Source organism: Aulonocara stuartgranti (assembly GCF_965226115.1).
Source record: "Aulonocara stuartgranti genome assembly, chromosome: 18".
In the NCBI taxonomy this organism is placed as follows: Eukaryota; Metazoa; Chordata; class Actinopteri; order Cichliformes; family Cichlidae; genus Aulonocara; species Aulonocara stuartgranti.
This window is the reverse complement of record NC_138954.1, coordinates 17,016,536-17,084,311: the sequence shown is the minus strand read 5'-3', so window position 1 is coordinate 17,084,311 and position 67,776 is coordinate 17,016,536. Positions and strand designations below refer to the sequence as shown.

At 39.9% G+C, this 67,776-nt stretch overlaps 6 protein-coding genes across 7 annotated transcripts; 3 read left to right on the top strand and 3 right to left on the bottom strand.

The window, feature by feature from the left end:
- The first annotated feature begins 10,477 nt into the window (after nt 1–10,477).
- efcab14 (EF-hand calcium binding domain 14) lies at nt 10,478–18,631 on the top strand. The gene is made up of 9 exons (XM_082513136.1): nt 10,478–11,240; nt 11,796–11,944; nt 12,096–12,241; nt 12,966–13,064; nt 13,170–13,277; nt 15,429–15,581; nt 15,699–15,807; nt 15,894–16,025; nt 17,086–18,631. Exons 1-9 carry the CDS (start codon nt 11,065–11,067, stop codon nt 17,262–17,264), a joined length of 1,251 nt encoding a protein of 416 aa, XP_082369262.1. The 5' UTR covers nt 10,478–11,064; the 3' UTR covers nt 17,265–18,631.
- On the bottom strand, nt 18,399–20,107 carry znf830 (zinc finger protein 830). The gene is made up of 2 exons (XM_082513137.1): nt 19,517–20,107; nt 18,399–19,430 (listed from the first exon to the last, which is right to left on the bottom strand). The coding sequence occupies exons 1-2, from the start codon at nt 20,016–20,018 to the stop codon at nt 18,874–18,876; spliced, it is 1,059 nt and encodes a 352-aa protein (XP_082369263.1). The 5' UTR covers nt 20,019–20,107; the 3' UTR covers nt 18,399–18,873.
- A 35-nt stretch (nt 20,108–20,142) lies between these two features.
- On the top strand, nt 20,143–31,934 carry LOC309693678 (ankyrin repeat domain-containing protein 13C-like). Its single transcript, XM_082513129.1, has 13 exons — nt 20,143–20,960; nt 21,053–21,094; nt 22,653–22,757; nt 25,242–25,327; nt 25,549–25,594; nt 25,797–25,863; nt 26,016–26,160; nt 26,263–26,394; nt 26,956–27,117; nt 27,203–27,282; nt 27,426–27,524; nt 30,368–30,468; nt 30,567–31,934. Exons 1-13 carry the CDS (start codon nt 20,600–20,602, stop codon nt 30,695–30,697), a joined length of 1,557 nt encoding a protein of 518 aa, XP_082369255.1. The 5' UTR covers nt 20,143–20,599; the 3' UTR covers nt 30,698–31,934.
- A 974-nt stretch (nt 31,935–32,908) lies between these two features.
- LOC309693679 (uncharacterized protein) lies at nt 32,909–43,401 on the bottom strand. Of its 2 annotated transcripts, none has more exons than XM_082513131.1 (12): nt 43,319–43,401; nt 40,179–40,312; nt 37,248–37,363; nt 36,449–36,526; nt 36,326–36,363; nt 36,025–36,158; nt 34,854–34,932; nt 34,629–34,748; nt 34,435–34,524; nt 34,019–34,102; nt 33,711–33,873; nt 32,909–33,588 (listed from the first exon to the last, which is right to left on the bottom strand). In XM_082513131.1, exons 2-12 carry the CDS (start codon nt 40,300–40,302, stop codon nt 33,397–33,399), a joined length of 1,218 nt encoding a protein of 405 aa, XP_082369257.1. In that variant the 5' UTR covers nt 40,303–40,312; nt 43,319–43,401; the 3' UTR covers nt 32,909–33,396. The 2 variants fall into 2 exon arrangements, with proteins under 2 accessions (XP_082369257.1, XP_082369256.1); XM_082513130.1 differs by lacking the exon at nt 43,319–43,401 and adding an exon at nt 41,695–42,018.
- Nucleotides 43,402–50,866: 7,465 nt separating this feature from the next.
- On the top strand, nt 50,867–56,263 carry rpe65a (retinoid isomerohydrolase RPE65 a). Its single transcript, XM_082513128.1, has 14 exons — nt 50,867–51,133; nt 51,525–51,607; nt 51,759–51,909; nt 52,241–52,348; nt 52,498–52,639; nt 52,724–52,871; nt 53,890–53,971; nt 54,304–54,436; nt 54,542–54,681; nt 54,757–54,886; nt 54,979–55,093; nt 55,431–55,525; nt 55,614–55,725; nt 55,834–56,263. The coding sequence occupies exons 1-14, from the start codon at nt 51,123–51,125 to the stop codon at nt 55,977–55,979; spliced, it is 1,596 nt and encodes a 531-aa protein (XP_082369254.1). The 5' UTR covers nt 50,867–51,122; the 3' UTR covers nt 55,980–56,263.
- A 952-nt stretch (nt 56,264–57,215) lies between these two features.
- LOC309693683 (RING finger protein 11-like) lies at nt 57,216–64,660 on the bottom strand. Its single transcript, XM_082513138.1, has 3 exons — nt 64,027–64,660; nt 63,469–63,638; nt 57,216–59,764 (listed from the first exon to the last, which is right to left on the bottom strand). The coding sequence occupies exons 1-3, from the start codon at nt 64,147–64,149 to the stop codon at nt 59,593–59,595; spliced, it is 465 nt and encodes a 154-aa protein (XP_082369264.1). The 5' UTR covers nt 64,150–64,660; the 3' UTR covers nt 57,216–59,592.
- Between the last annotated feature and the right edge of the window lie 3,116 nt (nt 64,661–67,776).

Here is a 67,776-nt window from a genome sequence, read left to right as displayed (position 1 = left end):
AAAAGAAACCACTTTTGCTCTTTTTCACGTATTGGATAACCCACAAACCTCCAGCCTGGCAAAAAAAAAAAAAAAGAGGAAAAAAGAGAGACAGAGAAAAACAAAACCCAGCTCATTAATGCTCAGGATAGAGGAGCTAGCAGGAATCAAGTGAACTGGTGGAGTACCAGCAAGCAAATAACAGCACAGTGTGCCATTCAGATAGAGGAACGGCACGATGTTGGATACATGCTTAAAATGCCTGCATGTGTTTTTCCCCCCCTTTCTTTTGTTTATTCTTTTCTCTTACCTAAACCCATCTACAGTTTTGTCTTTGAGACATGCACAATTTTGACAATTTCATGATTATTTATGCTGGAACTAATACGGACTGGGAAGCTCGGTTTCTCACATTCCATCCCAATGTTATTAAGCTATCTTAAATATTTCATAAACAACATAAAATGTACCAAATGACTGCATTTACACCAACTGTTTACATGCTCCTTTTTTTTTTATACTTTTCCAGGCAGATTTCCAGGCTTCATTTTACAGTAAATTATAAGTAAATACTGTAACAAGACTTAAATTGTTTCATGCCCATGTGTATGGATGTGATTAGACCATTAGTCGTGCGCAGCCGTTACACTCCCAGTTTCTCCAATCAGGTGCAGGCTGCATTAACACTGGGCAGATGTTTCTGTTAGTTCAAACCCCACATGTGTAAAAGGTCTTTGTGAATGAAAACGGGCAACAACAAGCCACGATGCATGTGGCAAGAATTAGGAGCACAATCATTAATGATTATAATCAATCATTAAATTCTCACACTTTTCCTGTTAGAGTTAGCAGAATTATGAGAGTGGGAAAATTAGATTTTAGCGGTGAAAATGATCACCTAGAGCACTTAAAGCAAGCAGGAGGTACACACATTAAAAAAAAAAAAAAAAAGAAAAAGAAAAAGAAAGAAAAGTTACTTGTTGCAGTACATCTTCTGCACTTTGGCTGTTTTGATGCTGAGAGTGATCTGGGCAGCATATTTTACTTAATTAAAAAAATCTGAATGCACCACCTTTAGTCAGAGCATTTCCAAAATTGCTATGTTGTTACTTCCTCGTGCCTCCACTAAAACTGTCCCATTTTCTGCAAATGTTAAAGCCTCTCAACAAAATACCCCCAAAGACTCAAAAGTAGCATTTTTAAAAGTGCCAATGTAACTTACAAATTACGTGTGGGCCAGGATGTCACATTTCACTCCCTGTCTTTGAGGCGGAAAAACATGCTCTCTGTATTTATCTAAAAGGCATTCTTAAGAGGTTTTTAAGCCATTAACAATAGATTTTGTGAAGAACCTAACAAAATAAAAAAGAGAGCTCTAACATGCCTTGATATATTAATAAAAACTACAGCAAACACAAACCTCAGTTTCTAAAAATCTCACATTTCCATTCCTGATAACAACAGCTGGGTGCATTTCAGAGCACAAAGCCCATCAGCTGCAGCAAAGGGAGTCTGGTCTGCTGCAAGCTGGATGTACTTAATAAAATAGCCAGGGTGTGAGGGGAATCTAGGCCACAGAAGTGTTTCTATTTACCACTATTTACCCCCAGCGTGTTCTCAGAGGGGGAAAAACAGGTGCAGAACCATGTTTCACCTTATGAAAACAATTGTGGAAAATTAGCATTGTTCTCCTCTTCTCCTAGCACCAGAAAAGCTGCCATCAATAAAATCAATCCTCCCTCTGTCATGCTTAAACCACTCACGTAAACAGTTTTAATCAAATCTGCAAAACTTCAATGATTTTTTTTCCCCCTTCAAAGACTCCACGTGGCCTCTTTCACACCTATTTTCTGTTCTCTGATTTCTTTGCATGTCAGCTGCTTCTCTTTGTTCTTCCTCGTGTTTGTCTCTTTTATTCTCCGTCTGTTCTCTTTTATTCTCGCTCCGTCCTTTTGCTCGTCTGGGCTGCAAACCAGCAAAACTTCCACTTTAAGAAAAAGATCGGAGGGGAAAAAAGTGATCATATGGATTTGAATTGTCCACATTTTTTTTCTTCACCTCGGTGGATGATAGAAAAACCATAGAAGACACCTAGTGTGCTGAAGACATTACCAGGAAAATGAAGGGCCTATTTCACAGACGTGGATTAAACTAATCCTGGTCTAATACACTGAAAAAGAGAACTTTGGCTGTCTTTCTGTGAAACCAATCCCTAAATCTCATTGAATTTAAAATGTCTGATATTTCTACACTCTCTATTATTACTTTATTAATAGCATATGTTGTGTCACACAGGCTCCCATGTTGATTTATAAACATGTTTACGAGTCGTGTGTGATATACGAGAAGCGCCGAACAATAAAAGTGGCGCAGCTCTGGAGTTTACTGTGCGTTAGCCTTCAACTTTCCACAAAATTCAATCAAAGAGCGATCTCACTGTGTGCTTTTCCCCTCCTCTCTCACCCCTTTCATTTGCTTAATATATTAATCTATTCCCTTTAATCCATATCAGATGATATCAGGCAGTTGCTGTATCACTGCAGTGGCAGCATATACAGTTATGTGTCGCCACTGTGCGATATGAAGCCGAGGACAGAGAATGAATCACTAAAACACAGTAGTCCTGTCTGTTATGTTTCCTTTAACATGTGAGGCATTTTAGCTGACTCTTCTGCACACATGGGAGTTACGATGAAAGAGGCAAATAGCCATCAAGGGTGCTGTCTTTGCTTTCATCCTGTAACAGTTTCTAAGCAGACCACAAAGGCAAATGCTACATATGCATTAATCGCACCGTCTCAAATGTGTTTTGCTTCCTAAACAAAGCTGACTCTGTGCCTATGAGCCTAATGTGTGTGTAATATTAAGGTTTACAAGCTCTTTGTGATTGTATTACCTCTGTACAAGATATTGCAATCAATACCACAGCATAAACATGATCACTGAATACCACTCTGCTGGATATGAAAAAAATATTAGCATTGTTACCATCAGAGCCAAGCCTGTGATTCCAGGCTCATCTGTCCTTGACTCAAGTGTTGCCTTTATGCTACGTGTCTGGTATTTTTTGATGTGAGAACATTGCCCCCTGCTGATTCCATTTTGTACACTATCTAAAAACCCTTACAAGCAAGGAGCTGAGTGACAGAAGACATGTGGGATTGGGAGGGGGAGGGGGGGGGGGGGGGGTCACACAAATGCTGCAAAGCGATCCATCTTATCTCTGACGCCTTTTTTTCACTCCTTTCTCTGCTCTCTTGTCACAAAGCTGGTGTCATCTTCTTCTGAGCTTCCTCTGCTGGAGCAGGCACGTCAAGTTCTCAGTATGATGCCGATATTTTTATGGACGTTACAAACCAAAAACGAGGTAAAGTCTCAGGACTGTAAATGTTTCAGTAATTTTCCAAATAAATATTTATAACACGGGAAAAACACTAATTGAGTCAGTGCATCTGGGCAACGCTTTATTCTCGCTGCAGCGTTAAGGGTGCTGAAAAACTTGGCTTCGAATCTGACTTAGTTCTACAGCATTAAATATTCATGACTAAATACACAGCATTCAAAGTTGAAAAGGGGAAAACATGCTGAAGTTTTTTATTATTATTATTTAGAGTTTAGAAATTCAAAACTGACCCAAACTGCTCCATAATAAAACTGATTTATTCATGGAAATATTTGACACCACCTTTTGGGTGCTGGCATTCATGTGTATGTTACTTTGACACAGACCGCCCACCTAAACATTGTTGCACACAAAGAAGACCCCCCGTGGCAACAGCACTCCCCCGGAGCAGTGGGGGGGTTTCCTCCACACAGCAGCAGGAACCAGAAGAACCAGAAGAACAAGTACTGACCAAATGTCATATCATATGATTGTTGGGTTTTCTCTGAATCTATTATTGTACGATCTACTGTACAATATAAAGCGCATTGAGGCGACTGTTGTTGTGATTTGGCGCTATATAAATTAAATTGAATTGAATTGAATGCCCACATCCACAGATCTAATGTTATTAAATTTAAGTCATTTGTGATCTAAAATTAAGCTCTAAAGAGGTTTAATATTCTGGCTAACTAGTTTTGATGGTTGAATAAACATGTCATCATGTCATACATTAGACTGAGAAGGTGGATTAACTGCAATCTGCAGTCCCTTTAAGACCCGTGTACCTCCAGGACACTGACAAGGGCCTATAGACAAATCAAGTGTTACAATAACACACATAACTTGCTCAAGCTATAAAAGAATTGTGCACTGGACTCATTACCAAACATTATGCATAATGTGTTACCTATATTTTGCATTTTTACATATTTTTCTTCTTTTTACTCCCATATCTCTAAGTTGTATAACACACATACAGGCATTTGTAATATTCATACCCATCATTTGCACACAGTTACTATAATTACCCTGCATATGCAATCATACACAAACGAAAGAGAAAAACATCCTTGCAGTAAATATTTGCTTTTTATATATTTATCTACATCAACTGTTTGTACCTCACGAAAAAGGCCACACTACTTTTACATTTATGTAACATCACTTTAAGAACTAAGCACTGTCTCTATCAAGAAAACATCATGTCAGCAAAAAGACACAAGTTGAGTAAATAACAGTTTGAGATGCGTCCTATTAGAGAAAACAGGACATTATTGTCTGCAGGTTTTCCAGATTCTGTTCCATATAGGTTCATCTGGCAACTGTGTTCATATCAACTGTTTACCAGCTGGTTCCCTGACAACAGCTTGTATAACTGCATCAGCACAATCTGCTGCCTGTTGTCATATTTCTTGTGCTATTTTCGTGTCTGGGGCTAGCTGCTGTGAGTATGTGCGCATTCTGCAAAGCTCTAATTGGCTGACAGATACTTTGGCCAAACATTTGCATCGACCGATATCGGCTGTGCTGACTGATATCAGACAAATAAGTGGCCGATATTTTAGCTGTTGTGTCACATTAATTTTGTGCTGACTGAAAGGTTCGATGTCACAATAAAGTTTGTTTGTTTTACTTGCACAAAAGAGGAAATCTGAAAAAAATGGTATCGGTATCAGTCAGATTCTGATTTTAAACATTAGTAGTGGTGTATTAAGACTTTCACAATCAGTGCATTGAAAAGACGGTAGCCAATGACTGCAATACCATAAAAGGTTCAATTACTAAACATATCAGAGGTGAGAGCAGTGATTCATGCAAGAGGCAGAGTTGGTAAACAGAAACCAATCCAAACTCTTATAATTTTGGCACAAAAATGTGTTTATGTAGTAATAAAAGCTGAATTAAAAATGGTTCAAATGCCTTTCAGCAACATAAAAATAGTTTGGAAATGAGCAGTGCAAACTGGGCAAATAAAGGAAAAGCTCATGCATGTACTTTACTGTAAATTATATGCCTGGGCCCTGATAAGGCATCATACTGGAGCTGTCAGAAAAATCCGGTTCATAAGTTCAAGCATTTGTCACAGTTATAAATACCATGTAGATCCCATTTCATGTGTCAGCCAGAAAAGCATGAATTAAAATTTCATGTATACGCGTTGAGTCATCCAACATAATGGCTAAAAGATTCTAAATAAACGTTAAAATCGCCCGGTGGGAAAAAATTGGTATTCTAACAGCAGTCGTGCTTCCAAATGATGATAATCTGTATTCACACAGTCTGCCAAGTCAGATGAAAGCCTTCAATTAGCAGTCAATTCTATTCAGTATTTTCTATCATGCCACCACTATTTACATTCCCTGTCAGCACCCAAGGCAGCTCCATGCCCGAACGTTGCAGGAATCACGCCTGGTGAGAATATGAGTAACCCTGCTGTGAACAAAGTGCGAAAACAAGTGTTTTGTAATAATCAGAGACGTGGGCTTCTAATGCATGATGCTCCCCACCTCATGGCTGTAGATGTGAGGAGCCATAAGTTGAAGTGTCATCCCTTCAGTCGCAACCTCCGATAAAAAACTGGAGATTGCAGTGGAGAGATGAAACACCTCTGATGCTTTGATTTGCAGCCTCACACTGACAGTGTTCTGCACAGGCCCGCAGCATGATGCTTGTCCTCTCACCAGGTGTTCTTAGTGGAGACGAGCCACTGATTGAATTTTGCTTCGCTACCTATACAACACTGCTGGGCTCACAGCAAATGCATTCAAAACAATACAGTAACTGCCTTCCATTTTAATGCACTTAAATAACAGGGCAGCCACATAGTCTGGCTAAGCTATGATAATATAAGCTTTGTAGTTCCGTGGATGGCATCGTGCTATTATTGTGCACTGACAAGCATTGCCTTGAGAAATTCTTTTCTCGGGGATAATAAAGCATCAGCAGTAGGCCTCATCTTTTGCACTCAATAATCAACTCATACTGGGGTGCTAAGGAGCATCTCAGTCCCTTTGTGTGTGAGAAAATTCATCCAGTGTAGGGGTTTTCTTTCAGTATCATTATTATTAGTATTGTACTGTGTTAGTATGGGGGCCAGACACATAAAAGAACATATTTGAAAGCCAAAAGCAGACCAGTGGGAGTCTGTTTTCAGTGCAAAAAAAAAAGAAAAGAAAAAGCTAAAGGCCAGTCTGCAGAGGCCCAGCGTCTACTCACGTGTCTTGCTGGGTCAGCCCAATAGCACTCCAGGTCAGCTGGATTTCTGGAAGACCCCATGCTGGAAGTGACAAATTGAAACAAAAACTTATACTGTGTTTTATAGTTTGAGTTGAATTCATGAAAATATTATGCAAACAAGACTTCTCAGATGTGAGGATTTGCAGCTTTTCTTCGTTCTACGCCACAGTACGGCAAACTTATTTAATTTATGAATCACAGACTGTTGCAACTCGCAGAGGCCCTGAAATTAATATACATGTTTTCTGATTTTGATCCACAACACGATAAGGCAAATAAAGGCAATATCTGTAATATCGATACCAATGCTGGTATCGGTATTGGACTAATACTAGCATGATAGGACCAATACTTTGTTTCTATCCTCTAGGCTCAGTCTGTAGCCCACTGAATTGTGTTGAATAAATTATTGCTTTTAGAAATGAAAAAATAAACCTCAGACATCTTTTTTGTGTTGACTGCCATGTCTATTTTAATTATAGCCTATTGCACATTTAAACAGCAGAATTTGGGCCAAAGTTGTTTAGAGACAGACACATTTACATTCCAGGTCTCCAAAAAACACAGCTTCGAAATATATGAGGAGCTGAATGGTATGTTTTGTTGTGTTTACTCGTTGTTGTGGAAAGAATCACAGAGATTTAGTGGTCATTAAAATGTGTTCAGAATTTATTAATTGTAATAATGAAATAATACATATAATAATCATCTAACTTCTCATTAGATCTGACACAACACCTTCCGTAAGCTGCCTTAATAAGATGAAAGTATCAGTATTGGTATTTACTTGGTAGAGGATCGATACCAAAATGGGCAGTGTCGCACAGCACCAGTGCAGAAACAACTGGGAGCTGTCGGGACATGGTCATGTGGCCTACAGCGGGTGTCTTGTGGTCTTTGACACAGTGGCAGTAAATCCCTTTGTTTGCAGGCTGTGACTGGGAGTTTAGAGCCTGTGTCAAGGCTGATTTGGCTCAATTCTCATAAGAGAGAAGTCAGACTCACCACTCTTCGTGCAGTTCTCAAAACAGTTAATTTTTCATAACAGAGCTCACCTGTGCAAAAGACACTCCAACAATCAAACATTTTGCCATTTGGTAAAGCATGAAGAGTCCATCAATCGCTTCAACACCATTTAAAGACTGAGTATTTGAAATGTTGAGGTTTTTTCTCAAAACCTTACTTACTTTGGAAAGAGTTCTGGAAATGAAATGTGAAGGATTTAAAAAAAACAACTTTATAAAACTGATGAAGAAAAGCAAAATAGTGCTCAGAAACAGAAAACAGCCAAAGAATATACATAGTGAGAACATAGCATCAACTACTGTACAGTCCAGTAAAGTCAACAACATGCATTCAGCAACCACTTTATTAGGTACGCCTGTTCCACTGCTCATTACAGTAATCCAGCATAACTCAAAGCATTTAGAGATGTAGTCATGGTGAAGACAGCCTGCTGAGGCTTAAACCGAGCATCGGAATAAGGAATGTCGGACAGGTTGGTGTGAGTATTTCAGACATTGTTGATATACTGGGTTTTTCCTGCACAACCATCTCCAGGGTTTCTGAAATACGAAAATATCCAGTGAGGAGCAGTTGTCTGCGTGAAAGTACAATGTTGATGTCAGAGAAGAATGGCCAGACTGCTTCGAGCTGATAGGAAGGCAACAGTAACTCAACTCGTTGCCTGCAAACTATGCAGAGGAGCATTTCTATTTGTTGCAAGAAAACCTCTGACAGTGTGTTACTGCATTTATTCTTTCACACATATCTGAAAAAAGTTTAAAGTAATTTGATTGAAAAAATTAATGCAATGCTGGACAGTATTCGGGAAAGCGAGCAATCTAGACTTGTGACAAAAGTACAAACTGTTTTGATGAGCTGTCAGATTCAAGGTAGAAGTGTGTGAACACAGTAACGAATACTTTTAGAAGTGAAGTCTGTCTAGAAACAATAGCAGTGTGTGTAAAAACAATGAGAATGTCAAATGTAAGTGAGGAAATGCGTCACTGATTGGAGCACTGCAGTAAGAGTAGTGAGAATGACTTTTGTGCTGTGAGAATTGAACCAAAGCGACCGAGGGAAACTGTAATTAATGTATTTCTTCTTTAGTCTTCTCATTTGTTTGACACAGCAGGTAACCTGTGAGGAAAAAGGTAGCATGGAATTTTTTTTATTAACAAATCACAACTTGGCAACATTTTCCATCAAAATATGATGACATTGATAAAATATCACCAACACAGAGCAGACTTGAGGGTTTTTTTCTTCTTCTTTGCCTTAACTTTGATTGTTGCTTATTTGTTCATAAATATTTAATTCTTTGGAGAATTGTAAGATTTGAAGCCAAGTTTTCAGGGAATTTAATCCTGCAGTGAGAATAATGTTGCCCAGATGCTCTGACTCAATTAAAGATTTTTCCTTTAAATATTTATTTAGAATATTAGTGAATTATTATTGTTACCCTTCAGCCATTCCTTAGTATTTTCTGTGGTTTGGCTGACAGGGTATGTTGTCCTGCTTGGGGAGTCCATTCCCTTCAGGGTGTGTGATTGATCTTCACTAGTGTGTAAGTGGGTGTCAATATACCATCCATATGAAAGCCAGAACCTAATGTTTCCCAGCAAAGCAGTGCACAGTGAGTGAAAAATAATCAGTGTTATTCATTTTACCTGGTAGTAGTTTTAATTTTTAATTTTTGCCCAGAATCATTAATGTTACCATTTAAAAAAAAAAAAGAATAAATACATGAATAAGTAAATACTGCTGAGGGAATAAAAGTACAAAGAATTTTTTTTTTAAAAAAAAAAAAAGCATAAACTCTTTTACTTGTGGATGAAAATGATCACTACTTTAAGTCCCTATTTTTAAAGTGTATAAATAGGATCTTATAAAAGAATATCATAACTGAACGAGTACAATCTCTAATGTAGGTGTAAGTGGATGCAAGTGTTTGCTAAGTTATTTTTTAACCACAACAACTCCTCCTGTTGTTAAACAGCATATCTTTAATTTGCAATAAGAATTTTTTCCATGTTAATTATAAAATGTCATCATGATTTGTATTTTAGCAACATTATTAAAGCCTATATTTTAAAACAGTGCCTCATCTAAAAACATGGAAAAATGAAAGAACCAAGAAGTTAACATATAAACCCCTATTGTTATGCTATTATAAACTTTGTCCCAATTTTATCACAAATACACAAAATAAGAGAGAGAATTATATTGTATTATATTTATCTGATATTTAAATTATGTGTGCCATGTGCACAACACTGTTCTTAATTATTGTACTGTAATTTACATCCTGAACTTAAGTGAACTTTATTTATTTCAGTCATTATAGTCCACTTGAAACCAAAAAACAAAAAAGTAATAAAAGACAACACAAAAATACAATCATCAGTGATTACACCGTGAAATTTTCCAGTGTTTTGAGAAGTAGGAAAACATCACTTATCAGTTAAAGAAGGCACAGTTAAAACTATTATGACCAGATTTTCTGAATCAATTGGCTGACACATTTGCATGTAACCTCCCTCAGCAAAGCATGAAAGGTAGGAACATTACAAGACAACAGGTGCTTTTAAAGTATATAATAGACTGTAATCAAATGATTAAATATTCATAGACTGTCGTCTGTTTTCTTTAAAGCTCCATCAAATTTTTTGTTTCATATATATTTATATATGACTCAGCGTTATTGCACCTACTCTGTGTTCCACTGTTATCGGTCTTCTTTGATTTGCAAAACCCTGGCTCACAGTGACAGATTATAAGTCATTTACAACAGTTTAAATATTATCTGTCACTTTTTGACACGACCGTGCGACTGCTGTCTGTCTGTCGGGGACGGCTGGTGTTTTGCTCCCATGGCTCGCTCCCTGTCAAAACGGAGCGCAGGAAGTGGCACCGTTTTGGACCAATGAGCTGTGAGATTACTGGGACGCCCTACCCAAACAACACAGGCAGCAGAACAAATTGTTGTTGGAAATATGTTTACGATATGACCGACAGGTTGTATTGATTTATTTAAACACTTGAATGCTGTGTTTCGGAAATGACACAGGTCAGAGCAGCAAATTTTAAAATTCAATGAGACGTTGTAAGAGCACAGCGGCGACCAGCATTAGCAAACGTTAGCAAGCTGTCAGATGCTAGCCGAGGAAGCTAACCGGTAGCGCGTTTAACAAGTTATTTTAGAGAAGCTCCTTTATTTGTCGGAGGGTAACGTCACACCGAACACTTTGTTCGTGCATTATTTGTATGGTAAAGAATCCAAAAAACCGATGTGTTTTTATCTATTTGCACCATTGCCTGGTTGAAATTTAAGCTAGCAAAAGGACGTTAAGTTAGCTTAGCTCCGCTCCGTAAACTTAACATCTACCAAACTGGACAAAACATTGGATTTAGTGGGGTTTAAATCGGGCTCGGCGGGTTCGCTGACCCCTCAAAAGAAGATGAAGAAGAGGAAGGAGCTAAATGCTTTGATTGGTCTCGGGGACAGCAAGAGGAAGAAGACCAAAAAGGGCTCCGGTCACCGGCTTCTCCGAACCGAGCCTCCGGACTCGGAATCGGACTCGAGTTCCGACGATGACGACTTCAACGGCATGAACGGCGGAGTCAACTTTGGGAAGTAAGTAAGCAGTTTAACGAGATTTTGTTACGTGTGTATAGCATGTTTTTTCCTACGCAATTGACCTCATTAATAAGATGCCTTAAATTCACTTTGAGTTTCTAAAGAAAATCTGAAAGTGAGTTCTACCTCTGAATTCACTTTTAATAACGTGTGCTTGTGTTTTAATGTGTCATGCTTTGGGACTGGCTTGTCACTATTTTATAAACTTCAGGGATACATGGGAAAATGTAAAAATAATAAATATGTTTTTCAGCATCATTTCAACAGTCAGCTCCCATCGAGCACACTGCCTTTATAGTGCAGAGATTAAAAGAAAACCTCTTTATTGTCAGATCAATTCACTCTCCTGCTTCTGTGCTCGGAGCATCAGGAAAATCATTGACTGTATAGAATCTACCCATCCAGATTTCTGAAGCATGATTGCTTACAAATAATCCTCATAATTCCCATAACATAGCACACAGCTTTCTGAAAATATCTCCTTCATTAAAAATGGAAGAATGTGTACGGCTGTAAAGCTGTCTCACGTTACTGTGTTTCTTCTCTTTACAGAAGAAGCTACACACAGTGCTGCAATGTGTGCTATCCCTTGTTTCTGTTCATCATATTAGCTGCCTGTGTCATGGCCTGTGCTGGGCTCATATGGATGCAGATTGCTCTGAAAGAAGATTTGGACTCCTTGAAAGAAAAGCTGCACAGCAGTAAGACTCCTAAACAAACCTTGTTATCTTTTTGTTATCACTGAAAAGAAAAGAAAAAAAAGGTCTTGTACTTTGTACACAAGCATTTTATATGCTAGTTAAACAGTCACATATTCCTTTATTTTAACACTTATGTTGTTTTTTGTTACAGTGGAATCCAGCCAGAAGGTTTCGTCAAGTGAAATACCAAAATTAAGCGAGGACCTGAAAAACAAGGAGAGACAGCTTGATGATATTGAGAACGGTGGCAGAGGCCTGAACAAACTCTGGTCCAATCTGACAGAAATGAACCGAAAGGTCAGTCATAATGTCTGTCTGGAGGTTTTGAAACCACCTCGACATTTACTCAGTCATACATACAAAACTGAGCTGTTAATGATAAGCTACTGAGTGGTAGTTAAACTTAGAGTGAGATTTAACTCAGGATGATGCACTTTTCATACCATGTAGCTGAAAATTGCTTTAGAAAAGTTTTCGAAATTGCAGATATAATGCATGAAATAGAAGTGGTGCCAACAGTAGTAGTTAAAGTATATTTTTTTAATTTGTGGTGTTAACTTGTAAAAAAGAAAATGCATAATTTATGTTCCTACAAATTGGATTGGATTTTTTTTAATTTTCTGAAATGATAGGTAGGAACAAAGAAGAAGATTTTTACATTTATTTAGTCTCTTTAGTCTTAAGTTTAGGTTTGCTGAGATAAAATGATTGAATATATAAAGATGCCAGTTTGTTGAAGTCACCAGACTAAGACGTCAGCTTTTTAGTAATTTATTAACAAACATGTTACATTTTTACTGAAACATTCAAATTCAAAGCAAGATGGACAAAATAACATACCTAGTATAATAATGTAATAGTAATACAGTCCAAAAGCACCACATACATTTGTTTTAAATATGTAAAACAAACAGAATATTGTAACATTAGTGATGGTGAATTTGAGGGATGTTCTATTAGATTGCATTTTTTGTTAGGTGTTCCTAATAAAGTGGATGGTTTGTGTCTTTTATTTGTACAGATCAGTTTGCTGGACTCTGCTGTAAACCATTTAAAGGCCAACTTGAAATCCGCTGCTGATTTAATTAGCCTTCCAACAACAGTAGAAGAGCTTCAAAAGGTGAGAAGAAAAGGGTAATAAAAACAGAAAAAAGATGCCTTGTACTTTTTTCCCCCTTTTAAAAATTTTGTTAGAAGTGACTTTACAAATATTTTTCTTTTCCAGAGTGTTGCTACAATTGGGAGCACGCTTACAAGTGTACAACACGATGTGAAGACTATGCAGGCTGCTCTTGAAACTCAGAAGAAAGATGACGACTTGAAGGAGACAGTGGTAAATTTATCAGTGACATTTGTAATAGTTTGGATTGAACAACTGACAGTTGGTACAACTACATGTTGTGACTAAAGAGCATATCAGATCTTGAAAGCGCTTCCTCCACACATTCACACTTTCAGATTGCTTTTGTACTTCTTGCTTGTGTATGTTTGCAGTTGACTAATTGTACTTTTTCCTTATTTGGCCATTGTTTGCATGCAGTTACATTAATGTATGTTGATAATAAACCTGGGAAAGATTTCAGGTAATAATTACATTAAATGCGCAAACAATTTCTGAAAGCAAAAATCTGAGACCGCTTTAAACACTCAGTTTTTCTTCTTTTGTCTTAGTGTCATGTCAGGGAGCACAGATATCTTTAATATTTCTGAAGGAAAAATGTCTTTTAAACTGAAGCGAAAATGGCTAAAGCTACTTGATTCAGAAAGTGTATATAGGTATAAGCAATTAGGTTTTACGTTTTGTTTTAATTGTTAATTATGCAGATTTAAGCAAACGAGAGAACAGAAAAAATTCCCTTTAATAATTTGCTCTGTGTAGTTACACATGCAAAAAACATTTTTAGTCACTTAAATGTAACTATTTTTATTCTTAATTTTTTACTTTCCTTCTAGAATGTACACAACCCTCTTGTTTGTGTTATTGAGTGCATGTGTTATCTGAGTCAGTGACCACTCTATTAGTTACACCTGTTCAACTGCATGTTTAGGAACATCAGCCAAACACGTGGCAGCTGCTTCATGCATTTGGGCATGTCGTTATGGTCAAGATGAGCGAAAGTTCAAAATGAGTATCAGAATGGGGGATAAAAGTGATTTAAGTGAATGTGGTATGGTTGTTGGTGCCAGATGGGCTAGTCTCAGTATTTCGCATATTGTCGTTCTACTGGGAGTTTTCCTCATAACCATCTCTGGGGTTTACAGGGAATGGTGTGAAAAAGAGAAAATATCCAGTGAGCAGCAGTTCTCTGGGTGAAAATGCCAGAGGTCAGAAAAGAATGACCAGACTGCTTTGAGCTGATAGGAAGGCAACAGTATCTCAAATAACCACTCGTTATGTACTAAGAACTGAGGTTGTTCTGAAGGAAAAAGGGGATCCTAGCTGGCACTATCAAGATATGCCTAATAAAGTAGCCAGTGGTTATATATCTCAGTGTGTCTCAGTAGTTACGACTGTTTCTCAATGTTGATAAATTGTATGAGAGGCAGAAGGGTCCATGAGTATAGCCTTCCCAGCAGTTTTTCACAAATATTGAAGGGTTAATGCAGTGTTGGCAGCTGACAACCATCACAGAATAATCAGTAGCTGTATTCCTTCAGAAATAGGATAGGGCTTCAAGCTTTAGTATTTCACATGAGCAAAGCTGAAAAATTATTTTATGAGTCAATGTCAAAGTTGGATTTCACTTATGTTGTTTGACAGCTTGTCTGTTTTTATTTACATCTCTGCTCCCTTCAAATGCTGCTGAAGGCTGCAGATCTTATTTATTATTTATGTATGGACGTATAGAGACAGGTGTGCGCATAAAACAAGTACTGCGCGCACTGGAATGAATGCGTTAAATAACTTGGTGTCCTGCTGTCTAATGTACTTTCAGTCTCACTCAGAATTGAGACATATCTACTCAGACATGACCAAGGCGTTTCAGTCGATGAAATGTTAGTTGATCTGCTTAACTGTTACACAGATCCAAACCAGAAGCTGAGGTGAACTTCGCCACAGCGAGATTAACTTGTTAAACCACAAATGCATGCATGCTTTTGCAGTTCTTGTCAAGCTTACATTGACGGAGTTGCTGGGTTAAGAAGGTCCTGTCATTTCTTGGATTCATGCCTTGTGTTTCCATCCATAATACATGAAACAAGTGCCAATCTATTTTGGGAGCTTAGATGCTTTAGTTTGCAGAGTGAAACTAGGTCAAATATCCGAGACGACTGCAGAATGTTTTCTCCACATTATTTTTCATTAGCACAACAGGAAGATAAAAGACACACAGAAAGTAATTGTACACTTCCATCTACCTGATACCATGACTGCAGCAGTCATATGAGGTACACTGTCAACCTGAACCTGTTAACACCTTGGTATAAAATCTATTTTCCCTTAACTATGAGATGGTTGACATGTTCTTTTTAATCATTATAGGACATAACAGACCTGAGAAAAGCCATGAGTGAGGTTAACAAGACAGAGGAGCAGCACCACACATGGACTGATGAGCAGATCCACATCCTCCTCTCTACAGTGGCAGATCTTCATCAGAGAGTGGCCTCATTAGAGAACGGCTCAAAACAAAGCGTCAGTAATATGATGAGCCTTTTTTTCCCTTCCCTTTGATGATTTTGTGGCGTTGTGTTGATACCAGGATTTACAGGAACACTGTAAGCACTTTTTATTTTATCTTCTGCTGTACAGTTGAACAACAATGACCCAGCACCTGAAGCAGCAGTCAGCAGTGAAAGTCCAGCAACTGAGGCGGTGAACGAAGCTACAACAACCAAAGCAACACCGGGGGATGTGCAGGGTAAAGTGTAGACAAAAGGGAGCTCATATTTGCCCCGTGTTGCATTTTAATGCTTATTTCTTCTTTATTTATGTATTTTCTGACAGAGATCACCACCCCGCTGACAGAGCCACAGACGAGCAGGCATCCTCCCTTTTTAACTGCAAACCGCTCGAGGAGACATATTTGGACAAAATGTCCAAAGACTGTGTCACTGCCTGGCATCGGTTCTCTGACAGGTGCACTCTAACACTATAAAATACATATCTCAGCATTCATAAGAAAAAAAATCAAAATATTGGGAATTACACACGCTGGCTTTATTGTGAAGTTAAATGAGACGATTGATTCTTCGCTGTAATGAAAGGAGTCTCTGCTTGTTGCCTGGCAACCTTACCAAGATGATAAGACTACCTTTCAGCCAACAAATAGCCCAGCGCATAATCCCCTAATCTTATTTTGATACTTTTTTTGCATTGATTCAGCAAAAGGGATACATTGCGTTAATGAGCTTTCGAGGCGCTGCAAGAACAAAACCATCGCAGTCCTTTCATATCCTTGTAGTACAGTGAGGCTAAATCCACACTTATATGAAAATGATCTGTTGTCAGAAGAATGTTTTAGCATCTCCACACATACTAGCAAACCTAATATCAGGCATTTCTAAAAGACTCAGTTGTAGGGTTCCTAATGCTAGAGTGGTGCGGAAATGCATTTTTCTTAGAAAACTGTAAATGTGTGGACATGCTCTAAACCTATGAAATTAGATTTCTGTCAAATGTCCTGGCATGAAATGAAACATAATTAAGAGCAAATAATTGAATTTCATGAGTGCAGGTATTGATTGCAGGACGGAAGAAGGACACTACTGTGAACGGTCACTTTCTAAGCAGTGATGCCACAACCTCTGGATTAAACAGGTTCAGTTTTGTGTGGTAAACTGAGCCACACCATGGCAGTTATATACCATATTTGTTTACAATTAGGAAATTGCAGTTTGCATTTCCACCCAGTCACTATATGTGCAGTACATGTATCTGCTGAAGACTGGGCAACTTTTTGTTGGTGGTTGTATATGCCTTGTATTTCGGCTCTAACTCTAAAATCATAAATGCTGAATCCTGATGTTCTTTATGATTTTTTTTTCTTTAAATCTTAATAAGCTATGTGATGTTTTAAAACAAACTAACAGGACAGAAGTGAGGAGGCTCCAGAACTTGTTGCTTTGCTTTTAGCAGAAAATTAAATATTTCCAAAGTGTACAAATTTTGTTTGTAATTAAAATATTTTTTGTTACAGACTTGGAACGCATGTTCCAGCAGACAGATGCTGAACAAAATTCATTGAGTCTGACCTACGAGGACCTGAGGGAAATATTTGGAACATCAACACCCAGCCATCGTATCGTCAAGTGCTTTGACACTGACGGGGATCAGAAGTATTCGCTGAAGGAGCTGAGAGCTGCTTTAGGTTTGTGAGCACATCATCATCACCGAGAGCAGTGAACAGTATTGAATACCCAGCTGGGTCTGTGGGGTTTGGGTTTTCCGCCTCTTTTCTGTAATTGCTGCACTTTCCTGAACTGAATATTTATCTTACTGATTGTGGAAAAAGTGACACTGACATTCCCCGTACTCGCTCCCCATCCTCGAGTCCATTTCGACTTAGTGTCAGCCCCAAAGCATCTTAAATTTTAACAGCAATCCAAATGAGTATCTGTATATAGAACATCCAGCTCCTATGTTAACAAACGGCTCGGTTTATATTATTAATCCATGGAAAATAAGTGTGAATTATTTTGACTCTCTTGCTTTACCCTGAATCTTAAGACTTGCAGTGTTCATGTACTTGTCTTTATTTGTTGGTTGGTTTGTTCGTTCCTTGGACCAACTGTCTCATCTTGATGTAAAGTTTTTGTGTATTTAGCTTTTACTGAGGCTGTAACTGTCAGTGTATAGCAGACTTTCCTCCTGCCGGCACCTGGTACAACTCACGTAAACTTTATTTATAGAACATGAGATAGAATTTTATGAATGTTTACAAATGACTACTATAAACAGCTTTGTCAGGCTTTTGTTTTGGTTTTAGACAATTTCCTTACTTCTCCAAAAACATACTTTTGTATGCTATTTTCTACGCTGGATACAAGTTTGATTGTTCCTCCTCATTTACCTTATTCAGATGGTTTGGATCATGTATATTATCCATCTGTACATGTATATCTAGTGACTGTGGTTCTGTTTTATGCATTTTCCTGATGTTTTGCAGATTTGAAGGGCTACGAACACTTAAAGTCACGTAAAAGATTTTTAAAGCCGTAACTCATGAGGCATATGTAGCAATAACAAAATGATTTAGATGTTACCTGTGTAGAATTGCAGTGGAAAGGCAGAAGACATAGCTCACAATATGTAACAGGTAGTATAAGAAGCACTGATCGTCACTCTGGACTTGACTCATTTTATGCCATTTAAATGGCCTCATAATGTTGTACTTACATCATAAATTTGTCATATTCAGACTTTGTTGTATGCTGTAAAAATGTATTCTAATCTAGTTACCTTGTAAATGGGGTTGGGATGATAAAAAAAAAAATTGCTTTAGAGACATAATCCAACATGTTGCATTTTTTAATTCTGTTGTGCTTTGCATGTTCCTTTTTATGTAACATGAACGCATTATTTATAACTTAACGTAGGCGACTAATTGTTTTTGCGGGACATGGGTTAGCTGGCTTTGGTCGCCATTGCATAGATTTTGGGTCCATGCTGCTACTGTATGTAAATGAGAGATTTTATGAATGTCTTTGTTTGAGCACCAATGAATAAACATACAGTTAAAGGTTTGATTGTTGGATTCCCATGTGTCATAAGACAAAGTGGCAATTCTCATGTGTCTGTGGCACTCAGGTCTTTTACTAGAATTATATCCAATCCAGTCTGAAATATACAAAGGGAGAAAGATTTGATAGACATTTTCACAAACTTCACAGTTTTTGGAAACTGGAACAAATTGGCATCCACCTTGAGGAAGGCTATAACAATATTCTGAATAAAACTGAGGTCAGTCACACATATCAAGAGAAAGTCAGGCCAGAGCTCCTTTGGCTCTCCAGTCCTGCGACAAAAGCCCCAGCAACTCCTCTTCATTCTCCTCCTCTTCTTCTTCAGTGCTGTCGCCAGTGTCCACTTGTTCCTGCTTTCTGGGCAGAGACTTGCTCTTCACCACATCCCGTCTGTCCCTCAGTACTTCCACCCTCTTGTAACACTCAATTTGTTCATCAATTTCATCAATCTGACGTTCAAGTCGCCCCTCCTCGTCTTCTTCTGCCACGATGGCCTCGGACTTTGTGTTCACCTGTCGGATCTCCTTTTGAAACTCTTCCCACTCCTTGTCCATTTGATCCTTAGGAGCGTCCACGTTGCGCACTTTGGCATCTCTAACCGGATCGTCGAAGAAACCCTCCGGGAGCGCCTCGGCTGTGTTGTCTTTCTTCTCTGGGATCTTTTCCTGAACGTCTGCTTTGAGGATGGAGCCTGAATGGGAGATTGCAGGCGTGGGTGGGATGGAGCTGTCAAAGAAGTCAGCTGGTAGTCCTGCAGCTTCATCCTTCTGAGCAGGCGGATGTGTGGCCACCTGTTCACCTGTCAGAATCAGAATCAGAAAGGGTTTTATTGCCAAATGTTGAGCGGGTTTACAACATTAGGAAATTGCTTCAGTGCAAACATACTGTTATGTTTGTATGTCTCCCCAGTAGCTTCATTATCATCATCATCGTCCTCATCATAGACTCCAGCCAGCAGGCTCAGTCCTGCAGTCTTCTGTGAAGAAGCAGCTGCCCTCTCGCTGGGTTTCTCAAAGAAATTTCCTGGCAGTCCTAACGAAGGCTGACCAGGAGCCGCTGCGGGTTTCGCCTTTTTTCCTTTAACGTCCTCGTCGTCGGGTGCTTTCCGCTTCAGTGGCTGACTCTGCGGTGTCACCGGTTGAGTTTTTGCTCCCTTCAGCTCAGCAACCTTTTCTTTGTGCTGTTTCCCAAGAACATGCGCCGACCACAGCAGTTCGGACTTCACCTGCACATTGCACAGGGTACAACTGAGGTGGCCGAGACTGTTGTATTTAGCAAACGGAGACTCGACGCGTTTCTTGTCACTGGCTTGCTTTTGTTTCTCCCTCATTAGCCGTCGAAGTTCCTCTTGATTAACAACTTTCTTCCCTTTCTTAGAGGTCGCCATTCTTGTAAACAAAAACAAGCTCGTTAGCTAGCCAGCGAGTTGCTTCTGGAGAAGTACGCGCGTCTCATAAAGATGACGCAATACAATAATCTCGCGAGATCTGTCAGTTGCCTGCTAACGGGGTTAGCAGAGATGTTAGCTGAGGCTCAGTATTGTTGTATCGCCCGATTCTCCTGAATTCAGCCGCAAAGCGTCGATACCGTTTTAAAACCTGCATCCGAGAGACACGGTAGAAGAGACAACGATGTAGTCGTTTGCTCTTCTTTCTTATTATCCCGATTCATTGTTTGTGTGTGTGGTTTTTTTAATGTTTGTCATTATTTTTTGTTTTCATCGCCGCACCCATAGATAAATCAAACCATATTCATTTTCTTGCAGCTAGCTAACGTGTCCTAGGAACCGCGTACCGCTATTTTAATAACAGAAGCGTTGCGAAAAAGCGTCGCCGTTAGCTCAAAATTTCTAATAGGACTGAGCATTTTTCATATTTGTGGAGTTTTTGCTAATGCCCACTACCATATCGCATCTTCACCATACGTTAGCCTCGTGTGTAGTTCACCAGTTACCGCACGATAGACATCATGACAGGTGAGAAGATACGCACCATGAGAAAGGACCACAAGAAACCGAACAAAAATGACGAGATAATGGACACGTACGATGAGACCTCCAACGGGACTATCTCTAACGGCACCGGTAAGCATTTCAAGTCCAACAAGGCTTTCCAGAAGTCAATCAAAACCTCGGCACAACAACAGCAGCAGCTCAATGCCAACAACATCAACGGTAACTCATCAGTTGTCAGCGACAACAACAAGAACCCAATAATCCTGACCAGTGACGACTTGGAGTTCCCTGTGCATGAATGCGTGTTTAAGGGAGATGTGCGTAGGCTCTCCTCTCTCATCAGGACCCACAGCATCTCCCAGAAGGATGTGCATGGTAAGCTTTCTGCTGTCATGTTTCCATTTCCATTTACAGTGTTTGTGCTAGAGGCTGATATTTACTTGATGTGTTTATTTTTTTAATTCCAGGAAACACACCTCTTCACTTGGCTGTCATGTTGGGCCACAAAGGTAATGCTGAACCATAGAGTAGTAAAATGAAATAACCTCATTTTAAAATTGTTATTAATATTATTGCCTTGCACTGGATTAAACAAAATTACCAAGAGCACTCTGAAAAAGTAATCTTCCAGTATCTGCTTAAGCCCAGGAAATTTGACTAAATCTGCCGTGCTCTCCGTGGCCTAACATGGCTTTATTAAAAGAGTATTTTGAATCCTCATTAAAAGCCCCCTTTGAACGCAGCAGTTCCCTATTCCTGTGTTGGAATAGCCCACATACCCTTTGTGCGCATAACCGTGTCTTATCTGACCTCTACAGAGCAGCGATAACATAATCTTGGTATGACACATTAGTTAGGCTCAGAGAAATCCACATATATCAGTAATTGCATACAAAGAAGCCAATTTATGGGCACAGAGACACAATTTCATTTATGTGTCAATTATAACACAAATTTGACTCAAAGCTCTTTGTAGTCTGTGTACCACGCAAAGTCCTCTAGTCCTGAAACCTTAATTTGATACAGATTAAACTGAACTATTAGAAAAGAATTTGTTTCTTGCCCTGGCGACCATGCAATTAGTGGACAACTCGCTCTACCACCTGAGCCACAGCTGCCCCGTACCTACTTCACTGTTTAACAAAGTGGCTGTCTGATGCCTAGTTTGGCATGCCATCAAATGAAGACAGAACAGCTGCCTCAACTTAATCCAGATGCAGACAGCTGTTTCACAGTCTGCAATTATTTCCTTGCTAGAGCCAAATCTGCCAAGTATAACTGTAGGAATGAGTAAAGTCAAGAGTCTTCATGCACTCCTGTCATTTGAGTAACTGAAGACCAAGTGTACTACTTTTAGTTTTTATGGCAACTCCGCCGACATGCAGGAAATGTTTAGCGTAAGCATGTGTCTGTCTCTAATGTGGCCAGCATTACCATCTGTTTGCTTCTCTCCTGCTCTCTCTGCGCCCATGCACTGTGTCTTTATAGAAATTACTCTAAATTGAAGCTGCTCTGATGTACACTTTGTTATTTCAGTTGTCAAACAGTGACACAAACACAGCCTGTTATGACTAATATCAACCACATGTCGCTTTCGAGCCATTTTTGAACCTGCTGCTCTCTGCTGTTAAAACCCTGACATTGTAATGGATGAGATTACATTCACATAAGTTAAAGGCAATGGTTGTGGTGTGATTTCAGCACCCACAGCTCTAAACATGTTGTCAGGCCAGCTCACCGATTAAAGCAAACTGTTTTGGGTTTTTTTGGGAGAGGATCCTTAAAGAGAAGCACTTTAGTCAGGAAGTCCACAGAGTGCTGCAGCAGTATACAGCATGAGAAACATTATTGTGGGTAAACCCGTTTTACCAACCCTTCAAATCATGGTCCTGTAAATGAGCGCAATTTGAGCATGTGCAGAACACTATATAGTGGCCTTTTGCAAATATTAAAATTGTTTCTAATAACAATGCATGTAGTGATAGTGCAGCAGTAACAGAACTGTAGAACTAATCACATTTGTCACTCATTGTTTGGTTGTTTTCTTCTCTTTTTCCTCCTTTTCAGAGTGCGCTCTCCTCCTGTTGGCCCATAATGCACCTGTAAAGATAAAAAATGCACAGGGATGGAGTCCTCTAGCAGAAGCCATCAGCTACGGCGACAGGCAAATGAGTAAGCCTAAAACTACTCTGAATAGCTGTAGACTGACTTGAGCTTTTCATATTTGGATCTGTTTGTTGCAATCTCAGTGTCACACCTGCAATCATACACACTCCCTGTTTTGACAGTTAGGCTGAGTTCTGCCTATCTGAGGGTTATATAGATATACAATGTGTTCTTTAGACAGTATTTGTGGGTTATTCAGTCATATCGGTAATTGGGAAGGTGTTCTGTATGAATGTTCATATTGTAGTGGTGTTACTGAACATCAGCTTGATAGCTGCAGTGTTTTGGTTGGATTTTCTTTCCCCACATGCTTTGCACTGGCATCAGGAATCAAATGAGTTACTCTGATTATAGATGAAATCTTAAGTTTCAGAGAACATGTCTACATTAAATGAGGGTTAGATCAGTGTTTCATTTTTTTTTTTGACAAATAAAACTTGTGTAATAAGGCTGAAGATGTAGAATTTCTAGCAAATTGTCTCCTCCAGTATTGTCGTAAGGTAATGAGATAAGTGTTAGTATTCAAAGGATCATTTGTTAGTCATGTAAGTGTTTAACCACAACAAGTGCTGTCTGGCCATCCCATCTAAAAAGCTATGGTGGGGATTTTCTCTGAGCACTCACCATCCAGATGGGCTGGAACGCTGCCTTAGCAATGGCTTAGTGTTAGCCCCAAGCTTAAAGCTTGCCACTGCCCTGCTTAACGATGCTACCGCTTTTAGGTTCGACATCTAGTGAAATAGGTCAAATGACATGTAAAAGGTCCCAGCTAATGCTTTGGAGATATATTCGCTCCTCTGTCCTTGTAGGTTTTGGGTTAAGTTAGTGCGATTTGTTCAAGCTAAAGTAACATATAAATTGTCTGCTAAAAGGGCTGAATAGTAAATAATTTATTTTAGTTTCTGTAGCTGTGCTGAGCTGCACATTTTTAGTTCTTGCTTTTGGCTCTATAGATGATACGAGTGAGCTATGAGCATCATTTTCTTACACAGCCTGCGACAAAGCGTTTGAGGCCTGGTAGTTTGAATAATGACCCTCAGCCTTGTTAGTATGCGTCTCGGCTCTCTGTGCTTGCTGTGGCAGGCTGTCTTGGGACTGGGACCGGGAGCTTTGCTTTTGAGAAGGTCACATCACTCACAAGGGTGAAGGGGTGGCAGAGGGGCAGAGAGGGGGCCGGGTGCATTTAAACCATGCATAGAAATTCATAATCCAGTGACAAAGGATATTTAGATTTAAATCTTTGGCTAAATTACAGCCGGTGCACAGCTGGTGTTAAAGAGAGACAGAGAGCAAGGAATAATAATGGGGTTTGCCAAATGTCAAGTGTCTATTTGTGTGTGTTATAGCTTGTCACAAAGCACTGCAGTCTTATCATTGGTCATCAGCTTTCACTTTTACACATGTGCCCATCGTGTCAGCAGCTCGCTATCTGGACGTGCGATTATGAACTACCCGAGTGCAGCAGCGTGTGCCTCGTCAGCACTTCTCTCCTCGGTCACGTCTATTTTCTGCCTAATATTTCCCCTGGCTGAAATAACCAAGGATACGTGTGAGATATGCTGAGATATAATTTTTTTTCTTCTTTTTTTTTTTGTGGTTCATTCTGGTATCATTGAGAGGACGCTGGTCAGTTTGTGAGAGGAAGTCGTGCACTTCACGAGCCAACGGGTTACATCAGCCGATCCAAACACGGCTGTGGTGTCTGCACAGTTATATAAATTATATAAAGCTGGGTGGGATTCAGTGTTTTTGTGTTATGTAATAATCTATGAAAATCACACAATTTTAACTGACGCGTTGTGGCAATCAGTGTGTCGGGGTTTGGGTGACAGAGTTCAGTCCTGTGGACTGGTTGTGAAATATGCATATCCTGGCACTCATATCTCCCTCAGCGCGAAAGGTCATCTGAAAATGCTGGAAGAGAGGGTGACCACCATAAAATATTTGTGGCTTGTGCCAATACTCATGCTTTAGGGGTTTAAAAATGTATTAATAACATGCACTCAGCAGCTCCTGTTAAAATGCACAGTTGTGACTTTAGATCGGGGTCAAACATAAGGCCAGGTGGCCAGAATCGGCCTGGCAAAGACTCCAGTCTGGCCCACTGGCAGGCTGAAAATGTGAAGGAGGGCATACATTTTGGGGACCTTTAACTTTATTTTTATATGTTTTACAGTCTTGGTAAAGATAGCCTTATGACCATTCATGCAAACCAGAGGAATTAAGTAATAGCTGAACAATGAAATCATTTAGAAAAACTGAGACATGCTGTTAAAATTGCCACTGCTTTTTCTTATATTAAGATATTTCAGGGGTTTAATGTGTAGCTAAACATCTTTACGCTGACAGAAAGGACAGTTTCGCCTGCCCGGCCCACTTAAGATCACAGAGGCCTGTATGTGGCACACAATGTAAAAAATGAGTTTGAAAGTCATACCACATTTTTATAATACACATCCATTATGATCCATCCCTGTTGTCTCCCCCCAGTCACAGCAATACTGCGGAAACTAAAGCAGCAGTCGAGGGAGAGTGTGGAGGACAAGAGGCCAAAATTACTCAAAGCTCTCAGAGAGGTGAGACTCATTTAAACACTGTGATGACAAACTCAGGTTTTCCACTGACATCGTTAAACCTTTAGTCCCATAAAGTTTGAAAAACCTTCTCTGTATTGATTTGGTTAAATGTCTGCTGACTACCCGTGAGCATGCAATATCAAGTGATGATGCACGTATAATCTGAACTTTCTGTTATGTTGTGCGTTGACCTTTTGATGTGTTTGAATGCTTTGGTGCAGCTCGGTGACTTTTATCTGGAGCTGCACTGGGACTTTCAGAGCTGGGGTGAGTTTTAACTTTCACACAAATGTGAAATTTTCTGCAACATATTCTCACACACAGCTACAGCTTGTAATAGTTTGAGGCTGCTCTTGATTTTTAAATCCTTTGAAAATTTCCGGAGCTGTAACCTCACCCAAAACCCTCCATTACGTGCGAACACAGCAGGAAGTCACTATTGAATAAATGCACGTCTCATCTGTTGTAGTGCCTTTATTGTCCCGGATGCTGCCATCCGATGCCTGTAAAATCTACAAGCAGGGCATCAATATCAGGTAAGATATAAATACTAGCTAAAGTCTGCCCCCATCTACACCACTGTGTGTTTAATGTAGCATGTTTCCTATTGAGGTCGAGAACTTCTTTTAGCTCTGAAAAGTAGGACGTAACTATCTTCACACACTCTTCCTCCCCTCTCTTGATTTAGACTTGACACCACTCTCATAGACTTCACCGATATGAAATGTCAGCGCGGCGATCTTAGCTTCATTTTCAACGGCGACGCCGCACCGTCCCAGTCCTTTGTGGTTCTGGACAATGAAGCAAAAGTGTACCAAAGAATACACCACGAGGTAACTGGGGGGGCATAAGGAGACCTCTGTTTCACATCATGTTATCAGAAAGATGTGAAAGAAATGAACAGCAAGAAGTTGACTCAGTGTTTTTGCCCCAAGGAGTCAGAGATGGAGACAGAAGAGGAGGTGGATATTCTGATGAGCAGCGACGTCTACTCTGCAACCCTTTCTACCAAGTCCATCACTTTCTCCCGTAGTCAGATCGGCTGGCTCTTCAGAGAGGATAAAACAGTAAGGCTTATTTCACAGTATGGTTAAAGCAAAAGCCAGAGGGGCCGATGGCGCGATATGGCAGCCTCGCTTCTGTCAGTCTGCCCCAGGGCAGCTGTGGCTACAACTGTAGCTTGCCTCCACCAGTGTATGAATGTGAGAGTGAATGAATAGTGGTATTGTAAAGCGCTTTGGGTGCCTTGAAAAGCGCTATATAAATCCAATCCATTAAAAGAAATGGGACAACATTAGGAGGAAGAAGGGGGGAAAAAACATATTAAAGGAACTTTGGGGTTTTTAAGCACCGGGACCTTTCCCATTTTACAAAAACAGTTGCCTCGAGGCGTTTTATAGTGTAAGGTTAAAAATCCTACAGTATTCTGGAGAAAACTGAGCAACCACATTACAACAGTGGGAAATAAACATACTTAGCCCTTAGGTTTTACCTCATGACCCCTTGAAGGCATCACAAGCCTCACTTTGATCCTCCATACAGCCTGTGCAGCACATCCCAAGTTTGAAATTTTGTTTTTACTGCTGTTGCATTGGAAGTATGGCACCATCTGTTTGTTTCCTGTACAGGAGAGAGTTGGAAACTTCCTGGCTGACTTCTATGCAGTGAACGGTCTGGTGCTGGAGTCAAGGAAACGGCGGGAGCACCTAAGTGAAGAAGACATCCTGAGGAACAAAGCCATCATGGAGAGCTTAAGTAAAGGAGGCAGCATCAGTGAGCAGAGTTTTGAGGTGAGAAGGAAAGAATTCAGGGCCGTGGCTTCATCCGCCAGCGGTGAATGGTGCTAACACTGACGGATGTTTTTCTGCCCTCCAGCCCGTGAGAAGGCAGTCCCTCACAGCTCCAGCACCCAATACAATTTCATGGGAGGAGTACATAACCGCGGAGCACGGAAAGTAAGCACCTTGTGTTTTCTACGATGTCATCAGTCCTCACTGTAATTAGGAATTTATTCAGGGCAGGTAGAAGAAAATATGTATAACTGCTGAGTGTGAAATAACATCTTTTTGTGTTCGTCTGTGCCTCTTCTCACCTTCAGGCCACCTCATCTTGGCAGAGAGCTTGTTTGTAAGGAAAGCAAGAAGAACTTCAAAGCTACTGTAGCCATGAGCCAGGATTTCCCTCTAGGCATTGAGTCGTAAGTACATCCCTTGCTCCTTAGATCTATTTGCGAAGCTTTCTGTGCAGATTGAGCCTGGGTGGATACACTTGGGATACTAGAAAAGGGTAGTGCAGAGATGAGATGAATCACATCAGATAATTGGGCCAGGTAGACAAAAGGGCTTCAACTGGTTGTGGGAGAGAGCCACTGATGAGAAGATTACAAAATTCAAACACTCCCCCACCTTCACCACCCTCACCAAAAATGTTCTTTTGCTCAGCTTGGCCACCATGGGAACCCGGCACGGTTTGTTTGAAGTTAAAATTTCTTATTCGCTTCTTTTCATGCCTTACTGTATGCACCTGTAACCTTGGAGCTGCAAGGCTTTCGTGTGTCGAGACTTGTTCTCAGAGTCGGGCCAAATGATGGGCCTGGCTGATAAGAGTTTTTCAGTTTTAAATCTTTTTTTTTATATATATATATATATATTTTAAACCTTGTTTTTTTCCAAGAGTTGATAATAAATTTTGGAAAAGATTTTTCCCCAAAAAATATTTTATCTGACTTGGTTAAGTCAGTGTAGGTTCTTCTTTTTAGTCTGTGAAACTTTCACGTCTCATTCAAGAGGCTTAATTAGCTCTAAAGCCACTGATGGGAGGCTCCCAGGTATTTAACAGGTGTTGGGGTTTGTCCTGAGGATTGCTGTCCCTCTACTAATCATGCAAGTGTTCAGATGAGCCAAGGTGTGAATCCTTGATAAACTGGTTTGTATGTGTCAGGAAATTCTTCAGGAACTCTTTGGAATCATCTTAATCCCAAAGATACTTTATTATCTTTGGGATGTAATGAACAAAACCATCCTTTCAGTGCATTGCATGTTTGTGCATCAGAAAGTTGGCTTTTAATTCCATCATCAATCAACTACATGTTTCATGTCTAAGAAGCACTGGTTTCAGTGTTATTGCTGCACGTTCCCAGCTCCCCCCCCTTCTGTTCTGGTTTTGTTTGCGGTCACAAGTAGTCTTTTGGCGACTGTGTACGAAAGAACTAATAAAAAAAGATCCAGCACTTTAAAAGATCATTTCACGTTGCCCTCATTTGGGATTCAGGCGGGATGTGGCTCGGGTTTAAATATTACGGGAACTTAGTAAAGGCAATAAATTGCTTTATCTCGTCTACTGAATGAACCTTAATGGAGACAGCAATAAAAACCTCTCTTTATCAGAGCTAATGTTTTTTTTAATGTAATTTTTCCCCTTTGCATATTTTTCTTTGTAATGTTTAATATGCTATGTTTAGTATTTGATCGTTTTCGGTTTTAATGTCATAATGACCCAAAATAGACAGTGCTCTAGTTGTTGATGATAAATAATATAATTTGTACGATAAACCTTTTGCACTTCTTGCATCATTTCCAGCCTTGGTGCTGGTAGTTCCCCAGCCCGCTTACCTTTCACTCTAAACTGCATGTGTGTGTGATTTGTGTGATTGATGAAATAAAACACTGGACTATTTTCTTGTGAATCGGTTTGGGGGTTCACAGAAACTGATTTATTATCATCACGGGCAGCCATCAGTGTCACTCCAGTGTTTTAGGTTTAACTTTTACATGAAAGGGAGTTTTAGTCATGAAAGAGAAAAGACCTGGACGGCTAACTTGTAGCTACCGCCACACATGGAAGTGAGGTAAAGTTAATATGTGCATGAATGAATGAAGGGGTAAATAAAATGGGAGCGTTTACTACCTGTTAAATTGTGTTATATTATCGTGCGTTTGTCCTAAAAATGAGTTAGTATGCACAAATAACTTCCTGAGTCTGGAAGTCTAACATTCCTTAGACTTCAGCACAAAAAAGTACTTCACAGAAATTAAAGCCAGGCCGATGTAGAATTTTTAAGGCTGATAGTTTGTAATAAAAAAATCCGATATATAGGACGATATTTTTTTTATATTTCTTTCAGACATTAAACACAAAGCATTCTATTATTTTTATTTATTTATTTATTTTTTATTAGTCCTTACTAAGATAAAATGACAAGATAAGAAGATTATTGCGACAAGTCATGGATTTCTCGTCTTGCCAACAGGGAAGTTGCAGAAGGCCCTCTAGTGGAGAAACTATGAAACATCAACACTCATAGCATGCTTAAAGGTTATTTCTCCCGCCTTCCCTTTACTTTTTAAATGCCGATCACGGCATATCGGCAGATAGCCGGTATCAACTATCCTCTTGTTATTTATGTGTTATATGAAACTATATAATATATGGAAATTGTTAACCTGAAATATAAAGTCCATAAATATATAAGATCTTTAAATTTTTGTGTTCATTTTACAGGATTACCTTTCTTGTTCATACTGGCATCACTTTGTTGTTTTTAAATTTATTTAAGTGATCTAGTTTCAGCTCGGGTGTAATCAAAGGGTCATTTAGAGCTAATGCTGATGCTGGAATAGTTTCATTTAGACAAAGCAAGTGAATATTTCTTTTAAAGGGGAAATGTTCTTTCCTTAGAATGCCGCTTAGGAGCGCGACGCAAAGACTGCAACTTTGAAATGACGAAGAAATCTTGTATCAGCAGGCGAAGTTATTACAGCAAACCAGGCAAAATCTGCCTTTCATATGACATCGTGATCAAATGTGAATCTGTCTGTTATGAATAATAAATTCAGAGGATCACCACTTAGAATGACTTGAAAGTGTGTGTGTGTGTGTGTGTGTGTGTGTGTGTGCTGAAGGTCGAGTGGAGAAAGTGGCTGAACCTCTACCAAGATTTGCAATTCAGTCAAAATCTCGAATTGCATTGAATCCGTTTTAATTTTTTATTTATTTTTGTAAGAATTTGTGAGGTTCTGATTTACTCTCTTCTGCTTCCAGATTACTGAATGTGTTGGAGGTCATAGCTCCGTTCAAGCACTTCAACAAACTCAGAGAGTTTGTCCAGATGAAACTTCCGCCTGGTTTTCCTGTCAAACTCGGTATGTGAAGCGACCTGTCGTTGCATTCCTGTGAGTAGATGAGTTTCAGGAGCAGGATCACCAATAACCTTTTTTTGCGTGTGTTTCCTGCCTCACAGACATCCCCGTCTTCCCCACGATCACAGCGACCGTCACCTTTCAGGAATTCCGTTACGACGAATTCGAAGAGTCCATTTTCTTCATCCCCGCCGATTACAAAGAAGATCCCAGTCGTTTCCCAGACCTCTGATCTGTAAACGGGGATATGGCCAGCAAGTTTGGGAGTGCAGACAAAAAAAGGAATATTGTGTTGTTTTATTCTGTATTTATTAGCTGTGAAAAGGAAGGGGCGGGTGGGGGCCGGTCTTAGTGATCAGTTGCTCTGTTGGCTGATGGATCCAAAGCAAATCAATGCAAGCAGGTGTTAGAGCGCCACCTCACATGTAGATGCTTCGGGAGCCGTTTTTGTGAAATCGATGATAGCTTTCATTGTACTCGCTGTTCAACAGAGCAGTTAAACCCACTGCTCCATGCTGCTGTTCTCTACTCTGAAAGCTGTCAGACTTCATCGTCACTATTTAAATATTTCCCCTCATCTTCAAGGACAGAGAACTGACTTCCCATTCTTGAAAGTGCACTGACACCCTCGTCTGTAAATAATTCACGTCTGTACTTCACAACAAAAAGAATAGCAGATATAGCTATATCCTCAAACTGTGCTTAATATTCATTTATATATTATCTATAATATATAGAGAGAGATGGACTCAAATGAGTAACACTGTGTAGCAATACATTTCCGGTACTTAAGAATGTTTTTAACCAGCTGGGATAAGGTTTAGCATTAAAGAAGACCTCCATTGTTACAGTACGATATCCGAGCCTTTTCCCTGCGCAGGGACGCAGTCTCCTGCATCTTCAGGTTAGCTCATGTTACCTCTCGGCTGTCTCTCCATGTCTGTCGTGATCGTATGTGCTCAGTGTGTGAGTGAGTAACTGTACTGTACCAGGGGTTGTTGTGTGTACGTTTGTGAATGGGAGAACCCAGGTGAGATATCAGGTAAACTGTTCTTAGTTTAACACTGCACTGATAAGAAGTATATTTAAGGCATGCTCTGGCTGTGTTGGCCTCCTGGATCACATGCTTCTTTAAAGGTATATTCTCTGTTCTACTACCTGCAGGCTGGCTGGTACTTAAGGAGAAACTGGAAATTAGAACACTGACTCTTAGAAAATGTTTTAGTGCTTATAAATTCTCCTTGATTGTTGTCTGCATATGATTATCTTTTTATATATATATATCTATATGTATACATATATAAATGCAAGTAGAGGGAACTAAGCTGTGAAGTTGATCGTTGCTGGATCTCTCAACTCTCCAGATAAGACATTATCTGATCCATTGAGCTGTCTGGCTTCAGCTAATATGTACTGCAACCATACCTACTTCACTTCCCTTTAAATAAAGCACCAGCATCATCTTTCAACTGACTGCGTGTTTGTAATAAAAATTTTATGAGGCTTCCAGAGGGGTGGACAAATATTTTGATATATTGGGGATTCTTATCGCTTCAGTGGGTATTTTAGGTCAAATCTGGCGATGCTTCAAGACAATATTGTAGTCTGTTTATTAAAGAGGTGAGGCTAAGAAGGGAGAGCTGGTTTTATCCCAAGATACTAAAGATTATAAAATTTCCCCTGATTTATCGTCAGTGTGTGAAGACGCAATAAACTAGCAGAGCACTGTCCGTTTGGCTTCAGTGTTTAGTGCAGACATTGGAAAATAAAACTCGTCATTTTATCTGAAAAATATTTAATTTCTCAGAGCCTGGGCTTCTTTTCACTTTAATATGAAAGATTTAATATATTCAACATCCTAAATGTCTAGAAACCTATGCCAGATTAGTCCAAGTTAGGGTTTTAGACACAAGTCCCAGAGACCAGAATTAGCCCAGCAAAGACTCCATTCTGGCCGAGCTTAAGAAAATGTGAAGGTATGCTTAGATTTTCAACTTTTACCTGTCTTATCATCGGTTTTACCGCTTTTCCTGTTGATCAAGCCACGACACCGAAGTACACAAGCATTTTCTGTGAATTCATGAAAACCATATGTTCTAAATTTATAATTACACAACTTTATTTAAATGGTCCTGCCCACTTCACATCAAAGTGGGCTATATGTGGCCCACATGTAAAATGATCTAACTGAACTGGAAAATTTATGTTTAGAAATCCTCCATCAGCATTAGTTTTATGCCAATAAAGACTTTATGTAGTAAAGGTTAGCATTACTAATTTAGGCGCATCTGTCTTTGACTAGTTTGAAGGCAAAATTGTCTCTGTGATCAAACAGCTGAACCATGTCTGTGATTTAAGTGTTTTTAAACCAGATGTGAGGATTTTCATATCTGTATCATTAGCCCCCCCCAACCTGAGGTGGAAGTTATAAATTTTCACAGTCTTAGCTCTTTAAATAAGCTTTAATATATAAAAGAAATCCTTGATAAAACAATCAGTACTCTCAGATAACAAGAAGCTAAGCTAAGAAGCTTGCATTTTTGGTGAAGACAAGAGACCCGTGCATCACACCACCCCACACAACAGAAATGAAAAAGGTTCATATGTAAAGACAAATAAAAAAAGAAATCTGGTAACACAAGCTAAAGAAACGCAAAGCAAGCCTACTTCCAGTTGTAATCTATTACATCTGTAGCAGCAAAGAGCAGAAAGACCACTTACAGTAAATGTGACAAACCGAGAAAAATGTCAGGGCAGACGATTTTTAGCATCAAACATTTGCAAAAGGGCACGCTTCCCTCCTGTGACAGAAACTGATACATTTCAAACAATTCACATTTTCAGATTCAGCCCAGTAGGAAGGGGGGGAAAGATGTAGCTTTTTCACAACCAACATGGAGGGAGAATGTGGGAAAGGACGGGACGGACGAGTCAGTCACTGACGTCCATGTCCTCTTCGTGGCGATCATCGGCACCGTTAACTTTGGCCTGCTTCGCGGAACGTGCTGTGCCATTACCTTCTACCGACCGAGGAGACAAAGCAGAATCGTCCGAGTCCTTCCTGTCGCCTCGCTCCTTCTCGCTGTCGTATCCTTGCTCTTCCTCATCGTAGTCTCTGGTGATCTGGGAAAAGAAGCCGATGCATGAGACACCTCGAAAAAAAAAGTAAAAAAGTACAAACTCCCTCCGACTGGCTAACATTAGAAGAGTGATGCTCACAGGGTCCAAAACCACAACACACCAACCTTAACATCTTTCTCTGCATCTGATTTCCGGTCACGTTCCCTTTCTTTGTCTTTACTCTTCTTTTTCTTGCTGCTGGAGCGCTCCCGTTCTTCACGGCCGCGCTCTTTATCGCTCCTACGGTCCCGGTCCCTTTCCTTCTCCCTCTTCTTCTCTTTTTTGTGTCTGAACAGGATGGAAAGTGAAAAGTCCAGAATAAGATTAGTAATGGATATATGTTTACTTCTCCTTTAAAAAAAAAAAAATCATTCAGGAGAAACTTAAAATACACATTCAGTGCAGCCAGAAGGTATTAAACACATCAGACAACCTTCGAGGAGATGGAGACGGGGAATTTTTCCTTTTAGGAGACTTCTTAGGAGAACGGCTGGCGCTGCGACTTTTCCTGCGTCTCCTGCAAACAGAACAAAATAATTTAAGTTTTGCACATACGCAGGATATTAGAAGCAGCTGAAATAAATACATTTGACTGAAAACCAAAAATCTAGTATTTCATTAATAACTGTCATATGCATTAAATCTTATTTCCTGTTAAAGCATTAGCAGCTTTATCGTGATTAGGGAAGTACTATACTTAAAAACGTACGTTTAACTATTCTGTTCCTGTTGATTTTGTACTTTGGTAAATCTGACCATAGAACAGTCATTAAATTCTCTTAATATTAAAAGGTCTTTACCAGAATAGAATTCAAGCACTTGTCAGCTGAAGACCTTGGCTGTACTCACCGGCTCACACTGCGTGACCTCCTCGCTGTGCTGTAGCTTTTGGGTGGTGTTTTGGATTTCCTTCTCCCTGCATCTTCTTTCTTTCGCTCTCTGTAGATAAAAAGAAAACATGCATATAGATTTAGATCTCAGGTTTCCCAGCTGCAGACCTCAGAGTACAGGTTCGAGGACAGGTTTTTACACAGTTAGCACACCTGGATCTGCTGGGAGATCTCCTCCCTCTGTCTCTAGAGTGGGTGTGTCTCTTGCGCGGGCTTTTGGAGCGTCTTCTGCTTCTCGATCTGGATCTGCGCCTCGACCTGCTTCTGGTTCGCCTGAAACCATTCATTCACAACATTTAACTTTGCTGTTCATGTGAAAACAAACAAAACAAAGTTTCCTCATCTCAGCTCTGCAGATGATAAGTTTTAGTAAATCACCTGTGTCTTGAATGCGATCGGGACCTCCTCCTTCTGGATCTGGACCTGGACCGAGAGCGCTTCTTCTTTGTCTCCTTATCTGCACGTCAGGAAAATGAAATACAGGTCAAGTTCCAGTACTCTGTGTTTTATCCTTTAAGACCTACCATAGAACCAAGTCCGCCAGAGTTATCTTTATATTTTTACATGCTGTAGTGCCATTTTTGAGAGCATTTCAAGTTGCTATACATCAATACAACCGTTATAGCCCAAATTTTAATGAGATGTAAGCATTAAGTCTATAATAACTACATAAATTGCAAAAAAGTGCAAACTACAAAAAATTGAAAATTGTTTTTGTTTGTTTTTTTGAGTGTCTTCATAGTTTTATTTTTGAGATACACCAATTTTTATATACTGCTGGAAAAACAAAAATAAATATTATAATGCAAATTTGCAAAGAAAACAGCACGTGCATCAAAATAAACCATTTCCAGCAGTGCAATTTGAGTTCTAAGCATCCCAGAAACTATTCAGAAAAGCATGAAGTCAAACATGACTTTTAAAAACACCAGTATAGGCATATAAGGCCCCGAAGGTAAAAAACAAAAAAGAGGAAATGGTAAAAAGAAAAAGAAAAAAAGATGCCACTTCCGGTTTCAGCCAGGTAATGGCGGACATACGATAGTTCGCGCTGACGTCTATTCCAACGTAGGAAGTGTTATGAACAGCTGATCGAATTGGCAAAGCGTGTTTCTGGAATATTATGTTTTTGTTGCTGCAAGTGCTTTTTATGCTGTTTTTTGCAAAACTATATGTGGAAGGAAACCGTAATCTAGGACGAGCTGATAGCATAAGAAGTACGTACAACTCCTCCGGTTTCATGTGCAAAAAAAATTATTGCTAGCTTACGTGGTTCCGGTTCTACAGGGATTTAAGAATAGTTACGCAAAACGGAGCGTGCCTGCTCCGTCCGGTTTTAAAGGGTTAACAAACGTTTTTTCTTAACACTGAAAACAAAAGCAAAAACAAACTATTTGCAAACATGAAAACCTGCCAAGGAAATCATCTGAGGAAGTAAGCTGACCTAATAAGTGTTTGTAATGACAGCAGTGCAGACAATCCAGACACTGTTTTATACCGCAAAGCCAACATCCTAGCAACAAGATCTTCTGAACTTTAATGTACTCACGTCCGGGTTCGATAGCAGCAGAAATGAGCGACTGGGCCTCTCTGACTCTCTTCATTGCCTCTTCGATTTCTTTATTAGCTGCGTCAGCCTTCAGCCCAGCATTCAGGTTTATTCCAGCCGCCAGGGGATTCAGTCTAAACAAATAAATATTAATTAGTTGACTCATTACTACAAAACACCAAACAACTGCTTCTTTCCTGTGCCTCAGTTGTTCTACAGTGCCTGGGAAAAATAACAACAACAACAAAAAAAAAAAACCCTAATGCACAGCATTCAAAGAAGAATCTTTAAAGAGACTTACTTTGGATCCGTCATCAATTTCAACAGCTGATCAGCAGCCTGTGTGGAAACGGGAGGATAAAGACTGTCAGTTCAAAACATTCAACATCAACTTCGTTCACTGCCATTTCAGAAAACCTCTCACCTGGGGATTCATACCAGCTCCGGGGAATCCAAACGCTGCCATTGCGTCTATATTGGGTGCACCAAAGGGGTTCGCAAGCTGGAATAAACAAATTTATGTCAGGCCAAGAATATCCAGATACGAACACCTAACAAGTGTTTATGTAATTATATTGGTGCTATCTGATACACTGGGCTAAAAATCACTGTTTATGTGCAGGAGACTAATTTCTCTCATTAGTAAATGGCCAGCGAGGCATGTAAAGATGTGATGTAAGCAGACACGCTGTACATTAACCGATGCTGATATACGCTTTCGACTTGAAATGACAGAAACATGGCAGAGCCGAAGGAGTAACTGATGGATATGCGAGTGGATGAAGGAAAACCATAGACAGGATACTACTTGGTCACAACTTGGCAAGAGACCTGTAACTCGGCAACATGACTGACTGCTTCAAACTATTTATACTAAAAGGATGTGAATGAGCACAATACAATTTTGCATTACCACAATCCTACAAATAACCAAAAAAACAGAAATACAACACAGGGAGAAAAAACAGATTTAAAGAACTATACAAACTACCAGATGGACTTTGATATGATCCAACTTTAAAACAAAAATAAACAAAAGCCAGTTTATCTGTGAGTCGTATTTTTATGTTATCTTACACTCTGCTTCTGTATGTCTTTAAATGCATAATTACTTTTTCAAAAAAAGGCTTCAAGTTACATTTTGTCATGTCAGAGCAAAAATGTTAAGACTTTTGGTTATGTCACCATGTAACATCCAACACAGTTAAACAGTGAGATCTTACAGGTGGATTGGGGATGGGATTAGGCATCGGAAGAAGGCCTCCCCCTGGCAGAATTCCTGCAACAGCATTTGCTGGCGCCAGCAGTGACAAAGCTTTAGCCTCATCTGGAATAGATCCTACAGGGATAAAGAAAAAGGCATTAGGAGAGAAGAAAGGTTTCTCACACTCTCACACACACACACACACACTACAGAGAAGACATTTTGGAGAAGAAAAAAAAAAAGAAAAAGTGTTCACATTTCTTCACATGTTTACCTCATACATCAGAGAAGAGTTCCCTTAATTCAACATAATCATTGCAGTGACTTAACTATTGCTGGAATAAATCACACTACTCCAATGAACACTGCCAAGAATAGATCACCTGAATGTGTTTTTTAAGTCATGAACCAAACGTTAGCAAGCACAGCTGCTTCTCCAGTTCGGTGTGCCCTCAATTTTCATTTTTGACGTTTACTGAAACAAGCGATTCACGTTGGCGGCTTCGCTACTAAAAGCACACAGAGAAAAATTGAGATACACACACACAACAGAGAGAATTTTAGGGATTCGGCAAGAACACTATGCAAACCATCAGCGTCTACTCACCACAAACACATTTCAGAGAATTAAGTAGTTTATATGCTAAATGGCAATAACAAAATTCAGGCTAGATGCTGCCTGCATCATTATCTCAGTATCCTTACCTGTCACTGCATCAATTAACCAAACCTGGACAGAGGATGGTGGGCTGTTTATTTTAAAATGCAAAATACCTCCAATTTTATCTTTTAAATAGCTCATCATCATCATCATCTCACACTTAATCCATTCACAAAGAGACATCACCTAAATACAGACACACAACACTTAAACACAAGAGCACACTGGAGAGAGAAAATGCTGCAGGAGACAAAACGGTTGGATGGTATTTTCAGCAGGGCCTGGTATACAGGACTGGCTGAGCCAGGAAAAAGAACTGTAAAACACAACAACAAAAGAAAACCACTGTTAAAGAGGATACTGGACCAACACTACGTCATGTCGGTCGCCTATCTCAGAGGATTTATACCAGAGAGTTTTAGTTCCATGTATTTATTAAATCACTGACTAGTTTTCCCCTTGTCAAGTCTGAAATTACATCGTGAGGTTAAAAAAATGTTTTAAATCTACTCTGTGCAGAGTAGGCTACTTTGGCATTAGTGTGTTTCTGTATTAACTAAAAAATAACCCAGACCCCTGACATATACAATTATTGCACCAGAGCCAAATAACTGGTGTCACTCCCAAGTTGATGTTTTTTAAAGCCATTTTAAAAAAGGATGAGGCTGGAAATATTCTTGTTACTGTCCACAAATCTAGTGAATACCATCTCATGCCTGATTTAGACTTCTGTGGGGCTACAACACAACTTACACAAGTGGTTGCGTTACCAGCATTTATGCTAGTGCTGTAGCATTATGTGTAAATTACTGTGTAATCATGTCCCCGTGTTTTACATGCAGTCCCAGCTGATATAAAAGTGTAAAATTCGGGGATCTTTTCCCCCTCCTGGGTCTCTGTTCTTTGTTTAGGTCATTATTAAATCACATGCAAACATATTTTCCCTCCAACTTCTGAAATGCACAGGAGGAATCGGCGGTGCTGAACAGACCAACTGCCGTACTTTCGGCTGTATTTCATTACGTTATCATAACATCATGTGATAGCATAGATTTCCGACACAGATTTCCAGCTGATCAGGTGTAAAACTTTCAGAAATATATTGTCTGACTTCTATAGAAGGCGAAGTGGTTTCTTTAAAAACATACAGTAAACGTAAAGTACTGTGGTGTTATTCAAACAACTGTCCATCTGCTGGGGACTACTTCCAGCTGTTGTTTAAAATCTGTTTGCGTATGCTAGTGAGCTTTTAAAAGAGCATGATGGTGCCTGAGGCACCGACTCTAAATAAACTGCATCAGCTGCAATTACCCTAATGAACAAACAAGCATTTACTAGTCTGTGGACTTGAATGGCCTCTGTGTTTTCATGGGATTTGTTGACATTAAAAAGTGATGAATACAGGCAGCCTTATCTGCAAAGGAACCGTTTCTTAACCATAAAACACTTGACCAAGCAGCCCTCAAAAGTGTCGTTAAATAGTGCAGAATTTGCACAGTTTCAGGTTATGCCCTAGAAATCTGAACTTTATTCTCAAAACCACCTGGGAAAGACAATTTAGACAGAAGGAAAGAAAAAGATAAGGCAGAGAAAGAAAAAAAAGGAGACAAAATGAGAAGAGAGAGAGAGTGGTGGGGCTTGTATGCTTGCTGGCCTTTGCAAATGTCTACAATTCCCTGTTGGCAGGCAGAGGACCACTTTCAGCCATCAACGAGGGGGCTGCTTTTGCCTTCTTCACTACAAAAATTACACACACACACATACACACACACACACATACACACACAAATAACAGAGAGAAGTTTAACAGGGGGTAGTCCAATATATGGTGAGAATAAAAATGCATTTGGTTAAGCATTTCAAGTACATCACTTCTGAACTTTGACGTGCCTGTGGTGCCCACAGATGTCTGTGTCCTGGTGTGTAAAGCAGAGTTTGGTACACTGAACTTTCTGAGCGCAGAGCACATTACTGTTTTAGTCAGAGACAAACACCTCACTATATCCCGAACAACTTAACTCCAGGTAACAAAGATCTGTTTAAGGGCTGTTGTGCTAAAACAGATGTGCAATGCGCTAAAACAGTTCACCACAAATCTGACAGCAGAAGTCTGCTTTAAACACACGAGCCATGGGAGGAGAATGGCAATACCACTTTCATTCAAAATTATCTTACAAAGCTCATATAAGCATGCCAGGGTGAATTCACAGGAGACGGGAAAAACCAACAACAACCTTTTTACAGTCTTGCACCATCACAATTCATTCAACAATGAGCTTTTATACAAACCTTCAGCAAACGGGACCACTATCAGCGCTCTGTCCACAAACACCGTGTTAGTCAGATGCTGAGACACACCAACAGACTCTGGCTCCTGGAACTTCACAAAGCACACCCGGGATGTCACCGGCATCGGCGAATCACTATAGAAGTGGTAAAGAAGAATGACGTGAATAAACTGCAATAAAAAACATTTTTACAAAATCTAAACATTGCTTTCTTCAGCCTCTTTTGACATCCCGATGTAACACTGAAAATGCAAGGAGCAGCAATAGCAAAGGTAGAGGAGTATAAATGCCTGGTATCAACCGTCCAAATCAACGGTTCACAAGTGAGGTGGAGAAAAGATTGGAGCAGGGTGGAGTGGATCGAGACAAATGTCAGGGTGATTTGTGACAGAAGGATGGTGGCGAGTGTGAAAGAAAGAGTACATAAAACTGTAGCGAGACCTGCTATGATGTATGGTTTAAATACAGTGGCACTGACAAATAGACAGGAGGCTGACGCTAAGATGTTAAGACTTTGACTTTGAGTGAGCAGGATGGACAAAATCAGAAATGAGTACATCAGAGGGACAGCACATGGAAAAAAGGATTAGATGATTTGGACACATCCAGAGGAGGGACAGTGGATATATTAGACAAAGGATGTTGAATATGGGGTTAACAGGCAGGAAGAAAATTGGGAAACCAGAGAGGGGGTTCATGGATGTAGTGAAGGAGGACATGCAGAGGATTGGTGTGACAGAGGAGGATGCTAGGGATAGGGTGAGATTGAGGCAGATGGTCAGCTGTGGATCCCTAAAGGGAGCAGCTGGAGAAAAATGTTCTGACAACCTGATCTGGTCCAGTGGCACCCACATGCTGTGTTAGTCACTTAAGTGTGGATTTGACACACAACAAATATATGCAGACAGAGTTTAAAGCAGATTTATAACATACACTTTAAACAGAAATAAATACAAGTACCCAGGCCCTGACTGTATACTTTAGAAGAAAATTTACTGTGGACTGTTGGAAAGACTCAATTATAATAAAAACGACTGGGGAAAGGAGGGGTAGAGTTATCCTAACCCTAACAAAACATCGGAGAGACCGTTAAAGTTAATACAACTAATTTTTCCCTTCCTCACAAGCTCGACTTGGGCGTGTTTATATTAATTATTAATCACTTTTGCTGCATTTCCTCTCATTGATAAAAAGAGACTTTACATACTTTGAAAAACAAGACACTACGGTAACATTAAGACCCAAATAAACACCGAGGGGGACATATTAAGCCTAAATACACGTTTTTATCCCTGTTTAGGAAATAAGCAGACTATCAAAGACATAAATAGGATTAACGCGTGGTTCATGAGGCCAGACAAAGACATTATAAAAGACTGCGGGCCAGGTCACTGGTTAGCATGGACCTACGCGTGCATGCTAACCAGTCTACCAAGTCTACTAGGAAACACGACCAAACAGCCTGTGACTACATTATTAAAGCCGCTAATAAGCCCACAGACAATTATTTAACTTACTCTGGCGGAAATAACTTCAGCTCTTCGATGGTTCCCAGAAAACCGAACAGTGTCCTCATCTGCTCCGACGTTGTGCTCGGCGACACGTTCGTCACCTGCACCACCTTCGTTGTGTAGCTCATTTTCCCGACTTAAAACCTTTGTAACACAACCGCCAACTGCTAGTATTAAACCACACTACCGTCTATCCGCTGGTTACAAAACCAATTTTGGGTTTGTTTGGTAATTTTTTTCTGGGTATGCGCTAACTAGCGACTACAGCAAACTGTAGCGTTTCGCCGCCATCTTGGGTAATTATGGATTGAAATGCGCATGCGTGTAGCGAAACTGGCGGTTTTAAAGTAAATTATTAAAACAGCACATCATCAAGTCTGGAGGCTACTTTACCTTCATGGAATAAATCGACCGTCCTTTAAAGAAGCGTACTACAAGGTTTGTACTATGTAGAAATACTTTTGACCTGCAATTACTGATTTTATCTACTGTTCTGATTTTATCTGTTTTGATTTTATATACTGTTTTGTTTGTTTGTTTGTTTGTTTGTTTGTTAATTAGTTAGTTAGTTTATTTGCTTGTTTTAATCAATTTTAAATCATGCTTTTTATTTGTTCTTGTTTCTAATATCTCTGTAAAGCACTTTGAATCACCTTATTGTTGAATTGTGCTATACAAATAAACTTGCCTTGCCTTGCCTTGCAATTAATTACCAGCAGAGGGCGCCCTTTATTTTCATTTTTACATACAAGACGTGGCCAAAGCGCCTCATTCAGTATTGATGAGAAGTTTTGGGGAAACTACTTAAGCATAGCTTTTCAACCAACCAACATGAATTAATCCAGTCTGGTCAACTAAAGCTATTTAGAAAAAGCCATCCCTTTATGACATTTCTAAAAGGATTTATTGCGTTTAACTGGGAATATGATTGCCATTCAATGTGGAATAAAGTTGAATAATAATATCTATCAATCTATCTTGCCTTCATCTGCCTTCACACGCATAATTCATCCCAAAGGTGTTCTGTTCTGGTTGAGGCCAGGTGCAGGCCAGTCAAGTTCCTCACACCAAACTTCCTCATCCATGTCTTTATGGATCTAGCTTTGAGCACTGGTGCACACTCATGTTGAAAGAGGAAGGGGCCATCCCCAAACCGTTCCCACAAAGTTGGGAGCATGTAATACTTCATTGTATGATGAAGATTGACCAAATCTCCAGAAAAACAACCCTAGACCCTAATGCCCCCTCCACCTAATTTTAGTTTTTGCACAGTGCATTTAGACAAGTACAGTTCTCCTTGCAGCCTCCAAACCCATACTCGGCCATCAGATTGCTAGATGGAGAAGCGTGATTCGTCACGACAGAGAACATGTCTCCACTGATCTAGAATCCAGTGGCAGCGTGCTTTACACCTGTTACAGGCGTGGCCCTTTAAGGATGAGCCTGATGGGAAATGTGTGCGGGGCGGAGAGCAAAAAAAGAAGGAAAAAGGAAGAGTAACGGTTAACTACAGAAGAGACGAAGAGAAAGTAAATAAAAGGAATATAATAACTCCCTCGACAGCCAGAGTTGTATCGGCGATGCCCGCTGTGAGTAAACTGTTTCAGCCCACTGTACGCGGTGTTCGTACCTTGGAGGAGAAATAAAGGTTCGGTAAAGCAGTTTCCTACGTCTCCCTCGATCTTCTTGCTAGCGGAGTTGACCTGTATAGTAGGGGTGGGTTTTTATAATCGATTCATCGATTAAAATCGATTCCGGCTTGGATAACGTAAAATCGATTCATTAAAATCCTGAATCGATTCATTAAAATCCTGAATCGATTTTTTTAATATAAATTTATTTTGCCCGAAATGCCAGAATCTCTGGTGACATCTCACAAAATTTCAAGAACCACCAAACAGTTAAGACAGTAAATGAGAGCAGGAACACGGATTCTGCACATAGACTTAAACACACAGCGCGACCCGCGGATCAGAATCAGTGAGATGTCGCCTTTCTCACCCGACGGCAAGGACACGGTCGGGGCTGAAAGCCGACAGCTTGCTGATTCTGATGTGTCGGCGGGTCCAAGCTTTGTGTTCACGCCCTTTATGCGCCGATTCTAAAGCTGTTAGTTTGATCTCTCTCCAAACAATATTGACCGAACCAGCAGCAAAAGAAGATTCACATAAACATCTTCAACCTTTCCCTCTCTCTGTCTGTAGTCCCAGCCTGCTTCAAAATGGCCACCATCGTCCCTGTACCCAAATCCTCCACCATCTCCTCATTGAACGACTGGCGACCTGTAGCCCTGACCCCCATCGTAAGCAAATGCTTCGAGAAGCTGGTCAGGGACTTCATCTGCTCTGCACTACCCGACTCACTGGACCCTCTACAGTTTGCATACCGCCACAACAGGTCCACTGATGATGCCATAGCCCTGACACTACACACTGCCCTGTCACACCTGGAGAAGAGAGACACCTATGTGAGAATGCTGTTTGTAGATTACAGCTCAGCATTCAATACCATCGTTCCCTCGAAGCTGGACAGGAAACTGCAGGATCTAGGACTGAGCAGCTCCCTCTGCAGCTGGATCCTTAGCTTCCTGTCTGACAGACACCAGGTGGTCAGACTGGGCAGCATCACCTCATCCCCCATCACACTGAACACTGGTGCTCCACAGGGGTGTGTACTGAGCCCTCTCCTGTACTCACTCTACACCTACAACTGCACAGCCACTAACAGCTCCAACATCATTGTGAAGTTTGCGGACGACACTACAGTGGTGGGTCTTATCACCAACGGTGATGAGACGGCTTACAGGGAGGAGGTCAGCGCCCTGACCCACTGGTGTCAAGACAACCATCTCACCCTCAACGTCGCAAAGACAAAGGAGTTGATAGTGGACTTCCGGAGGTGCAGAGAAGTACACACCCCCATCACCATCAACGGCGCTGCTGTGGAGAGAGTGAGCAGCTTCCGGTTCCTTGGCGTACACCTGGCTGAGGATCTTACGTGGTCAGTACACACAAACAAAACAGTGAAGAAGGCACAGCAGCGCCTCTTCTTTCTCAGGAGACTGAAAAGATTCGGCATGAGCCCCCGCATCCTCAGGACCTTCTATCACTGTGCCATTGAGAGTATCCTCACTGGATGCATCACCACCTGGTATGGCAACAGCACCGCCTACAACTGCAAAGCTCTCCAGCGAGTAGTGCGGTGCTCTGAACGGATAATTGGAGGTGAGCTTCCCTCCCTCCAAGACATCTACAGGAAGCGGTGCCTGAGGAAAGCGGGGAGGATCATCAAGGACTCCAGTCACCCCAGCCATAAACTGTTCAGACTGCTTCCATCAGGAAGGAGGTTCTGCAGCATCCGGTCCCGTACCAGCAGACTGAGAGACAGCTTCTTCCACCAGGCCATCAGACTGCTGAACACGTCATAGACACCTCAGCTTCACTACTGGAACTTCAACATTATGCACTCCACACTGTATATAAATGCCACTTGTTTTGCACATATTCAACTCTGTATATTTTATATATTTTATTATTATTATTATTATTTTATTTTATTTTTTTACTATTTGTAAAAATGTGTATACATACACACACACACACACACACACACACACACACACACACACACACACACACACACACGTAGGAAAATATTTAGTATACACATCCAGAAATGCATACACTATTATATATTGTACATATATTTATTAGTTTCAGGTTGGCCATTCTTGTATTTTGCTCGTTTGTGTTGTTGTGTTTGCACATCTCTGTTGCTTGTGGGGCTCGCACACAAGAATTTCACTCGCATGTGCTGTGCCAGTGTGCCTGCACATGTGATGTGACAATAAAAAGTGATTTGATTTGTATTCACTCTGACTTTTACTGTTTTGCTTCCACCGCGATGCACAGCTCTCTCTCTCTCTCTCTCCCTCCCTCTCTCTCTCTCTCTCTCTCTCTCTCTGTACTTCAAGAACAGTTTCCCTTTCTTCATTATTCGCTTGCTTGTTACGCACAAGTCTACTGTTGTTTACAGCGCTGTCAGCCGCTGTTTTTTTCCCTTTTACATTCTTCCGAAAAGAAAACCTCATTTCTGCTGTTCAATACTGAACAAATTTAAACTTTTTAAAATGATTCAAAATGCAAAACGCTTAACCATGTCTCTAATAAAACCGCTGTAACTTCAGAGGTAATGTTCATATGTTGATTAATGGTTTTCTTTCGTTTTTGATGTACTGCAGAATATTTTTATAAAATCCCAGGCCAGGAAAATCACCTTCATGTTTTTCTGTGTTTTATCTTCAGCTACTTTGACACAAAGGTATCTGCTGTGACGCTCACACCTTTGATAAAGTCTTGCGTGTGTCAGCTTCCTTTTTATTGATACAAAAATATGTAAATGTACTGATCTGAATTATAATATTTCTGACTGTCAAAATATCCCAGATTTAAATCGAATCGAATCGAATTAAATCGAATTAAATCGAATCGTGGATCGAATCGATTCGGGACCTTGTGAATCGGAATTGAATCGATTCTAGAAATCAGTGACGATACCCAGCCCTACTGTATAGTAAGCTGTTGCCGGTGTTGTGCCAAAAAGTGATTGTCTGCCAAAAACTGATTTCCGGTATTTGCCAAAAAGCGATTGCTCATATTTAAAGTGCTATAAGTAACTTGTTGGGCTATAATATGTTAAACATATGTCAAATGCATCCCTTATGGATGACATAAAGTCATCTTGAGCCACAAACAACATTCGTGTAGCAAGATACAAGCCGCAATCAGTTTTTGGCAGCGACTTTTATATAACCTTTATTTATGCAGTAAAAAAAAATCTCATTAACATTAAAAATGTATTTTGTAAGAGTAAGTTGCCCAACAGGACAGCAGAAATGGCAGCAAATATTACAATAGTTCTGTAAAAATATTTTAAGTGGGGATAAAGGACCGGATTGGTTATAATGTAAGTACAAGTTGTAAAGATACTTAAAAAACAGATAATTTTTTAATTCTTTATGTAACCCCTTTGTATCCCCTGTTCACCGAAGTCTATTTACGAACATACGTAAAGATATTACACATAAAAAATACACAGAAACACTGGAAATCAGTTTTTGGCAGACAATCACTTTTTGGCACAACACCGGCCAAAGTTTCAAAAGGGTCCAGTTTGCAAGAAATCACAGAGCCTGTCTTCCTCTTCAGGTTATCCAGTCTGCTGGTGTCTCCAGCTCAGATGCTGCTTCCCCCTGCAGAACACAGCAAAGTACAATGTGCTCACTACAACTGAGTGATAGAAAACCTTGAGCACACATTGAAGGATTTCAGTTTCATGGGAAAAAGAGGCTGCTCATCCACTTTTTTTTCACAGCCTCTGTGTCAGTCTTCAAATTCATCCTCTTGTCGTCAGGTACTCATCCACCACATCAACATCTTGACCCGTGTTTGTCGTGGGACATGTCTCTTTGTTCTGAAGTCAAACACCATCGCTCTGTTCCATTTCACATTTAGAAATGGTAAATGGCCTGCATTTGTATAGCGCTTTTCTAGTCCCTAAGGACCCCAAAGCGCTTCACACTACATTCAGTCATTCACACACACACTGGTGATGGCAAGCTACATTGTAGCCACAGCTGCCCTGGGGCACACTGACAGAGGCAAGGCTGCCGGACACTGGCGCCACCGGGCCCTTTGACCACCAGTAGGCAAACATGGGGTTACGGTAGTATCTTGCCCAAGGATATTTGGCATGCAGCCAGGAGACAGCCTGGGATCGAACCACCAACCTTCTGATTAGTGGCTGACCTGCTCTGCCACCTGAGCTACAGCCACCCCGGATTTGAAGCAGATGATTCCTCCCAGAACTCTCAACAAAATCATCAACTTGTGCTCTGTACTCTTTTTCCTGCTCATCACTAATAGATCCATCCACTCCACAATCAGTCAGAGTATTTCTGTAGGTGGCATGTACTGCCCATCAATAAAACAGACAGTCTCACATACTGCAGCCTACCTGTCAGGTAGTCAGTAATCCATGAGATTGTGGACATGTTTCATCTCTGTCAGTCGCAGCTCCTGGCTTTTGTTACATGAACTCGAGAAATTAAAGATGGTGATCCTCACCTTGCAGTCATTACTATCTAGATGGAAGAAAATATAAAAGTGGGAGTGGTGTGACGACTTGTTTCACTCATGAGTTTAATCTAAAGCAGATATTTTAGACTATGTTTACTGACTTTCAGTAGACTGCGTGGTTTAAATGGCCTCAGCAAGTGGAAGAAGTTGGTGAAGTTGTCTGGAGATGGATCTGATTGGTGATAATAACCTGCAGACTTGACATCTGAACAAACGCCACCGGGGGGATGTAGCTGAGAGCCAGAGGAGGGAAAAGTAACATTGTTTTTTCAATGAAGCTGAAACTATTTTGTTCCAAAGCTTACAACTTCCTCAAAAATGAAAAACTCCAGATCTAAGTCATACTTGCAGTCTCGTGACTTATTCTAAAATCTCACTGATCTAGTTTTGATTTTGAAACATTATCTTACTCTTTCTTTTCTTACAAAATCATTAAATTTAAAATATAAAAAAGAAAAAATATGAAGCCAAATTACTGTCGCAGATCCTCCCTGAGGCCATATTGCGTTTCTAACAGTTTTTTTTAGCTGTGAGATCTCATTTAAAGACTTCCGGTGTTAACAGCTGAATGAGCGCACTTTGGATTTGGTAAGTTAAATTATTGCAGACACTGCAGCTGTATCAGCATGAACACATTTGCAGTAACAAATCATAGTTATCAGCTGCATCGACTCTTTCCAAAGCTCATCCAGTGTATCTTTTTTATATTTTCACAATGAAATGCAATCACATCCTAAAAAGGCTCTGTTTTAAAAACTCTTTTTAAAACCGACCAGCTTCTCAGCATCGATCCACTCTGTTGCCTGGATAAAATAAGGTGCAGCAACATCATACACTAAAAGATCTCTTTTCAAGCCCAGAGTCTCATTAGGCTGAAATTATAATGAACAGTCTACCACCTGTTTTTCAGTTCAAAGACGAGTACTGTCTCATTTGTATTGGCGATATCATCAAAGACCCTTTGCTGCTTGTGATCGCAGAGATTAAGCTGCTTCACTGTGACTGCATGCTCTAAGGCATCAATCCTCAAAAAATCTCTAATCTTTGCTGTAGTGTGCTCGATATTAGTCCATTTTGATGCTCTGTGCAAACATCGTAAAGCAGTCTGCAGACTGACGGAGGTTAAAAGGTGTTCTTTGTTCTTTGTTTCTTTGCATTTACTTGACTTGTTTGTGGTCTAATCAGCTGTTTGTTTCTTATACTCACTGTTTTGGGTGCTGATTATATTTATATTTGATGGCCTTAAAGCTGCGATTATCACCGTAGAACTCAGAGATGCTTTGTTTCTTTCCCGAGAGATTATCACAACAATGTTTTGCGTTTCCCATTCATTCAGTTCATGTGTTGGCTGAGGCCGCTACGTCACACAGCAGTGACACAACTCTCTCCTAACGATGTTTTTTCCCCCAGGAGGAACAATACAGCGTTTGTCTTCAGGATAATCCTTTTCACCTGGATTATCGCGGCGCTGAGACAAGCAAGTTAAGGCATTTTGTGCTCAGAGCAAAGAACAACTGGCCACATTTCATCCAAGTAGCATTTTGTATAACAGTCATTGTACAATCCCACCTAATGATGGCAGTGAGGTTTAACTGAAAACATTTCTTATTTTTATTTAGTACTAATGTCCAAAAAGGAAAAAAATAGTGTTAAAGTGCAGATAGCAGTGAGTTTATCTCATTTATTTCATTTCTGGGTCAAAATTACCTGTTTGTTTTCCCCACATACTGACTACTGACTGCAGTCCTGGGATGAGACTACGTAACTACACCATATAGTTCAGTAGCTTGTAGAATCACCTTTAGCAGCAAGTAATTGTTCTCTGTGCGACATTATCAGTTTTTCACACTGTTGTGGAGGAATTTTACGCCACTCTTCTTTACAACGTTGCTTCAGTTCATTGAGGTTTGTGGGCAGCTCTCTAAAGGTCCTGCCACAAAAATTTCACTCAGGTCAAGGTCTGGACTTTGACTGGACCACTACAACATCTTTTTTTCAGCCATTCTGTTGTAGATTTGCTGCTGGGCTTCAGATTATTATACTGTTGCATGACCCAGTTTTGGACAAGGTTTAGCTTTTGAACAGATGGCCTCACATTTGACTGTAGAACACTTTGATATACAGAGAAGTTCATGGTCAACTCAGTGATGAAAGCTGCCCAAGTCCTGTGACTGCAAAACAGCCAAAATCAGCACCCCTCCACCGCTGTGCTACACGGTTAGTATGAGGTGTTTGAGATGATATACGGGACAGCATTCCAGGAGTTTTATGGTTTGTTCAGAGGACACTGAACTAAACTGTGCTACCATGTTCTTTTTACTGCTTCCAAACGGTCTTATACTGCCATGAACTTTAACATTTAACATGCTAACTGAGGCACACAGTCTGACCTTGGGGTCCACTCCTGGGAAAATTGTGGCATTGTGTTAACACATCTCAATGCTCCACACTTGCAAACTGCCAAAACCTTTAACAGAGATGCTCACAGATTACTGATGATCATTTAGAGTTCATTTGATTAGCAGTACCTAGCTTCTACTTACCCTATGTATACTTGAAATTACAACTATATATATATATATATATATATATATATATATATATATATATATATATATATATATATATATATATATATACATATATATATATATATATATATATATATATATATATATATATACATACATACATACATAATTAAAATAGTGAAAGTGTAGTAAATAAACGTTTTGGCACTAATACGGACTGCACTTGGGATAAAAGCTGCAGTTTAGATGAGAAAGGTGTTTGTCTTTATTTCACACAATGTGCAAAACCAGTGTTATGTGGATCAAAGTTCCTACTCTTGATATTTCTTCATAATGGGTAGTTGACCTACATGTTGCATGAGTGCTAAAATAAACTGTCTGTGACTCAGCATAATTTTATCTTAACACATAAATCAGAACAGTTAAAAATAGAAAGAAAAAGAAATCCAACACACAAGCGCAACTCTCTTGCCAAGCATCACTTTTTGCAGTGCATATTCTCTGCAATAAATCCAGGTTGAGAGGTGTAGCCATTGGGTCACCCAAAAGAGGATATTGGCACAATGGGATACTTGTTCCCCATGTGACATGATTGGCTGGGACAAAGCTTTACAGCGCTGATTGCGTAGATTGACTCCGAGGAGGCCCAGATGAATAAATACCTCAAATCCAGTGGGAGATCAGAGGCTTCCAGTTACTAAACCAGTGACCACAGGCTTTTCTTACAGTTTGCTTTTTGTTTTATATTCAACAGCAAAAAGGAACCATGGTCAGCCGGTCAGTTTCTAATGAATTCAATTGTATCTCATATTTCTTATTACATTGAATGACAACCAGGGTAGTATTTTTTTTTTAGTAAATGAACTAAAGAGATTTGTTAGGTGAAAACTGTGATGTTTGTTTCAGTACTTTTTGGAAATTAATGCAATTAATTATTTCGACTTTTGGTAGAGAAATCTTTAACCTAATCCTGTGGTGTTTTTCACAGGATTAGGTAGTCAGGAGCAGGTTGGGTTTCTGACCAAAAACGAGTCATCAGAAATCCTAAAATTACTTAAAGCTGAAAGATATATAATTTTAACCTGCTGAAAACCCATCAGCAATAATTTCTTTGGCAGTGTTTCTTGATGTCTTTGCTCTTTTGTTTTTCTTTTTTTTTTGCTAACAGATTTGAACACCCAGCTGGTGGCTACAGGAAGCTTTTTGAGACATGTGAAGAGCTGTCTGAGACTCTTCCCACAACAGTCACAGGTTTGTTTACATCTTTCAGACAGAAATAGACTAGACACGAAAATAACTCTTTTGACATTTGCATATCGACTGCACTTTTCTGGAAATTTATACTTTCTAGTTTATAACTCAGCACACTGAAAACTTTCTGTGATCCACGTTCATTCTGCAGGCCGGATTCCTTCGTTTCTGAAGGGAAGCCTTCTCCGTCTGGGACCCGGGCTTTTTGAGGTCGGAGATGAACCCTTCTATCACCTCTTCGATGGCCAGGCCCTCATGCACAAATTTGACTTCAAGAATGGCCAGGTCACCTACTTCCGGAAGTAAGGCGGTCATTTATCAGTGTCACATATTGCATTTGAACTGCAGCTGAGTAGCCGGTGCTGTGTGATTTCGTGTGAAACATCATATGTTGCCATAAGACTGGATGGTGTCATGGATTACCTAACACAGTCGAGCCAGTTTGCTCATGTTGAGTCCTGACATGAGATTTTGACTCATAGATACCAAACACATTTGCATGAAACACTCCTGCAAACACATGATTGTTTCGTTTAGCACATTCCCGTCCACTTGCTGCATGTATGGGAAGTCTGAGGGGTAGTCAATGACCCATAAAGTGGATTTTGCATTTTCTCTCTTTCCTCCATTTAGGTTTATCAGGACAGATGCTTATGTGCGAGCCATTACAGAGAAGCGTGTGGTCATTACTGAGTTTGGTACATTCGCATATCCTGATCCCTGCAAGAATATCTTCTCCAGGTTGGTTCCACATGCACACATTTGAGAGCAAATTAGAAATGTCTCAATGTCTTTGCAAATATTTGCAGTATTTTACCTCCAAGTTCCCTTTTTTTTTGTTACAATCCTGTATAGACTGCAGTCTTTTCCTGTTTTTTCTTCGGCTGCAGGTTTTTCACTTACTTCCAAGGTGTTGAGGTCACAGACAACTGCTTGGTGAATGTCTACCCTATTGGTGAGGATTATTATGCTGTAACAGAAACCAACTACATCACTAAAGTCAACACAGATACGCTGGAGACTCTGAAGAAGGTACATCAATAAAGTACATTGAATCTGAGACGAGAGCGAGCAATCTTTTCACCTTTACAGCTTTCGCCTTTATTTTCTGTGCAGGTCGATATGTGCAGCTATGTCAATATTAATGGAGTGACTGCCCACCCTCATATTGAGAGGGACGGTACTGTGTATAACATTGGAAACTGCATGGGGAAAGGAGCATCACTGGCCTACAATATTGTCAGGATCCCACCCACGCAGAAAGGTTTAGAGAAACCCCGCATGCAACAATAACAAAAACACTTGGTTTTTCATTAAATTCAGTTCATTTTGTACAAAAAATAAGATGGAATTTAAAAAGATGGTTATTTTCCAAATAACATGAATAAGTAAATGTACTTATGATGCTTAATCTACTCTACAATGGCTATTTCTACCTTTTATTAAAAAAAAAATAATATATATATATATAAATATATATATATATATATAAAGCAGCTGGATAGCGTAGTGGTTAAACTACACGCCTTTGGAACAGAGGATCGCAAGTTCGATTCCTGCCTGGGGCGTCTGTATCCAGTAAGGGTCCTAAGGCTAGACCCCCTATGCTAAGCAAGCCTACCGCAGACATGAGCGAGACAGATAAATATGAAGGCATGCCGGCTCGGACGTCGCCCGGATCAACAAGGTCCGCGTCAGGTGTTGAGGAACCAGGGCACCCTGACGAAAAGTGGGCTACTGGAACAAGAAGGCATCGGTGGGCAAGGGACGAAAACAGGGCGTTGTTGGAATGCTACTACGCAAGTAACCCCGGCGGAAGGGGCTACATGAATAGGATGAGGGACCTATGGATCCGGTGGTCCCCGTGGTAATCGGAGCACTAGGTGCGGTGACTCCCAAGCTAGGCGAGTGGCTCCAGCAGATCCCGGGAATAACATCGGAGATCTCTGTCCAGAAGAGCGCAGTCCTGGGAACAGCTAAGATACTGCGCAGGACCCTCAAGCTCCCAGGCCTCTGGTAGAGGACCCGAGCTTGAAGGATAAACCGCCCGCAGGGGCGTGCTGGGTGTTTTTTTTTTTTATATAAACCCACGGATTAAAATACAACAGTGTGAGTACCCCAGACATACAAAGTAAGGTTAAAGTGCATAAATATAAATTATGAAAAAGGTTGTATTTTCTGTCAGTGTAAACATCATATAGATTTTATGAAGTGTTGGACCAAGCAGAGACTTCGAAACAGTGAGTGATCCCTTTAAAACACCACAACTTTTTCTTTTGTAGATAAATCTGATCCGATCGACAAGTCCAAGGTGGTGGTGCAGTTCCCCAGCTATCAGAGATTCAAGCCTTCCTACGTGCACAGGTGTGTCCACATGTCTGTGAGTCTGTGTGCGTGATTCAGTGTTATTTTTGTCCTGCCTCACACTCTGAGATGGGTGCACTTCCCTGAGCCTGGCTCTGTCGGAGATTTCTTCCTCTTAAAAAATGTTTTTCCTTCCCACTGTCGCCCAAGTGATTGCTCACAGGGGGTCTACTGATTGTTTTCTCTGTATTATTGAAGGGTCTCTACCTTACAATATAAAATACCTTATGGCAACTGTTGTTGTCATTTGGAGCTATGTAAGTAAAACTGAACTGAATTGAACTGAATTTAGTTGATGGGTTTTTATTGTTTTGTGTTTTTATCTACTTCAGTTTCGGCAAGACAGACAACTACTTTGTCTTTGTGGAGACTCCTGTGAAAATCAACCTGCTGAAGTTCCTGAGTGCCTGGAGTATCCGTGGCTGCAACTACATGGACTGCTTCGAATCCAATGAGAGCCAAGGAGTAAGGAGCCAAACGAATATCTTTAAATCCACAAAAAACCCACACTGGTGTTTTTGGCTGCTCTTCTTCTATAATCTCATCTGAAGCTCTGATGTTCTCTTGTAGACCCTGTTCCACATTGCCAAGAAAGACCCAGGAGAGTACATCGATCTCAAGTTTAAAGGAGCACCTATTGGCATGTTTCATCATATTAATGCCTTCGAGGACCAGGGGTTCATTGTTGTTGACCTTTGTGCTTGGAAAGGGTAACTGAAGCATTCGACCGACCGCATTTGTTTGATCCAGCAAGATTAATGCTGATGAACATTTTTGTGTTGCAGCTTTGAGTTTGTTTACAACTACCTCTGGTTGGCCAACCTGAGGGCTAACTGGGACGAGGTGAAGAAGGCAGCCATGCTCGCCCCCCAGCCGGAGGTGCGCAGATACGTCATTCCCCTGGATGTCCACAAGGTGAGCACCTTTCTCTTTCATCAGACTGATAAAATCTTCTACAAACAAATGCAAGGTTTGGTTGTTCTGACCATGATCTGGATTTGATGTAGGAGGAGCAGGGGAAGAATCTGGTGAGCCTGCCGTACACCACAGCTACAGCCACCATGTACGCTGATGGGTCGACTTGGCTTGAGCCTGAGGTGCTGTTCTCCAGTCCTCACCAAGGTGACAATGCAGCTATTTTTCAAGAAGATATTTTTAGACTTTACTGAATGATTGAGTTGTGCATTGGTTTGCACTGTTGCCTCACAGCAAGAAGGTGCTGGGTTTGATTCTAGTGTGGGGCCTTTCTGTGTGGACTATGAGTACAAACATCCAAAAAGCATACACAGGGTTAACTGGTGACTGACTGTAGGTGTGAAGGTTAGCATATCTGTTCAGGGTGTAGCCTTCCTCTTGCTCTATGACAGCTCCACCCTCAATCGCAACCCTAAATAGGATAAGTGGACAAAAAGGGATGAATGGCTACTGAGTGATCTTTTGTTATTCTTTGGTTTTGTAGCTTTTGAGTTTCCTCAGATTAACTACAATAGGTATGGCGGCAAGAATTACACATACGCCTATGCCCTGGGTCTCAACCACTTCATACCAGACAGGGTAAGAGACTAGAGCAGCAGATTTCAGACTGTGAGTGTAGAAAAAAAAATTTTTTTGGTTGATTTTTTTTCTTTTGATTTCTGTGTAGATCTGCAAGTTGAATGTGAAGACCAAGGAGACCTGGGTATGGCAGGAGCCCGACTCCTACCCCTCAGAGCCGTTGTTTGTACAGACTCCTGATGCTGTCGATGAGGATGACGGTAAGTCTACAGCAGTTAAAGTATAATGTTCCATGCAGTGTGTTTTAACAATTACTTGTATTGTAAGAAGTAATTTTTAAGCAAGGCTGGTGTTTGCTGTCCCCACAGGTGTGCTGCTTACCATTGTTGCAGCTCCCGGTGCCCAGAGACCAGCGTACCTCCTCATCCTCAACGCCAAGGATCTTTCTGAGGTTGCCAGGGCAGAGGTGGAGTGCACTATTCCCGTCACCTTTCATGGGATGTACAAACCCTAATGATTCGTGACTCTGCATATTTCTCTGTGACCAGCTGCCACTCATTATTAGAACAATGGCACAAACTGATCATTGTGTCGAGCTGTTTTTGAGAAAGTGATTGCATGTCCTCCTTTGCAGGCAGCGTAGGCTGCTGGATGCCTTCTGAGCCATGATAATAAATCTCAACTAAAATGTCTAAGCTTGAACTGTCAGTACTGGTAAAGAAAAAAAGGATCTGTTCACATGATTTTTCATATAAATGGGTCATGGATGCAAAAATAAATGCGTAACTATCAATGCAATTCTTATTTTGTGTTGATCTGTTACACCATGTTCATTTGCTACTCACAGAGTGACAAAGTATTTTGCCTTTCATCTGAGGTTTAAGTTCTCTGTTGTATTGCGTTGCTTCTTTCAAATTTTTGAGCAACACTGCATTCCTGCCAGCTCCACGACTGCCTACTGAGACAAAAAGACTTTGTTTTTTATTTATGAGGGAGGAGTAAATCAAGCATTCTCTCAGTAAGCGATGCATATACGAGCAGTTCAACTAATCCTTCAGCCTAAACTCTTGAGGCATTAGTACAATTTTAATATGTTGCCACACAAAAATCTCATTATGGTCGCAAACGAATAGGGGACCTTTCCACGTCTGTCCTCGTGTTTGTCAAAGTTGTTTGAGTTTTAATCTAAAAACAGTAAAGGCACGCAGATCTTGCAGCACTGCAAAGCTGATTAACTGTGTCGGTTCTTATATCTGAGGAAACAAAGCGCATGTTGCAATGTATTCGTCTCAAAAGGTGCTTAAGAAATGGACGCGCAGCCTTTATATGCCACATTTTATCGTACTTAAAACAAGGATTTAAATTTGTGGTTTTTGCAATTGTAATTCCAATCTCAGATATTTGAGCGTCACATATAGAAACGCTTGAAACGGGCACCAACCGTGCTCATGTTTTCCTCGGCAGCTGATGCAAGCGGAGGAAACAAAGTGGCTTTGCCTGAGTTGCTACATCAGTCAAATCACACAGCGCTCATTATGTAGTCACGTTCTCCACTCCACTGCCAGATTTGAGGATTGCATTAATGAAAAAGCTCAAAAGGAGTGTTTTTGCTTTTGTGTTTTCTGTAATCTCTTACTTTGGTAATCACAGGGCTACAAATCTGCCCCATTATTTAGCCACTTCACTGGCTGATGTGAGCAGTTTCGGGGTAAGTCAATGGATGCTTCTGTGGTAATAAACCAAAACCGCATATCATTTTTCAATTTTTTAATTATTATTATTATTTTATTTACACAAAGGGTCCTTAGCCATCCAAAAAAACAAAACAAAAGAAGATTATAAAGAAATATTCATGAAAACACAGCAAAGGAAAGCTCAGTGAAAAAGATGATCTCAGGTTTAACTGTCACACCATGAGAGAAAAAAAACTCTCACACTCTGAAAATTCAGCCAGGACAGGTTTGCACGACCAGACAGTACCAAACAGCTGGATACTTCAATACAAGATGGGTTTTACACACATAACAGAAAATGTGAAAGAGACACCGACACCACCACCACCAAAACAGCACAAGTAAAAAGTAAAGCAATAAATGTAACGTCTACTACAGAAATAAAGACAATAATGCGCAACAAAACAAAAAAGAAATGTGATCAATATTTGTGTAGAATTTAAAACTGTATTCATGTAGATTCAGAATTAACCAGCTATGCCACACAATGCTTCTTTATTAAAGGAACAGTTCAACATTATTTGCTTAGAGACAAAGGTTATCTCTGTTAGGGATGAAGCTGGATTAGGGAATGCAATTAGCTTAGCATAAAGCGTGGGAACAGCTCACCCGGCTCTGTCTACAGAGCACAAAAACCACAATAAAATTAAATCATGAAACAACTTCAATCTTGTTTGTTCATCTTCAGATGGAAACAAATGATGATGGTGAACATGCTGGTGTGGGTTTGGACTTCGGTGAGATCCAGGTTAGAACGTTCTCCCTCTGTATTTAAAATGTTGTTGATCTCTTACTTTCTGTCACAAACACACTTTTTAAATCGGTGGTGCTCATATTAACTATGGAGAAAAGCTTCATTTAATGAAGAATATGTGGGTGTTACACCCGAGTCAGACTCAGTCTGCTCTAGAGGCTTGGTTTCAAGCATTTTTTCTACTCTTGGATCTGTATGAAGTCGGCGAGAGCGGATTTTTTAATACAGTCACGTGCACGGCTGCAGCTGCGACCACACAAGCCACAAACACGTGCTGTAAATACCTTTTGTTCTAAAGGGCCAGCCAATCAGAATCCTGCAAAGTTACTCTATAAAGAAAACCCCCAAATAATCATTTGGAGCTGGAAATTAGTCCAATCAGAAATCATTAATAGAGCTATGAGAAATTAAAAATTCTTCTCAACAAGAATTTGAAGAAGCTTTAATGTCAAACCATTCCTTTAAAGCTGAGCAAGCCTCTGTCCCTTCAATTACACACACACAAAGAAAAAAAGATCAAAGAAATTGCACAAAACCATGAATCACAGATTTCATGAAATGCGTGTTTAGGATTACTTCAATGTGATAAGTGACTACTGACGGCTTTAAAAACATCCTTATCAGCTATATAACTTTTGCATCTCAGGAGATAAAAGGAATGAAGTATTGATAGTGCAAGGTTATAATGTACATATATTAATATACTGTTTTACATAATGTCCTAGGAGTAAAGTGCAAATCTCTGGATCAGATGAAGAGTGTGTGCAAGCGCTTCTAATTTCCACTGACTGATCCACCTGCCCATGCACAAATGAGCCCTTTACACTGGCCGTCAGCTACAACACATCGTCTGGTCAAACATTACAAAACTCTACTTTGTTTTCCCTTGAATTCAAAATATATTTTTAGAGGAACGGCTAAAGACACATATGAAGTAGTTTTGATATAAGTAAAGTACACCACTGTATACTTTTACACTTTGGGTGACTTCTGTAAAGTGTTTTCTTTTTGTAATCGTGTTTGGCTTCTTCTCTACACCAACAGTGTAAATGTCAGCAGTGTATTCCCACATATCCAAAGGGCAGGGCTACTTTAATGTGTTTAACAGATCAATATGTTTGAAAGGTCTTCTTTACTGTTGCCAACACATATCTGGCAAATCATCCGAGCATTTTCATCAATAATTTGTTTACCAAATTATTCATTTAAGTCGTGATCAGTGATGAATAAAGGTGCTGGCCGATGGGGAGAACGCCACTGAGACCCGCTCGAGTGGAAACGCAGTCACCAAACAGCTCTTTTAGACACAAATGCCACATGCTCGCTGTTAGCGGCAAAGCTGGAGAGTGCCTAGGCATGACAGAAACACAGAAACACAACCATGCAGGGTCGCTGGGACACCTGTCTTTTACCGACTTGTGTAACAGATGTTTAAGACCAGCTCAATCTGGAATCAGACCAGGGGTATGAAAGGCCAACGTTAGGTGAGTGGGAAACTTTTAAAGTGCAAGACAAAAGCCAACACTTTCATTTTTTTTCTTTCAGCTCCTCTCACTCTATAAGAGGGCAGCTGCTGGGTTTTGGGAGCTGGAGGGGGTCGTGTTTGATATATCGATTCGGTTGAAGAAGGGATGGAAAATTCAGTTGGTCTCGTAGGTGGAGAGCAGGGCAGCATCCACAGGCTCCATGCAGGAGGGGCAGGTGAAGGATCTCATAAGCCAATCATCTATACAGTCCATATGGTAGATGTGCATACATGGCAAGAACCGGATGGGGTCCCCATAAACAAAGTCCAGCATACAGATCACGCATCTGAAAACAGATAAAACAGTCCGCGTAAACACACGACAGCAGAAATCTTCTCAGACTTTCTACATGAAGTGTTCTCCTAAACCTGAAATTATTCATGCTTTAATGTAGCGCAGTTACACGTTATCAATTCATCATTGACTGTTTAATAATAAAATGTCAAAATATTCTCCATTTATACCCTCTGATTTTCAGCTCTAAGTCACTGGAAGTTGTGACGAGACAGACCCAGCGCTCATTCTAATCTACTTTGTTTGATCAGTCTAACTAAAACAATTACACAGCTTATGATTTTACAGATCCAATTTATAGTCAGTAGTTAATCATTAACCCGTAAAAATGTCCACACAACTAAAGGTTGATTTAGACTTTGCGTTGAATTGGGGATTTATTCAGTGGTAAATCTAAGGCATTAACCTGATCTGCACCCTAGAAATTGAACTACACATGTCTGTTCAATACAGTCAAATAATCCTCTGCGTATCCAGCTACTTTTTCACCACTGTTTTTAAATGTATCAGTGAGAGAATAATATTCATAGCATTAGTATAAGGAATAATAATCACCAACATAAGCATCAACATAAGCATGCTCTCCTGGAGGGAGATTACTGAAACCATTGGGATGGATGTGAGGGAATGCACAAAGAAGTGGGAAAACTACAGGGACAAAAATGTTTATCCCCCCCTAAAAAACCTGACCACAACAAAGAGCAGAGACCCAGGAGGGAAAGAAGTCCCAGCATTTTATTTGTTTCGGTTGGCTGGCACTGCATGTACACTGCCGGGACACATCACATGGCTTTTAACACACAATGAACCACACACAAGAATAACTGTCAGCAACAGTGTCGGCCCCTCACAAACATTATATTACAGGTTCTAAAAAAGACTTCCCACAGGTATCCGAAATCAATTGTCGGTTATTATAGTTTTGTATTTTCTAATTAGATTTTATTTTATTTCGCTTTGACTCTTTGTTTTCAACTAATTTTATCCACGGTACGTTTCCAGATTGGATTTGTTCGTTTCAGTTTGGTTTTTAAATTCATTTCAGTCTCATTTTCAGTCCTTTTAAAGCTACGTACAACTGCTCTCTTATTGTCCCCAATGGGTCACCACAGTGGATGGATCCACATGTTTGATTTGGCACAGATTTTACAACAGATGCCCTTCCTGATGTAAACCTCCCATTTACCCATGCTTGGGAACAGCACAGGCAGTGCACTAGCTTTTGACCCTCTGTTTGTGTCTTCCTCTGGTTTCAAACTGGGGCTCTTTCATGAGTAAGAATAACATGTTAACCAGTACACCATGGAGACACTAGACATTTAAAATGTTTCTATCCTTGCCCAGTCACTTAAACACATTATGCTTGCTTATGTACAACAGCAGTTATGAAAAAAAAAAACCATAATGCTTATTTATTAGAACAATACCTGGTGTAAGGTTTATGTCACAGCTGCCCAAAATTAACAGTATTGGTAACTACCAAAAATTATTTTCATGTTTCTATAATGGTTAATCTATAAATATAACCAAACTCTTTAGCCAAAATAATATTTATAATGTTAAGATATAAAAACTGTTATTATCCAAGAATTTTCAAATATATCATTTTACAGAAATGCAGGAAAAAAAACAGCAAAGCACATCATTATTATTATTATTATTATTATTATTATTATTATTATTATTATTATTTGATTAAAATGGCGAACCACGTTTACCCATTTACTTATTTATTCATAGTTAGTTGTATTCTTCATGTTATGCTTGATAGACTTCTGACTTGCCAGAAGTACTGTGTGTCGGTTCAAACGGATATAAAATTTAGCGTATTTGCTTAATAAATAACTATCGGTTTTGGTTTTGAATGGCTAAACAGTAAAAAGCGACGTGTAACCTCATGGTGTGGACACTAACGTGGAAGAAACCGATACTCCTGCTGCTAGTGCTGGCACAGTGTGTGTTGCAATTTTATAAATGGCACAAAATTACATTTAAAAGGTGATTTAACTAACAAGGTACCTGTTTAACAGTTTCATACATCTTGTAAAAAATAAACAAAATATTTGTTTGGCCAATGTTTAACTTTGTTCAATCAAAGTGTGCTCAATTTAAAGGTTTTCTGAGCCATTTATGTTTTTTTGAATAGCCTAATTTTTTTCTCTTGTGATGGGAAGGTTAAGTATAGGCCAATAATCTTTGTCGAAGATGTTTTGTCTACATTGGAGTGAATGTTGCTCATTTTGCTGACGAAGATGAATAAGAGAAAAGGATCAAGTAACAACATCTATATTTGCCCTATGAAAAGATTTTTATTCAAAAATTTGGTTTTTTGGTTGCTTTCAGGCTGAATCAACTTCTGTTTTTATATGTTACCTCTCCAAAAAAATCCATTCACGTGGCACTTTTGTTATGAGCATACATAGTGTTGGTATTTTTTTTTTGCCATGATATAAATGTGTGGCTATACAACACAACTTCCTGCCAAAATACTAGTGAATCATGTCTTTTTGCAACAACAGTTATCTTTTGACCTCTACAGTGGCATCAGCAGTTGTGTTGTGTGTACTCTGTGGGTTTCACCAACCCAACTGTCAAAAAGATCCCACAACTGTCTGTAGATTCCTTTGTTTTTCCAATCCTATAAAAAGTTATAGGTTTTCTGGGTGTATGTGGTGTCATCAGATTTGTTCTACACAATGTCAATCAAACCTGGAAACAGCAGGTAAGCCACCTGTCAAAACTGGGGTTAAACACACCGAAACTTCAACTAGCTGTAGCCATGTGCCCTGGGTGTTTTGAAACACACTTCACAGCAGTGTTTCAAAACATCTGCACTTTGAACGCTTGACACAACATCAAAACTTCTAACTGTGCAGCTTCCTTACACACATTCCCAATCACATGAAGCAAAAACTAATGTACACAACAATTAATACTAATGCTTCTTAACTCGCTTTTTAATTTTTGAAACATAGCTCATTTCTAAAATTCCAATGCTGTCTAGCCCACGAGGTATAATAGCAGTCTGCTAACAGCTACTTAGGAGCTCTGTCACTGGGTTTAACAGCAGTAAAGAGACAGATGGGGGATAAACTAAAGAGACCAGAGATGCTCTAAAAAACCTGGGACCAAAAGAGGAAGTTTTTCAGTTTTGAAAATGGACTGTGGTTTTGCTTCATTTCTGGTCACTGTTACTATGTTGGACACAACAGGGAACCAGCTGAGTTAAAGGAAACATGTTACTTAAGGCTAACAGATGTTTTAACAGATGACAGAGTAATTTGTGCCACAAAAGTTGAAAGAATAAGTACAAATGCAGTTTGTTTTCAAGCTAATGAGCCAGATTTTGCTTTTGTTTGAAAACAGCTGCAACATCACATCTGACCTAAACAGAGTTTACTTCATACCCTCAGATTTTTACGTTTATTGTTTATGTTTTATTATATCTAACCTATAATATATATACATTTCAGACAGAATAATTTTCTATTATAAGGACACACTCCTGCATTAATAATAACAATAGTGTGACACACTGTGAAACAGCCAAACTCCTAAACAACTTTGTTACGATGTACTCCTGAGAAGCAACCAGCCTGAGATCCAAAATGTCTATTCAGTTCTTAGGTTAAAAAAACGCAACCGCACCCCTGCTTGTTGTAAGCTCATCATATTTCAGAAATGTAAAATGCTCACTCTCTGATCTTCTTCTCTGAGCCGTCTTGCCCTCCATCATAAACGCCCTTAGGGAGGTGCTGGATCAGGCCAATGCGCTGAGCTATGCGGATCTGCTCTTCTTCTGTCAGCTGGGTGACCAGACGAGCCTGGCTGGGTGTAGGATGGTACATGGGCATGTGAGCCTGCTCCTGGTAGCACAAACAGGAAAACAACAATATGAAACCAAAACATGTGCTTCCCCCTATAAGCTAACTGTGTGCCTGAAGAAAGTGGTCAGACTAGATTAGGCTCTGTGCTGGGATAAGGTGAATAATGCAGCAGCTGTCTGGTTTGACAACTTTTGATAAATGCCTTCTGTTAACACATACTAAACGTATGATTACTTCTCAAAGGGCCACAGATATGAAACTGAGTTATCCTTTGTTATCACCACCTACTGCATGTTAGCATGTATGTTCTTAACTGACATTAACCTCACAAACTATGATGTTACTCATGTGTCGGGCATGTTCCGCTCCCCTCCCCCGGCCCTTTTGGATTAAAGCACCTGGAAGTTGAGACTGAGCAGCTGCTCACCTGGTAGGGCGGAGGTGGCTCCAGGTCCGGGTCTGTCCCGTCACCGAAACTAGCCCTGTCTGACTGGGATTCGTGGAGCAAAGAAATGTCGTCTGCTGTAGGAGACTTGAGACAGTTACCCATGTCGTCGTGTCCTTTCCTGACCCACGCCAACAAACAAGATATTTGCTGCTAAAGTTGCCCCCCTTGGCTGTTTACTTTCTACACCACAAACTGTTTAGTTACTGTTCAGCTAACTACCGCTGTGGGCACTCTTTACATGCTTATCCGTATAAAACTCCCAAGTAAAAGTTAAATACTAATAGTCTCTCTTCATGTTTAGTTGGACCTCCACCTGAAAAACAAAACAAAGAACTCCCCTCGCTAACGGCAGCTAGCAGCTGAGCTAGCTACTATTACGCTAGCCAATTGGGCGACTTCCTCTATAAGTATCGCTCATTCCTGTGTAAGACTCGCAGTCTCTGCAAAATATCTACTTCAGCTGTAACTTTAGCCGAGTTACTCAGCTGTCTGGGTGTCTGAATGTACAGACATTTCCGCCCTTTAACTTCGTGAGTATTATTTAACAGTTTGCTTCCTTGCTAGCTCTTTCTTCAGCCAAAGGATATGTTATCAGTCCGTTTCATATGACGTAGGTTGTAGTTCTGCATGCTGATTGGACATAAAGCCAAAGAAAAATAGAGCCAAAAAAATAAATAACTGTTAAAAAGTATTTCTAAATATTTAATCTCTACAAAAAAGACTACATTAATATGAAGGAATACTTATAGAGTATTACAAGTATATAAATAAAATTTTTTGAGCAGATAATTACATTTAAAGTCCTGCTTAGAAGCTAATGATTTCACTTTCCACACAGCTAACACTGTAATTCATTGCAAAAAATCTAATTTCCAGTTTTGGTCACATGTTATAAAAATAGTCCGGAATAGTTTGGACTGTATACAATGTGCATTATACATTTTTTACATTATACTTTCTTTTTTTTTTAAATACATAAGTTAGATTTTAGAGCACAATGTTTAGTTCATGACTTTTTAGCTGTGTTACAGCCTTCTCGTCTCTGGCTATTTAAACCTCATCTGAAGCTGAAATTAGGTAATATGTCAAATAGTTAGGGGAGGGGTTGGGAACATTACTGATACATCTGGGTGCACCTTTTTCCACATGTAAGGTGTTAACAAGTTATTTGTTATCCAGAAGGGGGTTTTGTTTGTTTGTTTTTTTCATTTGTTAGTTGCATTTTAAATGATTGTATTTCACGTGTGCACATGATTAAATGTCTCACATGACATTTAGTCATTTGGGACTAGGTAACAGACTTGTGGAACAACTACAGAGAAACTTTTCCTGATAATATTTCTTAACTTTCTCTGAAGTAAGTTTTTGTAAGGATATAACTTTAGCAGTAATATTTTCCGCAGTGTTTGGACTGGTGCTTCTAATAAACTGAGTGCACCTATTCAAACCCTTCTTTCACTCTCTGACCTCTTTACAGCCTCTCTTTCACCAGACTCTCTATTTGCAAACACTGACTTTATAATATATACACAGGAGACCCCATTATTACATTTCATAGTGACTCAGAGAGAAAAATAATCAATGCACCAAAGAGAAAATCAATTTTGGGGGTGAGGCTAGCTTTTGCTAGCTCAAACAGTACTGTGCAAAAGTCTTGAGTTACCTGTTATTTCTTTATATTTTGCTTCCAAGAATCCCAGACCTCCTTCTAATTTTTAAAGTAGTCTTGAACAATAGATCATCGGGCTTTTCAAAGGTCTTTCAAAGTTTGTCTTTGGATATTGGCCAAGGATATTGGTGGGAGTCCAAGGCAATAAACTCGGGTAACACTTTATAATACGGCCTGCGACTAAGAATGTTATTCCCTTGTAATCAAATGGAATTCCAGTGTATTTGATTTGAAATTACCCTTTTTGCAATTATATTTACCTACAAATATTTAATGGTAGATACACTATAATAAGGGGTTAACAAGTTGGGTTGGTGTTACAGGATACGCAGAAATAATTATAATTTAAATTGTGCATAAATCATTTTAAGTACTGTGTAATTTCCTGGCAATTTAGCAGAAAGACAATATTTCTCCATCTTTCATTATAAATATGTTGTACTTTTTGGGATTCAGACCATATTATGGAGTGGTTTAAATTTCCCCAACTTCAAGGTATTTTACAGGAAAGGAGACACAATTATGTAAGTAATAACTTAAGTACAGCATAACTAATTTTAAATAGTTTGTTAATCTTGTAGAGAAACAATATTTCTCAGTCTTACATTCTAGGTACGCTGTACTTCTCAGGGAGTGGGCTTTAATATGAAATGGATTAATGTTATATTTTTGCATCTTTTTTTTTTACATCATCATTTAATATTCATTATGTTCAATGTGAATGATGGATTTTCTATAATTCAGTTTACATTTTTTACTTACTCTTTCTTACAGGATAATATGTCTCTCCTTTCCTGTAAAATACTCAGAAGTTGGGCAAGTTTGCCTGTAATACACAAAAGTACAGCATACCTTTGAGTTAAGTACTTATGGTCCAAAATGGGGAAATAGTGTTTGTTTTTCTGCTAATTTACCAGGAAATTATGCAGTTCTTAAATTTACATATGCACTACTGCACTTACAGTTTAATTATTTGTTTCCTGTAAAAGCCTGACTTGTTACTACCTTACTCTAGTGTTCCTACCTTCAAGCATTTGTATATTAATATGATTTTCTTTTGTAATTTCAAATAATATACATTGAAATTCCACTCAATTACAGGGTATTTACACCCTTAGTCACGGGCCATTTTATAAATGCCAGGGCCAGCTGATAAAGCCTCTGTGAAAAATTGCACCACCCAGCCATCACGTGAGCTATTGAGGTCATCTGAGGCAAAGTGTCAATGGGCGCTGGAAGGGATCTTAGGACTACATTGTAGGTGGCTGGCAGTTGATCAGCCACCATCTATGGCAAGGATGGTCATTCACACTGGGCATAGTTGGCTTCCTTTACTTCTCTCTGTCCAAAAATGTGAACAGTGACACCCTCTAAAGAGTGTCCTTTCTCCTTTAAAAGCAGGTGTACACCTGAGTCTCATCCTGTTGAGGTGGGCCAGTGTCTTACAGGGGTTTTATCTGTTGGCCCCAGTGACTCCTTTTTTCACTCCTTAGCTTAGGTGGCAATTCAAAAGATAAATAGTTTGTTAGTGACTCTTGGGACCATCTCCAATGCGGCACCCCACACTGGGGGTTTACAGCCTGGAACTCTCAACCATCTGAAGCCTCTTGGATGAGAGGCGAAATGGCTTCAAAAACTTACAAAAGTCCAATTGCCTTCTTTTCAAGCTCTCAAGGAGTAGAGGTAGTGTAGGTGGAAGAGTTTAAATACCTGGGGTCAGCCATCCAAAGCAATGGACAGTGCGCAAGAGGTGGAGAAGAGAGTGGAGGCAGTGTGGAGCAGGTGGAGACAAGTGTCAAGGGTGATTTCTAACAGATGAACAGCAGCAAGAGTAAAAGCCAAGTTTTACAAGATGGTAGTGAGAACTGCTATTGTGTAGGTTTAGAAGAAGACAGCAGGCTGAGCTGAAAATGCTCAGATTTTCACTGAGAGTGAGCAGGATGGACAAAATTAGAAATGAGTACGTCAGAGGGACAGCTCGGGTTGAGCGGTTTGGACACAAAGTTAGAGAAACAAGGCTAGGCATGTGCGGGATAGTGGATATACTTGATGAATCATAT

Coding starts and splice junctions, on each gene's coding strand:
- LOC309693683 (XM_082513138.1), bottom strand. CDS start 64,149: ATGGGTAACTGTCTCAAGTCTCCTACAGCAGACGACATTTCTTTGCTC. Junction 63,639..64,026: donor AGCCACCTCCGCCCTACCAG/GTGAGCAGCTGC, acceptor TTGTGCTACCAG/GAGCAGGCTCACATGCCCAT. Junction 59,765..63,468: donor TCAGAGAAGAAGATCAGAGA/GTGAGCATTTTA, acceptor ATCTGTTTTCAG/ATGCGTGATCTGTATGCTGG.
- LOC309693679 (XM_082513130.1), bottom strand. CDS start 41,816: ATGAGCTACACAACGAAGGTGGTGCAGGTGACGAACGTGTCGCCGAGC. Junction 34,525..34,628: donor AGATCTCCCAGCAGATCCAG/GTGTGCTAACTG, acceptor TTTTATCTACAG/AGAGCGAAAGAAAGAAGATG. Junction 33,589..33,710: donor ATGCAGAGAAAGATGTTAAG/GTTGGTGTGTTG, acceptor TTCTTTTCCCAG/ATCACCAGAGACTACGATGA.
- LOC309693678 (XM_082513129.1), top strand. CDS start 20,600: ATGACAGGTGAGAAGATACGCACCATGAGAAAGGACCACAAGAAACCG. Junction 20,961..21,052: donor CTCCCAGAAGGATGTGCATG/GTAAGCTTTCTG, acceptor TTTTAATTCCAG/GAAACACACCTCTTCACTTG. Junction 25,328..25,548: donor TACTCAAAGCTCTCAGAGAG/GTGAGACTCATT, acceptor GCTTTGGTGCAG/CTCGGTGACTTTTATCTGGA.
- znf830 (XM_082513137.1), bottom strand. CDS start 20,018: ATGGCGACCTCTAAGAAAGGGAAGAAAGTTGTTAATCAAGAGGAACTT. Junction 19,431..19,516: donor GGAGACATACAAACATAACA/GTATGTTTGCAC, acceptor TGATTCTGACAG/GTGAACAGGTGGCCACACAT.
- rpe65a (XM_082513128.1), top strand. Junction 54,437..54,541: donor AATCCAATGAGAGCCAAGGA/GTAAGGAGCCAA, acceptor GTTCTCTTGTAG/ACCCTGTTCCACATTGCCAA. Junction 55,726..55,833: donor TGCTGTCGATGAGGATGACG/GTAAGTCTACAG, acceptor CTGTCCCCACAG/GTGTGCTGCTTACCATTGTT.
- efcab14 (XM_082513136.1), top strand. CDS start 11,065: ATGAAGAAGAGGAAGGAGCTAAATGCTTTGATTGGTCTCGGGGACAGC. Junction 13,278..15,428: donor ACGACTTGAAGGAGACAGTG/GTAAATTTATCA, acceptor TAATCATTATAG/GACATAACAGACCTGAGAAA. Junction 15,582..15,698: donor AGAACGGCTCAAAACAAAGC/GTCAGTAATATG, acceptor TCTGCTGTACAG/TTGAACAACAATGACCCAGC.